Source organism: Rhopalosiphum maidis, chromosome 3 (assembly GCF_003676215.2).
Source record: "Rhopalosiphum maidis isolate BTI-1 chromosome 3, ASM367621v3, whole genome shotgun sequence".
Taxonomy (NCBI): domain Eukaryota; kingdom Metazoa; phylum Arthropoda; class Insecta; order Hemiptera; family Aphididae; genus Rhopalosiphum; species Rhopalosiphum maidis.
Window position 1 is genome coordinate 67,859,041 of NC_040879.1, and position 62,753 is coordinate 67,921,793.

The 62,753-nt window shown below is 26.4% G+C and overlaps 1 protein-coding gene and 1 non-coding gene across 2 annotated transcripts; both read left to right on the forward strand.

The window, feature by feature from the left end:
• Positions 1-27,816: 27,816 nt before the first annotated feature.
• On the forward strand, positions 27,817-46,920 carry LOC113555846 (fatty acyl-CoA reductase 1). Its single transcript, XM_026960410.2, has 9 exons — positions 27,817-28,086; positions 40,613-40,872; positions 44,037-44,288; positions 44,383-44,528; positions 44,612-44,724; positions 44,829-45,021; positions 45,623-45,865; positions 46,146-46,403; positions 46,605-46,920. Exons 1-9 carry the CDS (start codon positions 28,065-28,067, stop codon positions 46,795-46,797), a joined length of 1,680 nt encoding a protein of 559 aa, XP_026816211.1. The 5' UTR covers positions 27,817-28,064; the 3' UTR covers positions 46,798-46,920.
• Positions 46,921-51,923: 5,003 nt separating this feature from the next.
• On the forward strand, positions 51,924-51,995 carry Trnae-uuc. The gene has a single exon. It is a non-coding gene; the product is annotated as a tRNA-Glu (tRNA).
• The last annotated feature ends 10,758 nt before the right edge of the window (positions 51,996-62,753 follow it).

Genomic DNA, 62,753 nt, shown 5'->3' on the forward strand with positions numbered 1-62,753 from the left:
GACTTATAATTTATATTAAATGCACTCGGTGAACGAGGAATTTAAAATACGTTCCCAGTATAGATTAAGGATGGTTTTTCAAAAGAAAAATGATAGCATATCTCAAGTTTTAGTAGATAAGTTGAAGCTGAAAAAAATATGTTATAAAGAAATTTTAAATGCGACAAATATAATAAGACTCAATAATTTGGTAAGTCTATGTTGGAACATGACTGTATAACGTATACAATTCATAATGATTAAAGATAATTATTGCAAAATGTCATGTAAAAATAAAGGAGTTATTACTATAAAGCTATTATATTATTTTAAATCTTAGGAGTGTTTAAATTAAATTTTTGTAAATAACAAGTATACGAATCATTTACGGTTTAGCTTATACTTATTTAGATACGACGGTTATCGCGTTAAACCTGTTGAACGTAGTCGACGCTTTCGATCGAAATAAGTATAACAACATAGTATGATGCCAACGTCGTTTTTTGATATCAAAAAAATGAAATATATTATATAACAGTAGTTTTAACGCGGCGTAACGACACGGTGTTGCTGGATATGGTGTTCAGAAAACGTATCACTGTGTATTGGTATCGGTTTTCACTTGTTGCTCGTAAGGCGAAACTTTAAAGCATAATAATTATTAATAATTTCACATTTTTCGATGGTACAAACCTATAATTATTTATACCCATTCGTTTGGTCTGAAGACACGAAATAAGAGCCTTCGCAAATTTAAACGGTTATTGTAGATAAAATTGTTTGTGTGGGACTTAGCATTCAGAAAATTACGCTTCTGGCGAGTGGTACGAAATGCGTAAGCAAAAGAATACGAATATGAATGGATTTATTCATAGAATAATTTATAGATAAACATTGCAAAAAGACATATTGAATTATATAAATGTTTATTTGAATGTGGTTTCAAGTAGAAAATAAACCTAGTTGGGATTTAGTGAAAGAAAATAAAAATTCCAAGTAAATTTCAAAGCAATTCATAACACCTCCCCCCCCCACACACACACACAAAAACAAAATTGTGAAAAATGGTAAATATGATTTTATTTTTTGTAATGCTTTAAAAATAAATAACTGTATAAATTTGACATTTTCATGATGTAAATTTAAAAATATAGCTTATTTCTGTGTTTTACATGTATATTGAATAGTGTTCCTTAAAATGTTAAGGCTTGGTTAAAATCCTTGATTAAAATTTAATACAAGATTAGTTATTCTTGTAGCAATTCAAAACTATAAAAAATTAAAGACAATATTTTTTTTTTATAAGTGTTTGAACTGTTTGAATGTTTGAAGTTTAAATTCTGACGAAATTTTATTTAAATGTTATTTTCTTGTAAATCAATTATTTTATTTACATAAACTTGAAACTTTTCACCACTGCGTATATTATATTATTTACTTTATACAATGAAAAATACAAAATATTTAGATTAATTTTAAGCTATTTATACCAAGAAACTCATTCCTATTTACACTGGTCTACGTTATGTCGGTATTATAACTTATAAATTATAAGCTAACAAAAACTAGTAATATTGTATAAAATAATCTTTTATCATCTAATTACTATATTTTATGATACATGTTATATGTTTTTTACAAAAATTAGTTCTTCTTACTATATCACTAATAATATATAATAGATTTATATTACTATTATCTTATTATAGGTATTGCTATTAATATATATGTTTTTTTTTACTATCGTCATCTATTATACTAAGGAGTATAAACGCTTCAATTTTCAACTTTGAGGGTGGTTTCTAGAAGATAATATAAACTAGTTGGTGTTACGATGGAAGGTAAAAATTATAATATTTCAAGACATAGTTATATTAATTGAGTATAATTGAAGTAAATAAGTATAAGTGAACATGAATTCGTTATACAACGCTCTTATAAGACGGACTTGCGACTGTGTCAATACCATTGTATTCTCATAATTATTATTATTTTTTGATTTGTTATTACTTATCAGATGATAAACCATTAGTTAGGTATAAACGACTGTGAATAGTATCATACTATTAACAATAAATTTTATGTTCATAAATAGTATATAAATTATAAATATATTATATATTATGAGTCAGGGCTCGGGACTTAAAGCACTTAAAATCATTAAAATAAGCGCTTCAAAACATCATTACAAGCATTTAAATAAGCATTTAAAAAACTTAAATTTGAGCAAAAATATTTAATCAAAAAAAGGGTACTAGACATAATTTGTAACTCTGCTAAAAGTAATATAATTATAGATAACAAATAATATTGAAACAAAATGATTAGGAAAGGTTTCTAATTATAAAATAAAAAAAAAAAAATAAAATAAATCTTTATATTATAAAAAAATCAAACTTCACTTTCAAGACATCTCACCTTAATGTTTATAGATTTTCCGAGGGATTTTCTGAAAAATCTATAAAAAGTAGAAAAACTGGTCAAAAAAGTAAAAATAATCAAAAAATCAAAAAATCTGGAAATAAGCATCTTTTAAAAAAAATTGTTGGAAAAAGCACTTTCAAATTTCATAATTGAACGTGTTGTAACATGACATACACTTATATAGCACTCTGCTACATTTTAAGTCAATCCATAAAAATAAGTCCTAAGCCCTGATTATGACACGTATGTTCCTTTATAAAATAAATCAATTTTCATAAGAAATATTGACATGACATCATTATATCTATAGAATTTTTTAAAAAAATAACTATTTTTCATTTAAATATCCAATTTTTGTTAAAATTTGGACTTTAAACTATTATAACAAAGAAGTTATATATTTTTAAATAGTAATACTTATGAGGAATCGTATTTGAAATGTTCGAGCATTTTGACCCAGTATACATTTTTTTCATCAAAATTTACAGTAAACAAATCTAAATTTCATATAACGATGGATTTTTTTAAGCATTTTTTAGTATAATAACAAAAATAATTTGGAGGAAAATCGTTATAATAAACATTAAAATAACAAATTTTGTCATAATTAACCCATCATAACATAAAATTATGTACTTTACTTAGGACCGTGTGGAGGCCGTCTTACCTCAAATGACTATAATATTGTTTTTAATTCAGTAACTAGTTTAATTGAACTACATATGTACGTATAAAGAAATATATAATATTACATTAAAAACAATATTTTCAAAGCACTAAGTTGTTGTTTTTTATGTATACATATCTTATGTGATCCATCTAGCCCTACACCGTGTCCCATCTTACTGTAACCATGTTGAATGTTAAGTGTTAAATTTAAATAATTTTGTATACCTACTTGGAGCGGAGTTTTTAAATCGTTAGATTGAGTTCCGCCATTCAATTTTACCTAAATCTAGCATCAATTATATAATAATATTATACACAGTGATTTACTAATCATTGCTCGCTACATTTTTATTTCAACATTGCAGTTGTTCAAATTCCCATTTTGGGAAATTTAAAATATAATTTAAGACCATATTTTCGAAATCATTTGTACCGCTTACAGTGGGCGTTGTGGAGATACAAAGTTATGTTTTCTACACTCCGTTTTACGGTAAATTATTTTCTGAAAATGTTGGATGTATCTGAATCGACATATAAACGAGTGGATGTGGTCTGTATCGGAACACGGCGCTCCTTATAAGAAGCAGTACGATAAAAATCTCGAGAAATCGAAAATAATACTGTCCTCATTCACATTATAAAACGAAAACAACGAAGGTGCAATAAACACGGTGCTCGGCGAATCGCCTATGACACACAAGTATGCCTTCCACTTAAATTATTCAACTACGGTACTGTAAATAATTCCGGGCCCTCATTATTGTATATTAGTATTTATAATAATTTTTATATAAATTCTAATTATTTGATTTTTAATTTTTACAAAAGATACCTAAAATATTGGTTACACAGGTTTGTTTGCTGTAACCTCTAACCTCTAAAAAACGTCAGTTATCTTAGTATAAATTCAAAACAAGTTTGCGATATGCGAACACTAATTTACTGCAGCTTAATATAAAAATCAACGTCTCTTTAAAAAGTATTGATGAATAATGAAACACAACATATTTTATGTACCAATATTGTATAAAGACGATAATATGGTGACTAGAGTGGCGCGACTTATTTTTTTCCTAATTCAAATTAATAATATGAATACCTATATAATTTAACTATGTTTATTTCCGGGCCCCCGGAGAGCCAGGGCCCCGGGACCGCGGTATTCACTGACCCCCTTCCCCCATTTTGCGGGGGCCCTGGGTATCGTAGTTCACACCCCGTACTCGGACGACACGACGACGACGACGACGACGACGCCCAAGTCGACTCGCGAAAACCGACTTCAGGAACTTACCTAGTGGTCGACGGTCGGGCGACGTTGAATGTTGACGCGGTTGCGAGCGGACGGCGGCGGCGGCGTTCGGTGGTGCAGCGGCTGTGTGTCGTATCCATGAAATGTGCGGTCAGCGGTTTCAGACGTTTCATGGTCGTCCAAACAGGCGAGTTCAACAACAGTCGGTGGCCTGCCGTCTGTTCATGATGGTGGTTGCGCGGCGGTGGCGGCAAAGTCGTGTCAAACCAAAGGCGGCGGGTTATAATAAAACGCGGGCGGCGGGGCGGGAGATGAAAAAATAAAAAAGATGTACGCTCGTGCGGCGTGTGGCATGTGTTTTTCTTGCACTCTTTAGTAGTGGTTTGCAATGGTTTCTTACATTTCGCGCGCGTATATCGCACGGAGACGGGTCAGATTCGTATTTAATTTTAGATATTATATTATATACCAACTGTGTGCGTGTGCCGCAACAGCCGCCTTAATGAACCGCTTTCAACGCGTACAGTTTAACACGTCAACCATATCTGCGGGCAAAAAAAAAAAAAAAAAAACCGTACACAAAAATATTACTTTTAGTGAAATAATATCAAGCACATAGTATATCACACGCACTGACTGTGTATTTTATACGACAAATCGTATCGCCTGCATAATAATATAACGTATATTATATCGGCCGTCGGAGAGACGACGACGAGGGGACCGTGGTGGTTTTGTATTTTATTTTTACAACCGTATGTAAAATATAATTATAATTTCGTTGTTGGACGCTCGACAGTTTTTGTTTCTCCCGAAATCAAAACGGATTTTTTAGTAGAATTCTTCGAATTAGGTGTATATATATATATACATTTATATATTATAACCCCGTCTGGGTTCCTTTTAACGTCCACCCGTCGTGCGACGTCCGTTTGAAACGCTAAAACGGGTCGCGACATTCTAGGAGAATAAAATTTGTTTTGTTTGGAACAATACTGATGGAAAACAAGTCTTTACTTATTTAATACTACTTTTATAAAAAACCGAAATATTCGAGTATCATATAAAAACGCGTTTATTTATTTTGTTTTTATCTTTTTCAACTCGGTAATAACTCGTCATGTGCCTCATACTTACGTAAGTTAAACACGAAACATTAAAAATTAAAATGGACCTATTACACAGACATTCATGTAATAATTTAAACCGAATTATCAATGAATATAGATAATCGTAATTCGTAGGATGTAGTGGATCAATTTTAATTACATTTATATCACTGTTAATAATAGTTGCTATTATGTCGTTACTATTAAATTAATTCAATAGATTACCGAATTCCCTGGTGTCCGATGATGTGTATTGGGTACGTTTTATGAACATTATATTTGTTGATAAGTAGTGTACTGTTAAAAATATACTGGAAGTTTTTGACGGTAAACTAAATATGATTAAACAACTAATAATATACATTTAAAAACCGTATTATGTTCTACATAGTTTTTTTGAACTGGGTACTTACTGGAAAACAAAAATATGCAAACGCATATCAATTCTGCTTCTAAACAAATTGAATCAAGCAAGTCTATATATTATAATTTAAATATAAAAATTAAGACTATTAATTATATTATTATATAAGCAAATTTTATGCAAATGACATTTACAATTTTGAGGAGTATTGTGATAAATATACTATATACTTAATACTAAATATTTATAATTATTTTAGCAGTTTTGAAAATCATTATTTTGACAAAGCATATCGGGATATTCATTGCGTATGGACGTTTTTTTTTAAATGGTTCATACCACCATGCGATTGCTTTTAGTTTATTATAAATAATAAATGTATATAACAAAATCGAGAATATGATTTACAATTTAATTTAAACACAAGACACAACCCCCTTATAACAGTTATAACACGATATATTTTGACTTGTGAGTGAGCAATTGCGTAAAATTTAATAGTTTTATCAAATGTTGTTACTTATATTATAAAACTATGTTGATAATTTTAAAAGAAACTATTTTATATTTAAAAATAATATGTTTATAACTACAATTGAAAGGAAATTGAATACAATCATATCAATTTTCGTGAAAACTTAAACTTAAGTTTTAATTTTAATATTTACATTTTGAATTGATATTTTTTTTCAAAAATATAATAAGTATTAGTTAATAAATATATTATGTATGTGTAATGTGTATTGTATTCATAATATACAATATTAATTTCTTAATGTTACGCATTATAGTATTAAACACTTGATTGCAATCAATAAAATATACTCTATTTTCAATGAGGATAAATTATATTATAATCATGAATATAGAATTAATTTAAATTTAGTCAAATATAAATGATGTGTTAAATTGGAAATTTATAGTTATATAGACTTTTGAATTACATTTTTAATTATAAGAAGTTAGTGATTAAAGACAACAAATGACAAATAAACAATTCAACCATATTTATAAATCGAGTTGGCCTTGTTGTTAGATGAATAATCTACTTTATATGTTATAACTTATAATTGAATACAGGGGTGCACTTAGCACTAAATAATAAAATTGAAATATAAATAATGTAATAAGAGTATGAATATTAATATATTATCTTGTTTCAATAATAACTAAGCGGGTAAAAGAAATGTTAAGTAGAGTTTTGAAAAAAAATAATACAAAATAGGTCCCTTCTATTATAACGATTAAATACCTACAAATTTTAAATTTGAATTTTATACAACTTATAGATTTATAGTTACCTATCTCTTAATATACTTAATAATATTTATGACAAACAATGACTTAATTACAATTTTACCATTCATTATTTTTAAGATTTATCTTAAAATATAACGTTAATCTTAATATACATTTTAAATTTTTAAACAATAGACCAATATACGTAAGTTATTATTATTTTTGTTCATAAATTTTTAAACAGCGTTTTCAAATAAGAGAATTGTCACACTTTTGTCTTACTATGTGATATTTTAAATTTTTTTAACAATTTACAAATATTAATACATACAAAAATCTATATCTAATGACTAATTTCTAAAAAAAATGTTATTCTATTTAAAACTTATGAATAACTTTGATCTCTAAAATATGTATTCCATAAATAAAAGACATCAGTGTACAAAAGAAACAGTTTCTTTGTTTCCAAACACCACTAGGAATTTAAATTATATTTTAAACTGCCATTTTGTTTCATTATTATTTCATAATGTATAAGTATAAATCTACTAGCGAGCACACAAAAACATTTTATAAGAAGCACTATTTTTTTTATTTTGTAATGTTTATTTATTATAAATAAACACGACTGTTAAATTATGAATTAAATTTCTTTAATAATAATAAGAAAAAAAAATGAGTTGTTGATTGTTGATAAGAATAAAATTAGCATAAGTCATCCAAAAATTATTACATATATGTTACGCTTAGCTAATTGCTATTATTTATATTTTAAAATGATAATTTAAGAACTAAATAATAAATCAACAGTTTCGCTACAGTAACAAAGTTATATTATGTTATAGATACTGTTGAATTCAATGTGTTGTGTATAGAAATATACAATACATAAAAATATAGATTTAATCGATAGTTTAAAATACAATATATTTAATATAAAATATACATTATACATATTTTTAATAATGATATAGTCGTTATTGGTTATTAAACGACATCAAAAACGTGTAAAACCTTTTAAATTGAAATAATAACGCCAGGGACTGACTGTTATTTCTTTTGATCATTAATTAATTAGTTCAAAGACAATATGCAAGACTATTATAAATGTTCGATTGACAAGTTGATGGCCGTCCAAATGAAGGATGTTCTAAAAAAAAATATCGCTGTTTAAATTAACCATACAATTTGCGATCAAACCACGTGATTGAATTTAAAAATATAATGGTAGGTACCGTATAATTGTAAGCCCAGAAAAACAATTTTCTATTTAGATGCGTTATATAATTTATGTGTTTAAAAATAGGTAATTTATGATCGTATAGTTTTATATTTTATTTATTCTGTTTAAAATAATTTAACCTAATCTATTGCAAAGACAGTATTAGTATGACTTTTATATTTAACATACATGAAGGTATTTTAAATGTTTACAAATCACTAGAATAAATTTAAAAAAACGTATACGATGGATACGATGGTCTGACGTCATTGTTAGATATCTAAATACTGTCTATATATATTATACACGCATTAGAATAGTAAAACAATTTGGTAGTCTTTCTATAAATATGTCTAAATGTTACTAAAGTTAACTCTTATAAAGTCAACAGAAAGAAACAGCCGTGTGTATTGTATAATATGATTTTAGTAAAAAAAAAAAAACAAATAATGCTATCCATATCCTAAAAAGATTTCTTTTTAGTGTTTCTACTTTATAAATATTAATGATATTATAAAAACGTCAAACCTTCTATCGTATATTTTTACGAACTACTTTTAATCTTTAATGAACCATTCCTCAACATTTTATTTATTACGACCACCATTACCTCAGAGTTCAGAGTTTCATAAAATAATACTATATAGTACTAAAAATATTAATAATAGTAAATATATTTAAAAAAACAATGTTTAAATACCTACATTAAATTATTTGAGAGTACAAATATGTATTTTATCATTGACGATGGATCGTAAAAAATATTTATTAGTCATACTATAAATTTAAATGTAATAAAAATTCATTTAGAAATGTATAGTGGAGTTCCGAAACTATTGAAATATTAATTGTACGTAGGTATATTCTATTAAATGGATTTAAATTAACAAGCAGAATATTCTATATTTATGGACATTTTTAATTGTTCGAAGGTTTCAATTGAAATAATAATTAAAATTATGTAAAAAAAGGTAATTAAAAATATGTATTGAATTGATGAATATGTATTGTAAAAAAAATATACAAAATTAATATAAAAATTGTGTATAGTAATTATATATTTTGCTATTTGCATACTTTATTTTGTATTAATAATTTTTTTTAAACTTACTTTATATATTTAAGGTTATATAAAGCTCATTAGTTTTGTATTTTTTAAACTAAATAAAGTGTTATTATATAACTGATAATGATTTAAAATATATAACGTTTTATTTTTTATGTCCTTGTCGTTGATAATAGTTGCACAAAAGTAATTACATAGTTGCGTATGAACGTATGTTATAATATGTTTTATCCAAATTTAATTTTGATGAACTTTTAGTTTGATCATTTTCACTATTATACTCGTTAGTGAGTTTGATACTACAATCAGTACGATTACACAATAAGAGATTGTGCGTATACATATTTGTAGTCAGCATTTCACTGAACATTGTATTTCTATATTGTAAATAACAATAATAACATACATTTTATGATTTTCATAATTAACTCGAATTAACTTATGAACCTATAAATCACTTTGATTCAATGTGTTGTAAAATATTTGACTTTTCTTTCAATTTATTATAGTTTAATAGTACAAAATTATGATATTTTCCGTAAATTTATGATTCACCGTCATGTTAATAATTACCCCTTATACTAATTAATTTAATAGATATTAGTTTTTTTATCACTGTTTAATTTGTTTTAATATGTTTTTAAATTGCAATAAATTAACACTATAAATAATTAATAAATACAAATTTAAAAAAAAATTTTAAAAAAAATATAAATTAATATGTATTTATCTAAAATAAATAATAATATGAAATATAAATTTCATAGTTTAATGCCTATACAATTTTGAATCTGTTGAAATTCTTTATTGCAGCGTTTATGTAAAATTATCAAAAAGAAAAATAGATAATCCTAAAATATGTTTTATAAAATTATTTTATTATTTATTGAAAGAAGTTAATTATTCAAAAAAGTTTATAGATACCTACGTCATAATAACCTCTCTCCCATTAGTTCCATTATATTGGTACAATTATAGTGGTTACAATAATTTAAGATCATTTATATTATGCAATGTAAACCAAATAATTTAATGAAGAATCCTTAGAAAAGGGGCTCTCATTTAAAATAGTTAGTAGAAACTTTGTCTCAAGGCCAATTATAATCAAAACAGGGAGCAACGACCTGAATTAGTTTGAAACATGTTTTAAAAAAGCAAAACTGTCAAATGATATACATATAAACGGCTAATTAAGTTTAATAAATAGAATAAGGGAGTTATGCTATACTACTATTATTATAATACGTACTACACCCGTGTTTTATTCTTGGTATTTTTAAGTGCTATATAATATAATACTTTCTATAAATTTAATATTTATTTAGTATAATATAATAGGTAGGTACCGGTAAGGTTTTTGTTTGGAAATTTACATTCAGGTCATTGTACAGATGTTGTTTCTCCTTTAAATCCGATTTGAATGTTTTATAAATAATAAAAATTAATCCAATCGACAATAAAATTAATTTAAACTGTGGTGAGTCTACGAAAACTCCATTCGGGTTTCGGGCTTGCATGTACAGTGTTCGTACGCTGATTAGGCAGAGGCTTAAATGCTTTTTTTAAACGTTTTGACTATACACATTATTGTTACATTAATATTATGCTATGAACTCATTTCGAGGTCTTCAAGTCATGTTTGATATTGATTATATTTTTAGAACAGTCCGTTGTTGTCGTTGTTAAAAAAAAAAATAAAGCTACTATTAAACAACCAAAAAGACTATGGCTTACTCAAGTCATTATCATTTACCATGATTGAACATAAAATGTACCTATATAGATATTCACATGTAAATACAACGTCCGTACGTCATATTATACCGCACATGCAGAATTTCCGAGCATTAACGATGACTGTGGCGATTGAAAGCAATAAGCATATTAATATACGGTATTTACAAATGTACAAACGTTTAAAATTTGGAATATATTTTGTAAAAAGATTTGAAAAAAAATACACAATAATATGTTGTATGACAAATGTTTTTGACACCGGTAAAGCGTTGCATTCTGGTCGCTATGCACACACACACACCAAACGAATGCATAATAATAATGTATTATTGAAATGCACACTCACAAAACGACAACACACCTTATTATAAACAACGAAGCTCTAAAACGTTTTCAAATATCGTTATTTGACAACATCGGTTTTGCGCTATAAAATGTTTTCAAAATTATTCTCACCGGTTTTACTTTGTCCCGTACACCGGACTTGTTATCCGGACGAATACGCGAGAACAATAATTATAGAACGATTATATTATTATAACGACAACAGTGATAATAATAAAAATATAAATTAAAACGATTATGACATACAATCGCAGGTATACACGAGTGATGTATTATGATTTTTATGATATGTACACTACGACGTACAGAGAACGATGCTGGAACACGTTGACGTCACAATCACGCGCACACTAGACACATTACGCGACGACGTTAAAACGTGCACACACTTGACTACTAACAATCCGCCAGCCGAACCGTCATCTCGACGCATACCATTATATTTATAGATACACTGGCCACTATTTTGCGTACCACCATCTGTCTTCTTCTTTTATCCTTTTTTTCCTCTTCCACACTACTACTACGACTACTACGACTACTACTACGACTACTACTACTACTACTACTACTACTACTACTACTACTACTACTATTACTACTACGACTACTCACTAGTCGCTACTATTATATAAACGCTTGATTAGTCGATTTCGGACAAATTTATAAAGGCTAAAATCTACGGGCGATTTTTGATCGAGAAAACGGCGCGTTTGTACGTTTTTCTATGTATATTATAGTATCGTTATTCATTATAATACACACGATATTTTAACGTCGCGTTCGTCACGCGTGTAATATGTACGCAGTGACTATACACATAGTCACGTCGGATTTAATACACTATTCCTCGTGCTCGGGAGCTAAGGCACCCATTGAAATTATTATGGAGGGAGAAGGGGGGGCTGGGCGCCCATCATTAGAATATTATTGGGTATTTCTAACGTGTATTTATATCCAAATATCCAAGTTTCAACAATTTTCAAAGAATATCTTTAAGTTTTCAAGAAGCACAATAATTAAAAATTGAAAACTTTATCATACCTTTTTTTGTTTAACTTATTATTATTTATAACGAAGCTATCAATTTGGTATACATTTATTTTGTTTATGATTATTAATTAATATAATATTCTATAATCAATGATGAAATTGCATTTTTCAGTGTACAACATGTTTAATATTATTATATTGTATTATTTAATATTTATATATACCTATAAAGTCCATAAGAAAATGTAAACGTTTTTGGTTAAGTAGTAAAATCATAACAGTAATCGGCAATCACCAATACAGGCGCAATTTGGAGAGCCAAAATTAAAATTTTAGAAAATAAAATTGTAACTAGCCCCCAAGACGATTCCAAGGCATTTTTTAAATTTTACGGGGACATTGTAACTTACCAGGGGCTAAGCCCCATCCCCCAGATTGTGCATTTATGTCTATGATACGAAGACCGGGCAAGGCACCCATTAAGTTTTTTAAAACCTGGTGCCTATGCGTATAATAATAGTAGCACTTTATTATGGTATTGTGCTATTATGTGTAGCGCGTGATTAATAACAACTACAATAATAATAAGTTATGGATAGGTAATAAATTATCGTAACAATATACATTATGTATACCTAATATACGGCGATATAGTTTTTTATTATTAATAATAATACTACGCGATGCGCGCCCGTAGCACACTGTCAACACGTCATTGATTCGGACGTCAAATCGAAACTATTAAGCCGTAGGCATATTATATTATATCATCGTCGTCATCATCAGCGATAAATGTGTCAGTGATGATGCTGTGTGCGTGCTAAGCGCGCGCTCGTCCGTCCGACAGAGAGAAGATACGCCACCGCCGCCGCGCCCGACGACGTGTCAGACAACAATGGACCGACTAATAAATACGTTCCAATTAAATAACACCGTTCAGCGTACTCGAATGACGTACACGTCATAATACACGAATCTGTGTTTTTTTTTTTTTTTTTAATGATACTATAAGGCACGAGTGACTCGCGCGCGCTGTATCGTTACGATATTATTACTATAATATTATGCTGTACAGCTCGGAACACAGAGCGACACGGCCGCAGTGACTAGATCATGCTTGTAAAACACGAACACCCGACTAGCATTATTAAAATTTAAAACTGTTTTTAAATTGTATTCGTAAACCGTTTTTTAAACCGCGTCGACTGATTTATTTTTTACCGACTAGATACGGTTTATTATACGTAACGAAAATTCGAGATATTAAAAATTAAATTAGGTACAATATCGTCCGAGTTGAGATTTTTGTATTTTTATTAATTAAAAAAACTCAATTTCAATTTGACTATATCTGACAAAACAATTATGAACTATGAGATTTAAATGATAAATATATATTTTAAAAATGTAAAAAGAATATATAATACAGCAAGTTACTAGATTTTATTTTTTTATAGGTATCAGCTGTAATTTATTTTAGAACATTTTTATTTATTTAGAATTTAGGATTTCTCGTAAGAACACGAGACTTGTTTTAAATTGTATAAATAAATACATTTATACATATTTAATAATTATTATATATTTGTTCTTATTCTAGTAGTTCTGAGTTTATTGTCATTTGCAATTAAATCTAATAATATTAAATAACCTATTTGAAGAAGGATAACTACAAAAAATAAAAAATGTCAACTAGTTTCACCAATGGTATTATGATTTCGTAACTTATATGTTATTGCTTAAGAATAAAGCATAAATCATTAATTAAACATGGTGAACGACGGGCTGGGGATACGGACTTCCCTTGCTCTGCCATTAAATGCACTACTGGTTATAATATATTTCGAATGTTATTTAAAGACTTTATATAAAAAAAAAAAAAAACGTTTTACTAGAAATTTTTATATCTCCGCTACTGCGACTGTTTTAGCTTTTAATTTTCTCCCTCCTGCCAGTTAACACGGAAATCCTACAATTATTATATTGCACATACAATACTATTCTTATTACCATTAATATTAAGGGCTTAGATTTTTAAGTTAATATTATTTATTTTTTATATATTGTAATTTGATGTAATTTGATTTTGATTAATTTTTTTTTCTTCGTGTGTAAACTATTATTAATCAATAACATTAATGTATAACATGTATTATAATATGCACAATGTAGTAGGTAATTATATACCTAGTTAAATTATACATTATGTTTTTATTCCAGCCCATGTTATTATGATAACGTTCATAATATTGTATAATTATTGTATACTGCTACAACAAAAGAAAAGCTAATCGTTTGAGTTGTAAGAGGAAGAAAGTACCTAAATATATGAAAAGGAGACATTAAACAGATGGAACAAAGCCAAGAAGTGAAAAGATCCTTCACTCGATCTGCAGATAAGTATCAAACGTCATAACCGTAATATATACCTATGATTTACTGTACCGCATATACTTATGGTTCAAAAATTATTTTTTTTTTTTTTGAAAATTCGATGATATATTAAGTAAATTTAATACTTAATTTTTTAGAGAATGACTCCAGTTTTTGCCTCTCAATTTTTGAAAATACCGTACGAATAAATCTTACATTTTATAACCACACATTTTTCACTCATTTTTAATTCAGTTTTATTTTATTGATTTGACATGTCCTGCAAAATACGGGTTAATTTGATTGCGTGAATCAATAAATCCAAGACAAATTGAAAAACTCTAATTTTGAGTTTCTGTAACTGGTATAGTTTTTTTTTTTTTTTTATCATTGTTACACCGTTTGCAACAACTAATCTAAATGTATATATCATATAATTTTGAATACCTTTTCATTATAATATATAATATTCAGTTGAAAATGTATAATAATATGAAACATAAAGCATAATATAATGATTAGGTATAATTGTTTTTTGTACTTTTGGGGCGATAAAAATTTGCTGGAGTCCTTTCTTTTATAATATAATATCTAAAAATGTGCCTCATAACGTGAAATATATTGGACATTTATCTAGAATCTAATTCATGAACCCGTGGTTTATTTTTAAGGTTAATATATTATTGTTGGTAAGTATACGAAAATTCATAACCTTTATTAGGTAGGCTTATATCTTAAATATGTTATAAGTACTACTTATAGTTTTAAGAAAAATATATTAAATATAATGTGTATGACTAATTAGTAAATCGTTTTATTATTAAAAAAAAAAAAATATAATTAAAACCATCTGAATAACAAAAATAAATAAGATAATATTATATACTAAATACTTATGTATATATAAAAAAATTCATATAAATCAAACAGTTATAAAATATTTATCTATCCTCGTATTATATTATTCAAAAATCTAGATGTTCGCGCGTTTGCGTAAATCTCAATACCATTATTTAGTATCTTGACTACAATGATGACTGTAAAAATACTTTTAACAAAAGTTTTTTTTATATAAATAAACACGAATCATTTAATAATAGTCCATAGAAACAAAAAGAAATGAATAGCCTCGTGGCCGATATTAGCCTCATCATTATACATTATAATACAGTGTCCACTGTCTACACTCGTAATGTGCCAAGAAACGCGAAGCTTTCAATCCATCGGTTATTTACCTATTAGTGGTGTTAAACAATATTCTTTAATATTTGTATAATTTTTGTATTTTGTGGTATTGAAATTTTGAAAACACGATATCATTAATAACTCTTCCTATTACAGATTATTCTCTTTTACTTATATCACTAATTGGAGCACCGAATAATAAGTAAGCGTTATCAATTAAACAATATAATATACAATTAATAAAATAATAAAATAAAATACTATTAAGTGATAGATATACATTATACAAGTATAAAATGAATATAACGAATAAAAAAAAAATAAAAATAAAAACCTGGAAATGAAAATAAATACGTTAGTTGCTAAATTTAAGTATTTTGATCTATCATAGCACAAAATAATAAATATACTTACCGTATAATAATTATACTGTTGGCTTCGGGTCAATAATTAATATTAAAGTTTATTGACCTAAAACCAAATTTAAATATGAAAATATGATCTATGATAATTTATAGCAAAGTCTATTTTTCTATATATTTCAATCTTGAAAATCATTTAAGTTTTTTTACTATTTCAATATAATAGTATATCAATTACTTATTTCAGTTATTTCTCTCCACAAATATCATACAATTAATGATATTTCAATATTCCATCCATATTTACATTATTCTCTCCTTGTTATTACATTCAAACCTTTTTATGTTTATGCGTGAAATATTCACAAAAGTAAAAAATACATTATTAAAATCCTTAAAAAAAAAGTTATGGCATACTTGCCTAATATTATTACAAAATAATCTCAGGTTTATTTTGATATAATGAAGTACTACTATAATTTGTGTCTTCTTCGTTCAAGCAATACCGACTTGGTAGTACCAAGGACTTGATTTAATTATTTTAAAAGTATTATTTATGTTTAAAATAAATTGAGATTTGGATACAGTATTTTAAAATCCATATACCTATGTTTAAACTTCAAAGGAGTTTATTACAAAGAAAAATATCATAATTTCCTAGTTAGTTATCAATATTCTTGCATTTGAGAAGAAATAGTAGGTTAAATCTTTTATATTGATCCAAAGCCAGAAATGGTTCGTGATCCTCTTAAAGTGAATTATGCTATGTTATATCTATGATATACGGATATCGGATACAATAAATCAATGTATGGATATTTCCATGATGTGGTTTTCATCTTATAATAATTTAAGTAGAATCGCTTGAGTTGGAGATTTTTGCTTAAATTTTAAGTATAATTATTATGATTAATCGTTTTTAATTTAAATTAGTGAAAATTGACTTATGTGTAAGATTTGTTTTTATAAAAATCAATATTGTTTTTTTTTTATTGTAAATAAAAGAAAAGCCGCAGGAACTTGATATTTTCATAAAATATTTAATTTAACATTTTCAGTATAATTTTATAAAATAACAAAATCAAACAAAAAGGTCTTTAAGTTTTTATATACATATAGGTATACTTGAAATTTTCTACTTTTCTAGTTTTTTTTTCAATATATGTTAATAGAATTGATTGAAAATTCAATACAAAGTACCTCACAAATTTTTTTTACGCTATCAGATCTACAAATACTGGAATACATGATTACTATTTTTATAAGTTAAAGTTAACATTTTACAAATTCGTCAAAATCACAAAAATTTCAAATTTTTAATTATTTTGTAGATGAAATTCATAAAATTTTACATTTTAATGCATTAGGCTTGAAGATTCAATATAAGGTTCTTCTTTTATTATAAGACTTTAATAATATCAACAATTTTTACAATTTATTTTTATGTGTTAGCTACATTCTAAGTTGGATATTTAAACAAAAAATAACAATTCCTTAAATTATTTTAATTATTTAAAACTACCTACTTTGGATTTGAAACATTTTGATATTATGTATACATTAATGTTTTCTATGCACAATGAAATTTAAAAACTATTATGATTAATTTAAGCTTTTTATACCCTGAACATGTTATTTAAGTGTATCTTAAATCTATAGGTTTTATGCTAAATCGGTGGGTATTAAATTAAATAAGTTACAAGTTATTTACAATATTATATGATTTAATATTATAATGATTATTAATATAATGTACATGATGATTTCGTCAAAAATAAGTTCAAGTTCAACCTATAGTGTAATACAAATAGAAAAATAAATTGTAGTGATACACCGTCACCGCTCAAAATGGTTTTCATATATATAATAGTTTATCATAAAATTAAAATTCAGCACATCCATTACAATGACGAGTAACACTCGGCATTTACTATATAATAGATAGAGTAGTGACTAGTACGAATATTTTTTAATTAAGTTTAATATTGCCTTAAAATATTCAAGGTCAAAATATGTTTTTAGGTTTAATTTAATTTTAGTTGATTGATTTACGGGAAAATGTGTAAACAATATTAATAGTTGTCAGTAGTATTATATCGTAAATTTAGTCTTATTAAGTTTTATAAATGACAAAATTTCAAAATTTATTAATAAAACGAAGAGATTTACTTTGTTAATTTCATAGTTTCGTTGGAATAATTCAAATAATAATAAATGAGTGAAAATTATAAATAATGTATTAATCATTCTCACTGTTTTATTAAATTTTTTAATTATTTATATTTGTTGTAAGCATTACGATTTTTATATTTAATAAATGTACGCTGAGTACTTAATGTTTAAATTTATAAGAAATTTACTCTGATCAGACAGTTTTAGTCATTTTTAATCCAATTTCATTAGTAAGGGTCATTTGGGCGAGGCCATTTCGACATTGGAAATTTTGGCATAAAGCCATTTTGGCGTCGAATGAAAAAAAAAGGAATATTATCAAATGGGCAATTTACTAAAGGTATATAAAATATAATTTTAACAATAATAATAATAAAGAAAAAAACAATGTTCTATTTATTTATTACAATTGATAAATTTAGATTGCATTAGGCAAATTGTATACATTATGGAATAAATAAACAATGATTATATTGTCTGGATGTGTTTATTGTATACGTTACTGTAAAATTGTGTTACACTGCACAACTTTTAAACACACAAATATTATGTACTAATTGATTTGTCAAATTGATTTTATGTTTGTCATGATTGTATAAGGTGAATAACTTACTGACTGTGTGTAAACATAAATGAAAGTTCTGTATTTATTTACACATAACGACAAGTGTATTGGTCATATTAATCGAACGTACAAATTACATCATTTAAATAATAGGCTTACTGTAATGCGAGTCAAAATTATAGATAAATCTCAGTTTTTAATATATTTATTCCATATAATAAATCAAAAACGTATTCGTTAAAATTGTGTTTGTGATACACGGATTTCATGAAAACTGTTTTAACACATATTAATTATATTAATACTTATAGGTTATTATTATTATTCATAACATGCCAGTAAACGATACATTTATTAATTATATAGGTAGAGCATTTAAAATATAGTACTATAAACATATGGTTTATATTAAAGATGTACCTAGATTCACACTTTCAAAGAGTATATTTTTAATTCTAAAATATTATTAATTATTATAATTTATTATAATTATCGATATAAAATCGCAAAACGTATTATTTTTTCTTTATATTAGAGTATTAAATGTTTTGTAATTTAATAAGTAGTTTTAATTAAAAAATATAGTACAACATTAATTAGTTACTGTTAAAAATGTACTGTATTAATTCGATCAAAATATATTTTATATAATAAGTATAAGCTCAATTTATTCCATACATGAATTGTTTAGAATTAAATTAGAAAAATATATAGCTTATAAGAATCATCATTTCTTACGTTGTGTTGGTACAAGCCTTAAATTTTCATAAATCTTAAAATAGCAACATAATTTATTAAGGTTCATGTATAGCTAGCATCATAACATAGTAGGGACGGTTCGTGACTTTATTCTCATATTTTTTAACATTAATCATTCCAATTTTTTTTTTGAATTAACAGCATTTAAAGTTTAATTTTCATCGCAAAAAATATTAAATATATATTATATTTTATTGTTAAATATGACTATACTTTTTAAAAATGTGTTTCGTTACTAAATATATAAATATAAAAAAAAATATGATGTAATTAAATATATAATGAAAAATTAATTGAATAAGTTTACTTACAAATGTATTAGACTCAGTAACGTAAATATGCCAAAACAGAAAATTTAAAATTATAAGTCTTTATGAAAATTTTACTTTATTTTTATACTTTTATATGTTTTTATATTTGAATATTTGAAATGCCGTAATAAATATTATGATTAAGAATGAATATTTAGAACTTAACATTGAGGTCAAAATGTTCCAGATGTTCTTTCTATTTTGTCTAAATCCTGATTTATTTTTAATTTATAAAAATAATATTAATAAAAGATAAGCACGTGTTTCATAAAAAAAATAATGCTTTAAATAATAATAATATATATATATATTATTATTATTCATGTAATGAATCATAAGATTTAACACGGCTTTTATAATTACTTCAATTTGTGAAGTATTTCCGGTGCCTTAATTCTTTATTATAGGTTTTCTATGGCAAACAGTATTCAATGTATGTTTTATTTTTTTTACTCATTTTTAATAAGAATTTTCTTTTCGAAAGTAAGGTAATTTTATCGACCACTCGTTGTTGATGCATGCCACCTAACTATGGTCTATTCGGTCAAGTGATTAAATACATTGCATTTTTCTATTCATTACGTTCGAATGTTCTATAGGAAACATATTATTTATTTTAATTTATCTGTTCGAAAATAGATTCGTTTTCAATACGAAAGTCCATCTAATTAAAATAATATTTCAACTAAAGTAGTAATTAATTTTTAAAAGTTTTTTTTCTTGCAGAACCGTCTGTATTGTAAAAAAACTTTACTGCCTATGTCATTTAATTTAACGATATTTATATTCTGTACTCCCGTAATCATATTGTTGTGACATTGTGTTATTATTTTTTTACAGAGTAACATTTTCTAACTTTGCGTCGTATTTCGAAGCGTATTTTTGGCACATATTACGAAATAAATCACATTTGTCCGAATTAAACTGTAAACGGTACTTGCTTGCCTATACCTTGTACAGGTTGTCCAGACGGATTTAAACCTATAATTTCTGGTTTTAAAATGCATATTGTAAACGTAACTTGATATTTATAAAAAAAAACATTGTATTATTATTGATTGAAAAAAATATCTAAACTCCGTGGTAACCTGGTGGAATGGATAATAATCCGGTATTCTGGTTATTACATATCCATTATAACTTTCCCTTGAATTAAGAAATGCTCCAGGATGTACACACGTGACTCGTGTATCGGGATAATCATAATAATATTATTATAAATATTTTGTAACATTCTAAAGTTTGACCTTCAGATGAGTGGAGAGTTTCGTGTACCGACTTAGAAAGTAGTGAAGCATGCCTTATTAGGTATAACACACTTTTTAATAGATATTTCACGCCTAAAATGTTCAACAATATTGTATAGCGCATAATATAATGGTAGGTAGATACCTCCATTGATGTTCGATGAGTATTTCATGACCAAAATTATTATTTATAATAATATGACTATTGTACATGTTAACAATAAAGCATGTAATTCACTCGATTAGTCGATTATACCAGCCTATTATTATTATTGTTGACAGTGTTATATTATATTTACATAATACTGACATGCGTTTTAGTGTCATGATAACATATAAATATAGAATATTTGTAAGGGTTGTTAAGTATAAGATTAACGATATATTAAAGTTGCATTTGAAAAAATTATATTTTCGAAATTGCATGACATTATACTAACTATATAAATAATAATTATAAATGTAAAATACATTTTTCAATTATAATTTATTAATTAGGTACACGTTCAAATAATAATAATAAAAAAATACATCAAAATTCAAAATAAATAACGTGATTGTCGCGTTTCTTCAATATTGTATATAATAAAGGTGTTAATTTTAATTTAGATAATTACAATTAAAAAGTCGTTTTTTATGACATAAAATAACCATATAATTATTTTGTGTCAGACTCATGGTATGTTTATGTATACTTATATACACATAATTTTGTTTTTAATATTTAAATTTAAACCTGAATAATATATATGTACAGTTTATATGAATTCACCATTTCTCCTCGTTAAAATACATACCTATAGTGTATATAGAATTTGTTTTTAGTAATATTTCCGGTTATATCTTAATTTGTTTTGTTTATTTTTTTCATTCAGTGCAATTTGTGGTTTTTTTAGATATTAATAAATTTTTAGATTTGCTATCATTATACAATCCCTCATTAATATAAATATATATATATATATATATATATATACATCACTGCGGTTTCCAATGAGTTTTAAACTATTAAAAATTAAATTATATGTAGTATACCTAATACATTTATATCTTCTAAGCGACGAGTTTATTTTATTGATCTTGTTATATAACAAACAGTTAACAATACCTTTCTTCAAAAAACCAAAACATTCATTGTTTCTTTCAAAATCTGAAACAAAATCAATAATATATAATATGAAGTTGTATGTTGAGAATTCTATTTGATTTATTTTTTATATTTAAAATATTTAAGGGGAGAGCATATGCAGGTTATAAACGAGCTTATCTATAACCTATAACACTGACATTCTAAAATGCACATAGAAAATAACATAAGACTATTCACCAGTAAACCATTTTATTAACCAAAATTATTGGTGATTTTTTTTATACATTTTTTAATAATTTTAACAATAATTTGTAAATTATAAATTACAAAACGCTATAGTATAAAAAAAAATAGTATTAACAATTATTCTAAACAATAAATGGAAACAGGAAACTCTAGGAGCCGTTAAAAAATAAATGAAAAGGAAAGTCTTATCCTAAAAATTTCAATATGTATTATAAACATTATTAAATAATATATTATATACACATAATACGTATTTTTTAATAACTATTGTAAGTTTAGTATATTTTACTGTTTATGTGCCAATCGGACAATACATTTACATATCTATGTAATATATACTGTCTTACATCTTATAAGTTTTTGTATTTTAAAATATAATAAATAATAATGCTTATCATATATATTTAGATATTTCAAATAATTTTAGGGTATAGCCGTATAGGTATAAGCAGTGGCTAAAATGAAAAAAACCCTAAGGGATTGAGGGAGTATTAAATTTTTATTTAAACTTAAAATATTATTTATATAAACTAAAATAATATGTAGTTATAAACTTATAATTTACTGGATGACAAAAATTTTAGCTTTTTTCAAAAATCAATACATTCGACTTAAAAATGATTTAAATGTATTAATATAGGTATGTATATTAACAATTAAACAAATATAATATTATTATGATATTCTAAAAGTAAATTATTTTTATAATTTTCAGACTAAAACTATAATAAAATTGTAAAAAATAAAACACTACAACATTTTTAATATTTCTCAATAAATTACTTTTAGGACTATATCCTAAAATATATATTATACCTTTTAAATGATTATATATACATAAATCAAACATATTTATTAAAATACATTTTTTGATGATTGTATTGTAGAAGCTTGATAAGTTTTTATGTGGTATCACTGATTCATCTGTATAGTAATACGATCGTTCGTAGTGAGTACCAGTTATAATTTTCAGAAAGTATTTTCTACCTGATGAATAAATCTACAAAAAAATTTCTTCCACTAATCTCAATGAATTGTCGATCCCATTTTAACTTTTTTTATAGTAAATCAGTCAAAGTGTTTGTCAGTCTTATTTAAAAATAATTTAATCAAAATGTGTAGAAAAACGTTAAATGACAACTGAAATACATTGATCGAATAATTCAAATTTTCTAGTAAAGAATAAACTGTAAGTGAAACACGTAAGCATTCGATTTTAAAAGTAACACGTCGTTGATTGTAATCGGAATTATAATTCTTGAAGTATTCTTGAAAAATTAACTAATGACCATAGACGAAAAAAAATTTGGAAAACGAGGGAAAATGGCAAAAAAAGCAAATAGACTTCGACTATAAACGTGATAATATTTGAAATTATCACTTATACTGTTATATCATATACCTATATATTTTTGTAGACGGATCACACGTCATAGTCGTATATCGTGTCTATTTCGCGGAGCCATTGAAACCGCATGCCTTACAGCACGAATAGTGGCGTAACTATTAACTATTGGCCACATGCAATAATTATAACTATTTAATGAAATTAAAATTCGCCAAGATTTAAATAATAATAAAGTACATACAATAAAGAAAGTTAGAATCAAAGAGAAACCTCTTTTATTTATTTGTATGGTTTTTTTTTACAAAATATGATTAAAAAATATTTGACGTATTTTCTCATATAAAATATAAGATATAACTATTATATGATTAACTATTTTAATGATATATTAAATACCTATTATTTTAATAATAACATAACTTAAACAATACTACGCATAGTAGAACAACGTGAATAAGTTCATGGTATAATAATAGATTAAAATTGGTCTAAATATTTTAAAAATTTCATCATATAAAAAAAATTATAGTATACGTAGGTAATGGGAAAAGTTTCAAATTTTTATAATTAACATTTTTCAAAGTAAAAATTCTTTAATTATCAAATTATGTCAAAATTACAAATGTCTAGGTTTTTTAAAATTGCGCCAGTGTATTATCAATATATTATATTGGCATATTGTTATAAATACAATTATTATGAGGAACCTCACTACAGTGTATAAACTATACACTATATACAGTAACATAGATGTATTATACTTTTAAGCTTTTAGAACAACATTAATATATTTATCAAGATTTATAAAAAAAAAAAAACTACAAATTCCTATAAATAGCTTGAAACTAAATTTTTTTCTTAAATAATTTACTAATAGACATTGGAAATTTTAAGTATTTACAATCATATTGTTTTGAATCATAAAAAAAATCGTTCATAAAATGTCATTGTTTTTATTGAAAATAAAATAACTGAAAAACGTAGAAAATTTCAAATATCTTTAACATACAAAGAAACAGAATATTTTTAAATTATATAGAAAATTAAATTATGAAGAGTTTGTGAAATGTTCAAGTTTTTGTGGTAATTTATTTTTTAATTACAATAAAAAAATAAAATCTATTTTATTAAAAATCAGTTTTGCGTAAACAGGAATTCGTAATTTTTTTCGTAGTATTTAAAAAAAAAGATTTTTTCACTTTTTATCTCTTTAAATTCCAAATTAATTTAATTTTATACTAGAAACCACCCTAAAAAAATAACGAATATTGAAGTATATTTACTTTTCTAAAAGGTGATGATAACTTAAAAAAGCACACATCAATGCGAAACTAATACATCCATCACTCTGTTCAGAAACTATAATTATACCAATTTAACCTCTCTCTACGATGATATATATGAGAATAATATATTATTATACTTTAATTTAATGTTTAGGTGTTGTATACAATAAACAAATTTAAATTTACTCGAATTTTAAAATTGTTTAGTAAACTATTTGTTTTAATGACAAGCAAGGTGCCGAAGTCACTCCTTATAGTATAATTAATTATAATATTGTACTCATAGTAGCAAAGTTGTTTTGTAATTCGTAAAATTAGTTTATTTCTGCTCACTTTATTGGTAAAATTTCTTAGAATATTTGTGAGGTGATATGTTTTATTTTAAAACAATAATTATAAATAGCGCTGTGCATTAAACGCAATACTGTATTATGTATACATGATACAAATTATTATCGATAGTTTTCTTTAAACACATATCGACTTATTTTCATATACCTTGAAGGTAGATTTGATACTTAGTATGAATAAGTAAAATTTAAGATTTTAAAATTTTTTGAATTATGAATTTATGTATGTATACCATCCTAACATTTGAGATCCCAGTTGATGTACGCACATCGCACTATAGTAACGCCACCAAGTGCACTACGCTTAACCCTAAACGGAATTTCGTTTATATAAGTCGTTGTCCCAAAACCTATTAGCCATTAGATATTTCACAGTATTATTATTAAATATAATGGTTAAAAATATATGTAGGTACGATAGTATATGGTCTACTCCCTACGTGCTTTTCAGTCAAAAACACAAGAATCTCGAAAAACTTCGAACAAAACCACATACAATTTCGTGTTTTGTGAGCTGTGGGTGTCGTGATTAGTATAACTAAATGATCGTCATTCAAATCACCATTCAAAATTTGAACGAGTAGAGTTCCTCAGATATTGATCTTTATGCACTACAGATACAAATTTATGATAATTGGTTTGGGAGTTGTGAGAATATGGACAATCTGGCGATTTCAACAGTTAAGTAATTAATATCAATCTATCAGCATATTTTATAATTTGTAAAAAAACTCAAGTTTAATAAATACTTAATTCAGTAATACATTTCAATTTAAATGTTTATAAAATTATTTATAAGGACTAAATTATTTTAAGTACCTCTAAACATTGTAATAACTGAGAAATTACTGGTTTAACTTTTTGAAAATAAGATGATCAAAAATTAAAAAATATATATATATATCCATTAGAAATATTTTACAGTAAAACCGAAGAGATCACGTTTGAAACCAGGAAAATTGTATCACCGCACCGCCCTCATTAAGTGGTCTAAAAAATCACAAGGATTTGAAAATATGTTATTTAAGTATGTTAGGTATGTATCTAAAAATTTCAAAAATAAAAGTTTAAATAAGTATATCGTCACGGGAAACAAAGGCTTGGTGAATCACCCAATAATATTGATATTGCACATAGATGAAGGAATTAATATTATGGTAGGTTGTTGTAGCGGCTATGTATTATCTCCACCGAACGTGTTCTTGTTAGTCGTTATATGCGCAGTGGTCGCAGTGCTGCGGCGTAGATATAGCTAGGTAGGCGTACACGACGATTTTCTAACTATTATTTTCTGTTATTTCGACCGCCGGCTTATTGGCATAATATAGGAGGACGTCATTCGCGGCAGTTATTTCCACGATTCCGAGACTCTTCCTCGTTTTCGCGAGTTTCGTCACGCGAGACGCACACACATCGCCGTCTAAATACGCACCGCCGCCGTCCCGGTGGTTACTGGTTTACGTAATCGCCGTGCTGCGAGATACGTATATTATAATAATATAAGCACACACAAACAGCACGCACACTTAGGCCATGTGTATAATAACATCCATTATTATTATTATTATTATATGAGTGTGCAACTGTGCAAGACGAACGCATTACGTGTTTGGTTCTATTGCGCGGGTTCGGTGGCGGAAGGTTATACCGCAGTCGGAGACGGAGAAAACAGAGAGAGAGAGAGAGAGAGATAGAGTGAGTGAGAGAGTGATCGAGCGAGTGAGAGTGCGACGACGGTAGACGAAGAGAGACGAGCGACGATCGCGTTCAGGTACGCGCGACCTCTTGTCTTACCGCCGACACACACACACACGCATAGTAACAATAATGACCTAACCGACGACGACGACGACGACCAAGTTATGTAGGTATATACCGCGCGCTTACGAATGTTTAATCATATTATTATTATTATTATTATTACAGGTAACCTACCTATCAACACTACCCCATTCCGAGCGGGGACTCCCCTCCTCGACGGCGTTTCCTCTTCCGCCACCCACCACGTCGACTAGCGGTTCCCCCCCGATCGCCGCGGCGTTATACGCACGGCAGTAATAATAATAATAATAATAATATTATATAGTAATTATATACGTCGCACCGCCGCCGCCGCTCGGCGTTTCAACTTTCTTTTGGAAACGTCCAAAGAGTCTGCGGCGTCCTATGCGCGAGCACCAGACCTCCACAGTGATCCGCACGCACCACATAGGCACACACACATAACATTTTGTCACGCTCAATCGTTCTTACAGCACGTCGCGGCATAACAACCGATCATCGACCAAACACGACATCGCGTCCGTCGCGACATCCATTTCGACGGTTCGAAGAGAGGCGTATACGCAGCTTTAGCCGACGCGGTTCCGCGATGCCCAAGTACACAGCCTCAGGTAAGTTTAGACAATGTACCTATATATGACTTCAGCGGCACATACTTATACACACACACACACACACACACACACACACCGCGTCAAACTGCATCTGTCGATATCATTAGTATTGTGATTTAAACAAATCGTCTTTTGGCCCAACATCTGCCTATGAATCACTTCGGTCCGGTTCGGTCAGTCAGTCGTCCACTATATATCACACGGACGTTTTGTTTAGCTTAAAGTTTTTTCTGTAGTACAATATTTTTTTTTCGTGTAGGCTCCGTTCGATAATTGGGAATCGACGATAGCTGCAGCTGCTGCTAATGAGATATAATATTACGTGTACGAACTCGTAATGTACTATTAATTATTGCACGCGAGACTTTTCTTTTCGCTCATTAAAACACGACCGCCAATCCAATATAATAATGTTATTTTTGTACGATACGTGAAATCTGTTTTCAACGAGGTTATGTACAAATATATTGTAACAAAACGAAGAATTGAAGCTTTTACACTATATCGGTGTAGAACAGAACATTAGCGTGTATTTGTTGTTCTAAAAAAATATAAAACCTATATTGATATTATTAAATTATAGTATGTAGGTGCTGTTTATTGGTTGCGATTGTTAAATATACTTATAGATATTTCAGATGCATGATTAACACATGTTTTTAGATTTACCGATATAAATTAAAAAGTAAGGCAAAATACCAGGTCGAGTTTGTCATTGTGTTTATTGCAATTTGATTTTCTGAAACGTACCAATGTTGTCGATAGTCTAAATTAGATGTCGAGAGGAGAAAAACTATATTTAAACTAGTATTGTAGTGAACTAGTAAAAGTAGATTGTAATATAAATATATTAATGTTTTAATAATAAATAATTTATTGTATATTATAATTATTTTATGAAAAAAATATCACATTATGAAAGGAAATAAGTGAGTATAACTAACAAGTTAGCTGCAAATCATCAAGTAAACAGGAAAATTTTTTTTTACCAAAAAACTGCATTTCAATTTTTCCCTAAAATGTATGGTAGATATTACATCATTAAGTACATTAAGTAGTCTTTATTTAGGTACCAAGTGTAATACAAGTATGTAAATGATACGCTTTATGCCTGTTTTATTTAATTTTTTTGTTGTAAAAACTACTTACATTATATCAATTTATACCGTAATCCGTGATGATTAAATTTTAAACAAGTTTTATTAGTACCTCTAAGTAGCGGAAAAAAAATTGAAATCGGGTAGGTTTGTGCTTATATTCAATCATAAAAAAAGTATTCAAACTCAACTTATTGTTTCCAAGATTTTTGTAAAAATGTGTAAGATTTTTTTTGAAAAATACATATTTTTTATAACAAAGTAAGATCATTTAATATAATTTAGAAGCTTAAAGTTTAATATATATTTGGCGAAAAATAAAGTTGGGAAAAATCGTTAGGATCTTAGAAAAACTGTAAATTGTATTTTAAATTACAAACCTACACAGAGCTAATTGAAAATTTTATTTTAAATTTTAATATCTTCTAACTTCTAACATGACAATTCATAACTTAATAACATAATAAGTCAACATTCTGTATAAATAACTTTTAAATAATAACTATTGGACATTGATAATCACCAAATATAACTTACTATGAAAGGAATATATCAACATAATATATTTAGATAATTAGTATTGCTTCATTAAATAATTAAAAATAATTTTTAATATAAAATCGTTTATTACGTGAAGATAAGTAATTATGTTTTGAAATAGATTGTCAAAACGCTACCAAACAAGCTACTTTAGACGATTACGTAAACGGGCTTAATAAAGTTATAATTGATCGGTAATAGTGATTGAACTTGTTATTTAATATGATACATTTATTTTACTTTTTAAATGATTTTTTTTAATATCATTGCTAATTTATAAACTATTAAAAGATATAATATATTAAATTATAAAAAAATATTGATATAAAATAAAATGTATCATTTGATTGTGGGTTTAGATTCTTCTAATATGATGAATAGTAGCCAATGGTCATAAACTACAATTTTAGTCGTACTCGTATGTTATAACTTAGCATCATTTCACATTCACACGTAATAATATAGTTCATTATTCGTAACCATAATAATATATGTACCATAGGCTATGATGTAAATCAAATTTAGTTTTACTATCGATAAATGAGATCCTAAAATGCTAAAAATAAGATATTCAACATGATACAAATATTCAAATACACGAAAGAAAAATTTGAGCTTATCAAAAGTTATCTAAAATGAAGTAAAACCTATCCTAGATTAATATATATTTAAAAAAAAAATTAAATTATATAATAATTATATAGGTGTATTAGTAAATGATTACAAATATCAAAAAAATGGAATCTTGCAAATTGTTAACAAAAATAATTAATAGATTTTTTTTATATTGTACAATGTCAGAAGATATAATTGAAAAAATAAATAAATATCGTAATATTAAATATAATTTATCTTATATTTATTTTATCGACACAACTGATCTCTAATGGTTAATTTTTAAAATCTTTAATACTTGTAATTTTATATCTAGAAATGTTTAAGGAAGTTATAAAATGTAATGGAAGAGTAACAAACCATTAAGTAATCCAAATAATAAACAAGTACTACAATTTCACTTAATCTTACACAACATTATAATTTATAGTGTAATGTGGTACATTAAAATTAATTTATATTTCGAACATATTATTTAGTTTTTGATTTTAACACGGATATATTTTAATAAGAAGACTTAATAATTTTTCATTCTAAAACGTTATATACATACATATATGCATGGCCATTTATATAGCTAAAATGTTATATTGATCTTGTAAAAAAGTAAATTTAATAAACGTATATGACATTTGAATTGGATATTATGATTAATTTGTGTTTTATTTTTTAAATTGGTACCCGTTTATTTATTTTATATAGAATAATAATCATAAAATAGACATCCCAAGTTTGAATAAATATGTATCAATTTTTTTTAAACAAGTATTATACATTATTCTAAAATTGCTTATTTATACTATTATAAGACATTCATTTTATAATTTAACAATGTTATTCATGACGTAGACATTTCAAAGACGATTAATTAGAGTTGTCATCGATTATGTACCAATATAAGTAGCTTGCATACGAAGTCGTGTCTTATTGACTTGTACAGATGTACAGATGATAATTAAATTAATGGTATGGATTTGGCATGGAATGGCATCTAATTAAACTTATGATTTTATTTATGTTTAAAATACAATTTAATTATGTATTTAAGAAAATAAATTATTTCGATATAACAAGGAAGGAAGTTAAAAAGATCTCAGCAGCGATAACCATCATAAAAGATATAAACATGATTTATACATCAAGCAACTACCTAATTTAAATGTAAGCTTTTGACCTAACGACCACTCCAATTTTTTTTAAATATAAATAATGTGATTACTCAAGAGGACTTCACAACAATACATATCTGTTATGACTATCATAACTTAACGCAACAGCGACATCACGTTTTGTAGATTGAAATCAGTACTCTGAAATCTATTCACAGAATCCAAAGAGAGAAAGGAGACCATTGTATGTGATGATGAATAACTGAAGCGCCTATCGTTATAGAAGATTCCATCATAATATTAGTAAACATATTATTCTCGACTCATTTTTATAGTGGATACTATATTTTGTATACCTTATGTTTTCTGAGTTGAAACTCAAAACTAACTGAGTGTAATTATTGGTGATGTTATATAGATTGTAAAGATATACAATATAGATTTCAACACAAAGTTTATTTAATTTTAGAAAGTGTAATTACGCGAAAATAAAAACAAATTTTCAAAATATTAAGGTACACGCATTTTGTTTTAGCTAAACAATAATTAACACATATTTTATGTGATTATTGTGCGTGAAATCTCCCTAACGCTACAAAATAGCCATTAGCCATAGGTTGTTTTATACTTACCACATTATACAATTGTACGCCGTACCTACTGTTGTAAAGGAACCATAAAAATATTTGTAAATTGAATTATATAACTATATTGTAAAATGAGCAAAATTAGAAAGCAAAAAGTTACATTATTGTTTGAGAAAAATAATATGAAAAACAAATATATTATGTTTGTAAGTCACCAACCTAAAATGTTATGACAAGTAACAGACAGTGAGCAGTGAACAAAAAAGAACATATATAAAATGTATTCGTATAATGGATACAAACGTTTGATTGACATAAGCGTGCGCAGACCTGAATTTCGGTGAGTGCCTTCAATTTTTTCGGGCCCTTTTCTTAATTTGTGCCCTCTCTTAACAAGACATGTACAAATTTTAATAAATTATAATACACGAATAAATATCACTTACACTATATCACATATTAATCAGTGGAGTTACTAGTGCCAAGTAATACAATATTTCATTAGATAGTTGGATCTAAAATCTATTTTCAAGATAATTGCAATATTTATTTATTATTTTTACTTTTGTAGTCAATGACATAATCATAATAAGTTTTATAACGCAAATTTAAAATATTTTACGTTGTATTATTTTTTTTATCCCGAAACACAATTTTTTTTACGACATATTTTAGAAAAAAATACCATTTTTATTCTAGTAACATTAGTTAAAATACGGACCCATACATCATATATGCTATATAGGACTTACATTTTAGGGTCCCAATAACATGTCGGGGGGTGCCCAGGTACACCAAGAACCCCCCGTGCGCATGCCTATGTGTTTATAGTATTCTTATTAGGATTTACATTTATATTTAAAATTCAAACTAGAATATAATATAAGATCTACGTAAGTTTACTTTACAAGTGAAAATTGAATAGAAATTTCTTCTAAAAACTTTGATATCTAGTAAAATTACATAACTGACGGCAATATTCTAAGCATCTGACGTCAATATAACAGGTATCTGATGAGTTTCTAAATATCTTCCGTTGTTGGACCATAATTCCTATTCATATATGTAAAATATGGATATACATCTACCCGTCATATCGATAATTACTAGCTTCAGTTTTACTATCGCTGCGAATGTATATGGTTTCAAGATAAATCTCTTTCTAAATTTCATAATCAATATTATGTCATATTAGAATATCCTTATAACTATTAAGAAAATCTTTCATATTCACTACATAATAATATGTATAAGCTATTTAATATTTAGTTTGGATAATATATACCTTATACTACTTCACTAGTCGATAATTTTTAGTTGTTTTTGACTATACAGTTTACTACAACTTAAAATACATTTTCTAATTTCTATTAACGATTTTTTCGTATTTATAATGGTACTATGGCAGTTTATTGGTTGTTGTAACAAAGAAATTATGTTTTATGTCTATGGTATAAAATTAAGGATAGAGACTATATTTAATATATTTTGCTTATACAGATGAAATTTCAAAACTATTAAAAAATATAAACTTATTCATAATAAGTAATTAATTAAATAATAATCAAAATCACTATTTTATTTTATTGATAAGCACAAATATGTACCATGTATTTTATCATTTTTTATGTATTAAAAAAATAATACGATATATTGTATATCCTAATTATAAAAATGTATAATTTTTTTTTACTTTTTAAAATGACACAACACCTAACCTTGGGGGTCATATGATTAATTTATTCACATTATCGAATAATTATCGAATAATAGTATACTCTTAGATATGAGTTAGGCATATTATGAATAGGCAATTTCTGTTTTACATCGATGATAAATCAAAGTTGCCGAATTTAAAAGACCGATTAAGAACCAATCTAGGTGTCTATATATGTAGGTACTCGTTTGTAACAGTATTATGTTCGTGCCCTCTAGTGTTATATTTCGGAATGATGAATGATAAATTAGGATAGTCGATGGTGTAATAATGTTGCGCATTAGTGTGTGATTCCATTGTTGTTATATCAATAGTTGTAGATTTATTACACATCAAAATTAACAGTAACATACATTTAGAAATACAAGAAATACAAGTATGGATGTAAATTATGATCAAATTTTGAAAACGATTACTAGACAGAAATTAGTGACAATCAATATCATTAGTTAGGTTCTTGTACTTATATACCAACGAGAAGAAGGACTTGTGATGTATTAATACGATATTTAAGCACTCTCATCTCCTCGAAAATAAAAAAAATAATAAAAATACGGACAAATCATAAACGCTGATCAGTAGTTCCCGACACATACGCAACATTAATATACATGTTATTATTTAACTAATTACTGTATACGTAGTTGGCAGTTGCGGGTATCTGGTGGGGTTGTGTGCACTTTTAAAATCTATTTACTTTAATATTTAGTTAAGACCGTGCCTCCTAATTCCAGCTCTATTCATACGCCTCATATTGCAGGTGTATATTTATTTTGTATTTAACTAACTAGTATTTTTTATTTATAAACGCACCTAAACTTTGATAGAAAGTTCGTATGAGTAAACGTTTTTAAGTGGCTGTAATAATTCATGGAAAATAAAAAAAGTTTCACGACTTACTTTTATTTTATACGAGAGCTCAATTTATGTAGTAAAGTTCCGGATATTTGTATGATTTTAAAAAATAGGAGTAATACTGCAGTAGGCACGGTAATATGTATATATATTTTGTAAATTAATTATAATCAACTTTGTTACTTTTTTATCAAAATACTATTTTAATTAATTAAGTCTTTGGTTTAGATAAATACAATTGGATTAACTATAACGTATTAGTATAGATTATAAATTATTCAACACGTACATTAAAAAAAAAAAAAGAAAAAAGAAAAACATTTTGCTATAAGACGTGTAGCAATTAATGTAGATTGTAGATATTATCAATATAGGTAGCAAAATAAAGTTGACTGCAACTGATCTGATATGAACATAAATTAAAATAACCAGAAAAAAAGTATAAGATCATAACGTTCTAGAAAATATGTGTTGTGAGTACTGTTTATAGCCTAGAACGTTTTGATACTTTTTTAAAACGAATATTATATCATATCATTATAATCGAGTGTACCCGCCGTTATACTCGTATCGAATAATTTATATTTACACGCGATACGCTGTACATATTATATAATTTATATAATCTAAACACACTATATGATTTCCAAAATTTTATTATTATTGAATTCCTATAAATAGGTCAGTATGAATATCGTTTTTAGTGTTTTTACTTATTGTACAATATAGTGACAAGTAGGCAGCGGACAGGCAGTTTTTATGAACATGAAATGTTTTTAACTAGGATGATATACCGATATATAAGGACATACCATAATATATAATGTTTTGTAACTCATATGGAATGTAATATTGCGAAATTTTCTATCGTACAAGTGCGAAAGACTCGAGGGATCGAAACATCACGATAATAATGGTAATGAAGAACTGAACGGTATTCCCATGGCGACAATTTTCAAACACGAAAACTCACCATACGTAGGTACACTACCCATTATCATACACAAACCGACCCGCCGCAAATCGCATTAGACAGGAGGTCGACCAAAATCGTATGCCCATAATTATTATTGACGACGGCGGCGGAGAAACGTCCTCGACTGCCGGCACACCGCGACAGGATCGTTTCCGTAACCGCGTAACGACGAACAACGCAGCAACATCATTATTTACCGTCGGTACTCGGCATATATTTCGAAACACGGCGGCCGTGCGTTATGCAGTTATTACCCATATTATTATATCGTTATTGCCGATATAGGTTTGCTGTGACAAACCTGTGCGTTTTACCCGGTAACGTGCCTACGTCTGTACATTGTGCGTGCCCGTACGCGCGGGGAGCCCGGTAAGGATTTCGTCGAACGGCGCGCGTGACTCGCGTCACCCCGACAGACTTTCTCTTGCCACCGACGAACGCGCACAATGATAAAACATTACATTATAATACTACAAAATCGTACCTACGCGCGTGTACTATTCTCGTGTGTGTATAATATGTAGATATATATATATATATATATATACGGTTTGGGTTGTACGAGCGCTGCAACGGTCGTCACGAACGCCCGCGACAGACGTTGTCCGGATCCTGGCGATGCGTGTACTACAATGGTGCTGCGGGTCGTCGGTCGTCGTCTTCTCGGGGCCGTTAACGAGCCCTTTGCGAATTCCGTTTGCAGTAAGTTCTCCTGCTGTTTTCTTTTTTCGTTACCCTCGCCGCGATCTCTGCGGGCCACATCGGCTGCTTCTGCGTTTCTAATTCGTGAGCGAGTCAGTGGCATATCATAATGCTAATGCCTGTGCGTCTCGGCCCGTTACACACTAAGTGTGCGTCGTATACGAGTTCCTACCCAGTAGGCGTATTGTATGTATATCACTATTCTCTCGTTGAATCCGACAATGGGTGAAAGCGAGCCGGAAACACGATCGGCTGTTTTGTATACACACGCGTGATGTTCCACGCGTATTCGTAGTAGGTAGACAATATTATTATACCTAACGGAGATCAGTACAACGACCGAATAACGTTTGCCACGGCCGTCGGGTCATGGCGTTATATTATTATATTTGGTCAGTGTAGAACAACATTTGTGCGCGCCTACCCGACAGTTATAACGCGACTACTATACTGCGATCGTGCAGACTTTTTATTTCGCCGCGTACTCGCGGTATTCTATTCGGTTTACCTACGCAGCTGCGCGTATATTTCGGCTTGGCGTTTCGTCGTAATGTTATTTGCGATTTATAGCAAACTCGTTATCCAAACGGTACGGCCAATAATATAATCCTGTCGATAACGCATCACCTGTGATTAAAATATCATACCATTTTAGTCAATAAAACACGATAGGCATTCATATTTTGTCGTTACCGTGGTGGTATAATGCTTTTAACTCGTCGTGCGTTTAAATTGTAACGAAATAATAAGTAGTGAAAGCTGGGCACTAGGGCAGAACTACTTTCATGATTTTATCGTAACTATATAATAATTATTATTCGCTAATTTATACAATTAATATAATGTATACCCAATTGAAATGGTATCGAGTGATTATGGTCAACGGAACCGTAAAGAAAACATGTTTAGAATATTGACTTCAATTTATCGATATATATATATATATGCAATTCAATATTCTGAGAATGGTGAAGAATTTATTTCGTTTTTTTAACTCGTCCCGCGAGTGCTGCGATTTTTTTTTTTTTTTTATGTAGTACTTAACTGTTTTGTACGATTGACAATTGTATTTTGTTTTTTGGAAACTTTCTAACACATAATGTTTTCGTGATATTTTGGTAGTTGTAAATTTATTAAATCAGAATTTTGATTTTGAATACATTTCATTAGCACCTTCGTGATTTGTAGCGTTTAATGTCTGTATTTATTTGCATATAAATTTATAATTTATAATAAATAAGAATGCTAATGATGAGTGATGAAATAATAGTTTATTTTTAACTTCGAAAAATCACACATACATATTACAGATTAACAGATTAGGTATTATTCATAGTTGATAGTTCATTTTATTAACATACAACCTGTAGATTTATACGTGTTGTGTCAGAGATAGGGAGTTATGACTATATAATTATAAAATTAATATAAACATATATAATCGGTAATATTACAATTACTACAACACAAAATAACTCAAATTGTTATCATTACTATATATTATATACATTTTTTTTATATGTAACGAATTATAATATGTTTAGTTATAACTACCTTGTATTATTGAGTGGTGTGACGATTTTTTAATTACCTAATATAATGTAGGTAACTAAGGTAAGACATGTAAAATAAGTACACATACTTTGCACAGAAATATTTTTATCTCCACGAAATGAATGATATAATGTCATAATGTCATAATGTCACAAGTGCTATAAATCTCCAAAAACTTTTGTATACATTTTAATTTAGCGTGCTGATGATTTGCGTCGAACTAAAAGGAGTGTAGTTGATACAACGATCAATATGGAAATTTAAAGAAGAATTATTAAAACAGTGACTCCGTGTAAATAAGTTATTATATAATTATTATACTATAATAATATTGTGTATTGTATAATTTAAAAATGTTCAAAAAAATTTTTTTTATCAATAATTGAAATTTGTATTTTGAACGAAAACCACTTCTTAGCGCCGAAATGATTTGAAAAAGTTTTTCACGTGAGAGGTTTTTAATAAAATACAATTGGATAAGTGGTATTGAGGCGAGAAAAAATGCTGACAAAACACGTTATAATAATTTATTGTATCATTTCCGTATTAACTATTATTATTAATTCGTGCATAATACTCGAATGAAAATGATTTAACAATGTAGATTAAAACAATGTTGTTATTCGGATATTACAAAATTAATACATTCAAATTGTTATTAAAACAGTATGTATACAAGAACTGTATATAAATATTGGTTTTTATATCAGTGATTAATTATTATGTTTTATACGAGTGTATATCTCATGAGTTATAATTATTGACGTACCTATGTATGGGTAAAGAGGTATGCTATTTTAATTAGCATAATAATTATTAGTTACCTCATTATTTTTATAATATCATATTTTTTTTGTAATTATGATCATTAAAAACTTAACTTTCTATTTAATTCAAATTAATTTTAATAGTTTGAAATTTATAAAATGTAGAAATACACTGAGATTATACAAAAATATAGAATTAAAAAAAAAAAACATATAATGTATTATCTCGTACATAGGTATATTGTTAACCGGTAAATTCTTACACTCGTGTGGTGCTTATCACAGTGGTTATACCTTCAAATAATGGTTATTAAGTTCTTCTACAATAATTGTATAGTAGCTTATTATATTATAAAACTCATAATTTAATTGAGTGTTAATAAATATACCAAAGTAGGGACCATTGCCTAAGTGTTTGAAGAGACTTTTTCTTGTGAAAAAAATGCTCCAATCAATCTGTTAGACGATTTTAGAGACACCTTAAGTTTTTTTTTAAATCTTCATGTTAAATGTTCATGATACAATAAATTATAGTGTTAAAACGAAGTTATTATAGACGCAGGACAGTTTACATGTATTATCCAGAGGATACTGAAGTTGACCAAGAAAAGTTCACCATTGGGAGAGTTTACATGTTTATTAAAATCAGGAGAGTTTACAATCGTTCAAATTTTAACTGTTTGATACTTAAGGATTTTGGGGTCTCAATAGTAAATAATTTCAATAATTATCAAAAATAAATAACGAAAAAACAAAGATTCTTACACAAAACCAGTTTTTGAGAATATCAAGAATTTCAATAAATGTTTATGAATGCACTTCTTAGACATATAATATTTTTTAAATTATTTTGGATATTTTTAAGCTATTTATTATCATTTGGAATTATTGGCTTAATTTAATTTTCATTCCAATTTATAGTAAAAAAGCTTTTCAGGTTCAGAATCGTTTTTCATTGGATACATTGATTTATCGTAGAATTCAAATTTAACACATCCATTACAGTAACCTAATCAATGACAAGGTACACTTGACATCTACTTATATTGCAAAACGCGAGGTTACATATTTGTGATTTGTCCGCCTTTTTTTTACTTGTGTTAAACAATTTAATACTGAATCAATTAAGTAGTGACATTTTAAAGCAGCGTAGGTAACACACATTTCGAGTACATATATATACAAAATGTTTTTATTTATCTCAATGCAAGTCAATAACGCTAAGAACTCGATTATTGTTTATACTTATTTTGTTGATATAATTAAAATTTAAAAACTTGAAACATAATATTTTCTAATTAATTTACAGAATTCATAGCATTAAATTCTATTAAAATATTGTTTTCGACTAAATTATTGTCATCATTTCTGAAAATATAATTTTTCGGGAATTGTTTCAGGTGAACGTCTATTCCGTTCAAACTAAGTTTTAAAGTATTTTTTCTTTATCAATTCCACACGGAAATTTACATACTATTAATTTAGCACCTATCTAACAATATTAAATATTAGTATATTACAATACCTACGTCCTACACGACTAACACAAGAAAATATTAACTTTAAATACAAATAATAATTGTTTGCAAAAATTACACATCGGTGTAGATTAAAGTATTTTTTAGTTTATGGTTGTCCATTGTCATGTGTCTCGTATCATGAATAATTGCGGTTATTCGACTATTTTTTTTATTATATGGCTTACAAAATATAATTATAATGATAGGTCTAAAACTATGAGAAATATACTGGTTGGTGACTATATATATATATATTTACAATTTAAAACCTTGAAGCTAAAAACCTTGATAATGAGTTTAAGAGAGTGTAGAGTGTGAAGAGTCCTTCTATCTTTGCCATCTACCGCAAAATATTAAAGATGACAAATAAAATATTCACCTATCACTCAATCATTTCGTTACTAAAAAAACAAATGTTATACATATATATATATATATATATATACCACTCAAAAGATTATTAATAATTTATTTGTTGTTTCAGAAATGGCTTCGTTCGAAGAAGGTTTCTTAAATTATAAGCCACCCGTACTTCCAGATGAATTTAGTCACCTTCCTGATCGAGTGTCTAACAGTTTTATTGGTAAAACTATTTTTATTACCGGAGGATCTGGATTTCTCGGAAAGGTTTTAGTCGAAAAGCTTCTGAGGAAATGTCCAGACATCGAAAGAATTTATTTGCTACTTCGAACAAAAAAAGGTAGCAATCCTAAGCAAAGAGTGGAAACTATTTTCTCATCAGTAGTAAGTTTATAAAAACAATATTATTTATTTATTATCATTATTATTTTCACATTTTTTCAAGAACTGCATACTTATAAAATATTTTTTTAATTCCATAGCTGTGAATCATTAAGTTTTTCAAATTGTCCATTAGTACTTTTCTTTCAAAATTATATATAGCTTTTGTAGGTGTCTAATTAATTTATAAAATATTAATTATATTTCATTATCATTTACTTCTAATAAATTCAATAATTTTCAAATAATAACTTGATAATATTTTATATATGAAATATATCTTCACAAACATTAGGATTTTATTGCCAAAAGCCAATACAATATTTTACTTTCTATATTTCTATTCATTGATTCATATATTCATTCGAAGAACAATAATGATATTGTATAATGTCTTAAAATCTATTAAATTATACCATTAACAGCTACAAACTTCGTCTGAATGACGAAAACAGCACATATCCCTTAGGTTAGCATACAAACGTAACTTGTAGTATAATAAAAATACATATACCATTGATAATTTTACTTGCTATAAAAAAGTAATATAATATAAAAGTGTATTATAAAATAATACCTTTATAGCTCGAAATAATAATACTATAATAGCCTACAAACTGTACGCATTCGATTTCTCCTGTATGGTATTGTCTCAATATTTAATTCAATAACTACAAATGATTTTACTGGCTAATATTATTATGTACCTAGTAATAATACCAACGAGTTTCCTAAATAAAAATCATATAATATAATTTTTTTTATAGATATTTAAAATTTAAAATTGGACAAAATTAGAAATTTAAATGAATTTTAAGAGTTTTAGTTATTTTGTTGTAGAATAAAAACATTATTTGTAGAAACTTAAAACTTTTTGATAGTGTCTATGTTATTTTAGTTTTACTAAACTTAATATTATTTCTCAAAATATTAAGAATATTTGTATGCTATTTATTCTACAAACTTGTTCACATTAAAAAAAATTTGACTACTTCTACTGAATCAAATAAATAAATATTTTTTTAATTGTCTACTATAATACAATTTCTTTCTTATCTTTTGTGAAAAATACTATAACTTATAATACCTATATTTTTCCAAGAAAAGGTATTAATAGATTTGTTGTTATTTATGAATAAAATGCAAATTGTAGAAAATAATATAGTTTTTAAAACATAAAATATAATTTACTTTTTCTTTTTTTTTTATTTTTCTTTTAAACAAAAAAAATTACTATCTTATTTAATATTCTTGTGAATTTTAAGTTTTTATTTATTCAATTTAAATTTAGGAATTTTACGAACTCATTGTTATCTTGATAATCTATTGGTTACATATGAATTATGATAAAATAAATCGATATCTAACAAATAATGTAAATACGTGAATTGGTATCTATAGTGTATTAAATTACACTGTACTGATGAAGTTAAAATATCAAATAGATAGGTATTCAAAAAGTCTAAAATATAATTCATAGTATTACTAAATATTTTCAAAAATATTCGCACAATCATTCTACTGTAATTATGTTTTAAACAATTTTAACGAATCATGCTAGTAGTACGTGTAATGATATAGACCTAACAATATAGTTTAATACATATTATTATGATTGCTGTGAGCCACACGTTATAATAACACAATTTATTACTTTATTTTTACCTAATTAGTTATTAGCTGACATTGTTTAACGGTTATTTTTACCTATCTAACACTTTCATTATTACGATAATTAAGTTCAACCGTTTTGAGTTAAAATCATTATTATATTATTTGATATTTTTACAGTAGATAGATACTATAGCCTACGTCAGTAAACCGTCTCTAACTATTAAAAATTCAAAAATTTGGAAAAAATTAGTATCATAATAGACAAATTAAGTTTCTTGATTAAATCAGTATCGTATATACAACTGCAGGATAAAAACTATTTCGAAATATTTTTATAAGCATGTATAGATTCAACACCAATTAGTCATTCAGAGAATCTAATAAAAATCCAAATGAGACTATCTTTTATAAATAGGTATTGGTCCACTTAAAACAATTTTGGCACCAGAAGTCCAGAGTTTCTATTGTGACAATCAATGACGCATGTGTATGTACATGCATACATACCTATATTTATATATATATTAGTCACAAATATATTTTATTATTATCTATTAGAAGAACAAGACAAATAAATTATAATTATCGAAATAAAACACGAGGACAAATCTTAACTCTTCAATTTAGTTAAATTAAGAAATAAAATGTTAATTTCAAGCACAATTATATAATGGTAATCGATCACTTTACAGTATAACAATAATTTATTGACAATAAAAAAAAAATATGCATTTATTTAGAATTTTTAAGTATTCAAAATTTCTTAAATTGGATAAAACTTACAGAAATACACAAATTAATAATTTGTAACATATATTTAAGATTTGAGTTATAATATCTATTAGGAAATGAATTTGCGTCATATTAGTTTTGGGATAATACGCAATTCCTTAAGAAATATACAAATTACAAATATATATTCTAAGTCCTGGCAGTCCCGGTGTTAATAACTATAACTATAAATATATTTTGTTTTTATGTAGGTAAATAGTGTTATGTAGTTATGATTTTTTAATTTATGTAGGTAGTTTTTAAATGTATTGTTAAATTTTAATTATACATTCAGTAATAAAATATTTATTTCAAACAAATTAATTTTGGTATGTGTCATATATGTTTTAAAAAATTCAGTTATTTTTAATTATAAGCTTGGTAAAATAAAAATATTGATAATAAATTACTGACTTGCGTTGAACTGTAATATTTGCTTTTTAATCATAATAATAATGTTATAACACAATATTGGCCAAGTTATGGTAATACATTATTTAAGATGAAATTGTAAAAAAAATTGTGAAATTGTGAAATTCAATGTAATTATGTATAATATTATATTTTAAATTGCGACTATAGCTTTAAAGTCGTAACTCTTAATAAAGTGTACAACCAGTTCATATATCGGTTACTATTATTATATAGAGCTATACTCTAACAAAATTAATTTCGATTTTAAGTTCAAATGAATTGCACGTGACGTGAACGTATTACGAATAATGATCTACACGTGTTACGTAAAATCTCATTTTTTACAGCCACTTGTATGTCTGTTTTAGTTATTCGACCATCTGAAGGAACTACGCGGTGTGGAAGTACTGAATAAAGTGTACCCAATAGCCGGTGACGTGAGTGAACCAGATTTAGCCATCAGCGAATCGGACCGTCGTTTGTTAGCGGACACCGTGCAAATCGTTTATCATGCGGCGGCTACCATTCGATTCGACGAGGCATTAAAGAAAGCCGTCTTGCTCAACACCAGAGGCACGAAACTGGTATTGGCACTGGCCAAGGAAATGAAAAATTTGCTGGTACGATTTTTTACAAATCTAAACGTTTGCCTATAACGACACTGTAGTGTCTTCGCCGCGACAAATTGTTCACACGAGTTTAAAATCTGCACAGGTATTTGTGCACGTGTCGACTTCTTACTGCCATTTGGACGAAAAAGTGTTATTCGAAAAGGCGTATCCGCCGCCGACCGATCCGCATAAATTGATCCAAAACATGGAAATGTTGGACGAACATTCTGCAGAAAATATGACTAAAGAGTGGGTTTTGCGTTAAAAATATAATGATCGCACAACGTGTCGATCGCCGTTAACATGCGTTTTTTATTTTTATCTCCTTTCAGGATTCTCGGCAGTTTCCCAAACTCGTATGCGTTTACGAAATGTCTTTCTGAACATTTAGTGGTGGAACAGAGTGAAGCTGGAATGCCTTGTATAATCGCTCGCCCATCCATTGGTCGGTATTTTTTTTCATTTATTAGCAATTGCGCGATTACGATTCCCGTGTACCCATATCGGTTTGATTTACATTTTACACTGTTACGTTTGTTACCGTTACAGTCATACCGATATGGAAAGAGCCTCTACCCGGATGGACAGACAACATCAACGGTCCGACGGGCTTGCTGATAGGTGCCGGAAAAGGAGTCATCCGTACAATGTTCTGCAACAATCAAGGTTACGCCGATTATCTACCGGTCGATATTACCGTTAATGGCATATTGCTATTTACGTGGAATTATATAGACAACAAGTAAGCAAACGAATATGTATTTGACACTTACCACTTTTTACTTACTTATTTATATATATTTTGAAATTTATTTCTGCATAAATAATTTACTACTCGAATACTTATAATATAAATATAATAATACTTCTTCACTTCTTATTTATTTATCAATATCAGTCGTGAATAGTCACCACGTATTCGTAGTAATAATTCAATACAATATATTAATAAAAATAAATTGGTTCCCAAAAGTACTATCTAAAATATATTTTTATATCACCTCTTGCTATATCCGTAATCCACCTAAATTCTGTATAGATTACCGTCACAAAAATTTTAGCATTAATGCGTCGATCAATCGTATGCTGACTTCTTGTAAATAAATTAAAAAATTATGATTTCCATTTAAGATAAACTATTTATCCCTTCTATACATGCAAATCAAATTTATAAATTTATGAATAAATTTCAGGGTGTTATTTCCAAATAAATACATACATATAACGTCTTATTTTTTAATTTTGTATTTATTTTAAGTTATAAATGTAATCGATTTTAACAATAATCAGATGTATTGTGTAAAATAAACTTATTTAAAATACATTTTTTTTTTTTATCGCAGAGACATCGGCAGAACAATTTGCCATTTAACTTCCAGTCAAGAATGGAGAGTAACATGGCAAGAGATTATTGACATTGGAAAAAGTATTGTCACTACTGAAGTACCGTTGAACGGCGCAGTATGGTATCCTGGTGGTAGTATGAAGAGTAGTAAGCTGGTACATAATATATGTGTATTTTTTTTGCACACTATTCCAGCTTACTTTTTAGATGCTATTATTTATATGTCTGGCAATAAACCATGGTAAGGATAATAGTCGATGAAATATAATCCATTACGTCTTATATTATATTAAAAATATAAATTGAGTTCGTGAAATGTGTTTTATAATATTGATACTGAAAAGTGTTGAAGAAATAGATTTCTATCGAGCACATTCATTTCTTAAATATTTTTTGACCTTAATGAAAGCATGAGAGATATTCAGTACCTATTTTATTTCTCTTGAATATCACAAAATGTCAAACACTAATGGATAGACAACGGGAGATTAATATTAGCAATTCGTTTTTTTCTTTCAAAGCCTGGTACGTATTCAAGACAGAATAAACAAAGGATTTGAGGTGTTTGAATACTACGCAAACAACCAATGGGAATTCAGAAACGAGCATGTCCATTATATGAGAAGAATTATGAATCAACGAGAGAAGTTTGAGTACAAGATTGATGGAAACGATATGGACATTAGAAATTACTTTAGAGATTGTATTATGGCTGCTCGAATTTATATTTTAAAAGAAACTCCAGACACACTGCCTAGAGCTAGAATTCATATGAAAATGTAAGTTTTAAACATAATCGAGTATTAAAATTAATTTGTCTTTTTTTGTATTTATACAAATGAGTAAAAATATTTACTTTAACGATGTTATACACAATACTATAAAGTCGTAAATACCCAATATTTAATCGTTTGGTTTTAATATTTAATTTAATGTTTTATACCTATTAGGCAACTATAGTTTAATATTTTTTGTTTCAGAATGTACTTTGTTGATATAATCGCCAAAATATTATTTTTCGGTTTACTGTTATGGACTCTATTCAAATGGTCTGATACAATTATAGCAATTGGACTATTATTATTCAACCTAATACGGTTATTCTTCAAGTCAATATTTTCAACAATCAAAAGTGACACTACCGTTGGACCGATATTGAATAAAGAGCTTTAATCATTTATCATACGTTATTATTATTTTGTTTTAACGATAATAAACGATCCTCACTTACAATATTTTAGTATAAAAAACATATAAAATCAAAACAACGCATGTACATTTACCATTTTTAAAACTGACAAATCTATCAAATCTCTGTTTATTTTTAATTATATTTTAAATCTTTTAAAGTGTATAGATTACACTACAATTCAAAAATGATTATTTTATATTAGTTATATTTTTAAGTTAAAAAGTATTTTATTATATTTTATATTTAAAATAAAAATATACACAGATTTTTATTTTATCTTTTATTACATTATTGATGGTTCTAACAGTATTATTAGAATATAACATATACTCCTTTATATACTCTGTTTAATAAAAGTATCAACCACTTAAGTTTATAAGTCAAAACGCGACTATATTTTGTTATTTTTTTTTTTTAGAAAAGATATGAATAATATATAATTTTAGTGAACAATTATGTTACTATAAATATAAAATAAAAACATAAACAACCTCTTCTATTTATACAAATGTATAATATGGATTTATTTATTCTTACAATCATTTATTTTAGATTATGATCTGAACAATACTTACATGTTAGTTTTAAAATGGGCTATTTATAGATGCGTGAAATATTTGAATTTTTTTTATAAATGTTGTCAGTTTGACATTTTTAGGTAGATTAAAAAGCACTTTAAAAATTCTCATAAGTTGTTTCTACTGGAATTTAAAAAAAATGTAAGCAATTTTACAAATATTTTGTATGAGTGATGTTTAGTAAATGTTGACGAAATTGTAAATTCAAACAACGATCCATTATCAATGAATATCTTATTTTGTTGTAATTACGAATAACCATAAACTCTTCAAATTTTCATCAAATGTGTATATTATAATTTTCTATTTATGGAATTATTTTACTGTTAGATATTAATTTGTAAGTTAAAATGTTAACAACATTTGTCAAAAATTGATCAGTTATTTTGACTTGTTAAAAATGTATGAAATTTTTAATTTTTATGACTCTTCGTAATACAAAGTTCTTCATTAGTAGTTTATTCAACTAGATATTATGCACTTATTAATTTCTAAAAGAAAGCTTAGATTGTATATGTATTTAAAACGTATTTTAACCTCTTGATAAACCTATCGCTATGCTCGCAAATAATTTTTATGGTGGATGGTGGCAATAAAAATTCCTTTATTATTCATTAAATTATTTCATATAAAAAATAAACAATAAATATTATTTAAAATTAATCAGATAATACAATAATGTTTTAAAATTGTATTAATAATTTATATTATTTTAATTGCTATTATGTGTTTAATATATTTAATATTAAAAAAAAAAATAATAATAAATCAGAATCAACAAACAATTTGGTAAAATAAGTTAGATAAAAAAATCTAAGTCAATAATGTATAGAATTATAGCCTATAGGTAATAAGTCCTCTTATTTTAGAAATATTTAATAATAATAATAAATTAAGTTATAATTTATTTAGTTTACACAAAATTTTTTATTCTAGTTATAAGCTTAAACAATTTTTTGTAAATACACTAGTTTAATTTATGTTCCACGAAATCACCTTTTTGTTATGTATATTATAAGTAACATTGATAGAGTTAATCATTTTTGCTACCCGATTTATGGCGGTTGTAAATAATTATTATTAATACAGAAAAATATATTTTATCATTTTTATTAGAATGTAGCATAGAAATAAATTCTTTTTAAGGCTATTTAAACATTAGGGAAGTCTGTTTAAGCTTTAAGGTCAAATTATTGAGGTACATATTTTCATATTTTCATTTTGTTAATGGTTTCACATAAATGTCATTTCTCAGTGTCTAAACTATCTATGTACCAAATTTCATTTAAATCGGCTGAGTGGTTTCGGAGTCTATTCAATACAAACAATCAAATCTTTCCTCTTTAAAATATTAGTACAGATATGTAAATATATATAAATTATATTATGTCAATGATTAGATTTTAAGTAGGAAGGACATTCGTATATTTAAAACTTTTAAATTAAGTTTATTTTAAAAATTTTTTTTGGAACATCGTTCTAGATCTAAGTAAAATTTGGTCTTACTAATGTTTTTGTAAATTTACTTTCGGTAGGTTTTTTTAAACCATATGACTTCAGGACCAAATTATTCTTCCAAATCATCCGTGTAAATACTATTTACCAATTATAGTAACTGTAACTTGAAGCTTCGTTATTTTTTTTATATAAGTTAATTGATTTAATATTTTTTAATTCAGAAAAAATTAAAATTTGTCATTACATTGCATTTGAATAGTATGTCATTTTTACTTATTTAGTTGAACAATTAACAGTCATTATAAGAATAATTAATGATCCATTTTTAATTTTGATCTTATTAGAAAATAAAATTCTACAACTATACGTTCTTCTTTAGAAAAAAATATTTCTACCTTTGATTCTGGTTTCTATCCAAGAAAATATATTCACAGCGCTCGTTGCTGTTTTGAGTTTTTTTTCAATAATATTTTGTTAACTTTTTAATTATACTGATTTAGTATTTTTTTTATTTTTTAAAGAAATACAAGGGACGCCATAAACGACAAAATAATGTTAATTAGCTTAAGACTTTTTTAGATTATTGTATAGATTTGGTATATAGAAAATAGGATATTTTTTATTTCGTACCTAAAATATAAATGGTAAATATTTTTACTGAAAGAAAATTCCTATATTTTTATCATGCATTGCTTGTGTGAACAACAATCGACTACCATTAAATTACTTTTAAACATAAAAATTAAGAATATCCAGAACACTTACTTCTGCTGCATAGTTAATTTAAATCCATTAAATTCAATAAATCATTTTAAGTAGGTACTTTTACAAAAAAACAAATCTGAGCAGAATAGACGGATAATTTGAACTTAACATTCGTATGAATAAAATTGTGCAGAATATGTTCTGAAATTTGAAATTTTTTAATTTATGTAGGAAATATCAACTTGAGGATATAGTATCATGTTTTCTAACTTTGGGTACCTATTTAAATTGAAAATGCTAAGTTTTAAAGACAAAATATCTTGTGAATTTTCCACATTTTTATAGATATATTTATCGAACTAAGATAATAACTAAGTTGTTTGGCACATTATTTATGATAATATTTTATTAATGGTAGTTCGAAATAAAACGATAAAATTATTTTATTACATTTTAAGACACATCCATCCCCATACAATCCGCAATAACAGTAGCAGATTTCCTCCTATTGGTTACAGCCTCCAAGAAAAACGTCTGGCCATACCTGACTAAAGTAAGTCAGATTGAACGATTATAAACCACCAGAATACCGTTTAAATAAAAATGTAATGAAAAGGTGTAATGTAAACTCCGCCAGTTTTATTTTCTTACCTGTAATAATGAGTACATGGAAATTCCTCCAGTGTTGAGACGTTCCTACATTAATACGTTGACATCCGTTGCGATGACATACGTCAAAATTGCTAAAATTGATATTAGTTTAATATAACATAAGTTATATGAGGTATAACTATTACGATTATTTATTAAGATTATTCAGATTATTTGGGCGGGTCAATTTTCCTCCAAAAACAAAATACAGTTTTCCTCAAAAAAAAAAAAATAATAATAAAATCGTCATTCGTTGTCAGAATGTTAAATTATAAATAAAAGAACAAATTAAATAAATAAAACACCGTACTCGCCGAACTTGGCGGGTGGTTAAAAAGATAATGAATATAATAAAAAAGTCGATAAAGATATATCAATCAATAAATAAAATAATAATAAAAAATTAGATAATAATAAGTGGTTGGTGATAACGCAACCAGATGGTATGTAAAATATGAGATATAAAATATAAAATATAGTAAAATCACTACAGTATATAATATAATATTTTTTATAATTAAAGGACGTTTCAGAAACAAATGAATACCTGTTGAAAGAAAATATAAATTAGACATAATATATGAATAATTATTTTACTTTTTGTAATGATTACATACCTAGAAATTTCTCCGTTTTGTGAAATTTTATAATTGCATTGTCCATTGCTCCACGACGTTTGTTTTCTCGGTAATCTTTCGACTTTTTTTTTGGAGTATGAATACTTCTTATTTTACAATAAATATTAGTTTGAATTTGCTTCATAATATTGAGCCACATAAATATGTTTGGTTTTTCTTTACGAAAATTGACTTTAATATGTGAATGAAATGACACATGCATTATAGTAGTCCGTAATAATGAAGATGATGATTTTGCACAAATAAGTGGTGGAAGGTTAGAATATATTTACTATAATGTGTATATAGTCTAAAATATTGGAAAAAAATGGAAACCAACCTTTTTTTGGAGGAAAATGGACAGCGGAGGAAAACGGTATCTTGTTTTTGGAGGAAAATGGCTACGGATGATAATTTAATGTAATACACATTATAATAATATGTTTAGACAATTATTATTTTTGTCTTTAAGTTTTGTATATTTTTTTTGTATATTACGCATACCTAACTATTATTCAATATGGCAGAATTTTTTTTAATTAATAATAATAATATATTAGTCAATAATTTTATACTGTTATACCTAATTTTCTTTTCTGGTGGAGTTTATATGAATTCAATTTTTTCTGTTTTTTTTTCCTGGCGGAGTCAGGAGTTTTACATCCGCCGTCAGATTATCGAAATATTTTATACTTGTAACAAATTATACATTAGTTAATAAATTAGTTTTTTTTAGATACCTAATATAATTTATAAAATATAAATAAAATATATGTGAATGTTATGAAGTTATATTGATATAACATATTAATATAATAAAAGAAGTGGATGTACCTATCAATAGAACTTTTTGATACTCCTTAATTTGTTGTCACTAGGCAAAGGGTAGTCAGGATTTCAAATGACGAATATCGTTATGACTACGTAATGGTTGAATATATAATAAATGACTTAAAATTAGCAAATTGTAAGACATGTTAAAAAAAAAATCACTTTATTGTTTATGTAATAACTAAAAAATTATTAATAAAATAAGTCATTTTTTATGAATACATAACTGAATTTATTTAACTGTTATTTATTCGTTATCTACAACAATCCGGTATGGTCTAGTGGCTAGGATACCTGGCTTTCACCCAGGAGGCTCGGGTTCGATTCCCGGTACCGGAATAAATTTTTTGTTTATTTTTACTCCTTTGCATAGGATAAAATATGTATAATTGTTATATGTTAATCAACAAAAACATTAATGCACATAATTTTATATACATTTTTTTTATTTAAAAAATTCCCTGACTACTTGCAATCTAAAATTTTTTTATAATATTTTTAAAATTACAATAAAATAACATTATTATCGTTATTTTCTTCTACACTGTCTATATAAAAATTGTGCCATGTATTTTAAATATTTTTATACATTTAAAATAAAAATTTGTGTGGTAACGAATTAAATTTTATAACTTGAAAATGGTTATCAAGTAAAAAAAAAAACTGAAAAATACGAAAATTTCAAATGTCTACGAAAAGCTTAAAATGAATTTAAATATTATTTTTAAAATTATATTAAGTATAGAAAATGATAATTTGAGTAATAGTAAAATGTTTTAAACTGAATGTTTGAATTAAATACATTAAAAAACTTGAATCATGTGATGATTAACTGTAATTTCACTGGTTAATATTTAAATTTGTCAAATACGTTCATAAATTACCACAAAAAAAAATAAAAAAACGGAGAGATTTTAAACATCTATAAATAAAATATAATGTTTATAAAATATTTTGAAAATTATACCATTACAATGTTATTATAGGAGAATAAAAAAAATTGAAAATTGTAGGTAGGTTTTATGTATGGTAATGATCTTTTGAATAATAAAAAAAAAATTGATTTTAACAAAAACTGGTTTTATATAAAAATTCATGTTTTTTTTCGTTTTTTCCACTTATTAAGGAAAGTACTGAAAGTACTGTAACAATTCGTGCATGTATAATGTATATATTATACTGTATTAATATGTGTATTTGCAATTAAAAAACGTTGTTTCTCAAACCTACAGCCTATTACTTTTTATTGAATTATAATTAAATAATTTATTCTTTTTATTTTGCATAAAATATAGAATAATTTAATATCTTATTAATAGTAAATTTGAACTATTTAATTTATAAATTAAAAATGTAAATAGGTAATATTTTTATAAAAAAAAAACTAGGGAATACGTTTTATTATAATTATACAATTCTATCAAAAAGAAAGATTTCTTTCAACAAGGTTAAACATACAAAATACAGTTTTAAATCAAAATTCCAATATTCCAAAAAACTCGATGTTATGAAACACGCAGGTATAGCGTCTAAACACTAAAAATTGCATTAATATCATGTATAATCAATGGTACAATTATTGTACATAGCTATATATGTTACAAAAGAATGACCCAGTGACGGCGGTCTTGCCTTCTATGCTCGTTACGCACTAAAATATAATAATTTGTCACCTTAAATTTCAGATTGTGGGTATGATGGGTATCGCCGTGCCATAGTTACACGGTCACCTAATATCACGCTATTACATTGTTAGTGTGTGTGTGTGTATTATACTGCTATAATTATATTTCATCACTTACAAGAACAATATAAAATGTTTCCCGTAATTGAATGTTCCTACTATAACTATATAGTGTATATAATTAGAGGATTGATAATAATTATTTTTGTCACTAAAATGTGTCGAAATATTTTTGAAACGGACGTACATACGTCTTGATGTATTGTTTATTAAAAATATGTTGATATCGTTGACTAGTATACTATGTATTTTGTTTCGTAGATAAGTGACATTGATAGAGTATTGAGTAATTTAGGTTATTAATTATTGGTGAAATATTTTAATAAAGTACTTATAATTTAAGTAAATAAGTAGGTACCCGAACACCAAAAATAACATGTAGCTAGTATTCAAATATTATTACCACACATAATAGCTAGGTCAATGTCGGTTAGAAACACGCGCGTCTTTAATTTCTGCAGATCGCAACGAGGCAACTAAGAATTCTATAAATTATTATTATTATTATTTTTTAATCATAAATCGCCTTTTGAAACAGTGAAATCGTATTAAATGTTTCGTATAGCACTTTTCATTGACTAGCTGTATCGTCGATTCACTCTCCAGTTTTTACACTTCAAAATAATACAGGTACCTATACTGTGAGTTGTACGAGCTCATTAAAATAATTTAAACGAGAAATGAGAGGGTAATTATATTGATATTCTTAGGAACCTAAGTGACTAAAACTAGTTACTTTACTGCGCACTGTCCTCGTCTGTAATAACAGGAAGTAAATGTTAACATTCTTAACAAAACAAACACATGTGCCTAATCATTTAGCACAGGTATTGTTCTATTAGCAGCTTAAGATATTTTATGATGTTCTTTATACCACGAAATTCAAAATAAGATTAAGGTTTGACTATAATGCTCTACACAGTATGAAATTATAAATAGCTACGTCGTCGAAACAAAATTTAAAGATCATCGTGGTATGTAATCATGCTAATGATTGCTAAAGAGTGCATTTTTGACACTTATGACGTAAATGTAACTCTTGAGTCGGAAAAATCAACTTAGTGTTATGAAATTTGACGTCGAAATACCGTGTTAAGTTGAGATAATTTTTACGATAGCTATGTAAAATGGACTTTTGTTGCCATACACAGATGCCGTAGACGCAATAAAAGCAGATAGTATCCATAAGCTAATAACTATAGTAGTCTGACAACGAATTCGTAATGATAAACAATTTAATAATAATTTCGGTCATCTGGTAGTACGCAATTTAATTGAAAACAATAAATTATTCAATAATGCAATAATAAAAGATTGAGAGGGAAATTTACCATACGGTTTAACATCTGGTATATACCTATTTATATATGGTATATCATATTTGTACCCAATATAGTAATAATAATAATTTAAAAAAAATTTAAATAATACAATTCCAAAAATATTGTATTTAAACAAGTTTTTTTTTACTATGTTGCAATACACGAGTTGTGTGTTGCTGATCAGGCTCATCTCTGAAAAAGAAGAAAAAACTGCAATACCGTGCACAAAGCATGTTTGTATGTACCTAAATAGAATCCCATAATGGAAGTCTTGTTAAGATTATGAGTATTTTACGTCGTTTAAATGTCATTCGTAATTTTAGAATACAAACTTTAGTTTTTCAATGAAATACAAAGAAATTAATTAATGATAAAAATTAATTAAAAAAAAAATGTTTACATATATAAATAGACTTATTTGAACTCCCGGGCCCCCCACACGAACACGTTCAGTGGGGCTCATTATCTTCTTGAAGAATAAAGAAAAATAAAGTAATATATCAGAACACTTATTTTTCTCACAATACTAATTTCAAAATTGAATTTGCTCATGTAAATTCCAAACAAAACAACATTATTATTTAATTAATGTACACCGGTTATTTTTGTACCAACTTGATTTATATTGATAAAATTGTATATTGTGTGGTATACTCACTATAAGTCCTTACCTACTTGTAATTATTTTTTATAATTATTATATGAATATTATAATAAAAATAATTGTAATTATTGTATTTTTACGTTTATATTGACATTGCAATTAATTACGAAATCACACATTACAATTCAATTCGTTTCTAATGCAGATTCAGGATGTCGATTACTAATTAAATACTGAATTGATTTTTTAATTTTATCACATATTATATGGTATCATCACAGGATTAAAAAATCTCTTAACATATGGTTATATATATCATATTCTGACAGTTATCAGTTATCACATTATAATATTATATTTCAAAACAGTTAATTGTAACTATACGTGTTATACTGCCGTACTTGTATGTATCATATAACCTTCACATATAACCGGTCATATCCAGACGAATTTGCCAACAACTGTAAAACGTATTAACTGTCATAAATATAACATTCACTGATTCGCAGATCAACTTTTGTACAAATGAGTGTATCTATACTTTAAAAATTACATTATATTATGATATAATATAATGCATAAGCATTATACGACGCATATGGTGGTGGTTAAACATATTAAAATAGCTTATTAATATCATACCCTAAATAGCACTATTTAAATGTTTCTATATGTCTTGTACCATTTTACCGTGACACAAAAAATAAAATAAACACATAACGATATTGGTGACAAACAAAAATAAAAAATATAAAAAGTATACTTCACCTTTAATTATCAAAAATGTATGTCAAAAAAAAAAATAAACAAAACAAGATACTTAATCTAAGATATCAAACCAAAGTTGAATTAATGTTTAAAATGTATAATATATTATTATAAATAAAACAATTAATAATAATACCTATTATTATTTGTTATGTTGTATTTTAATTAATTGTATCGACTATATAAAGTATTAACCAATTAAAATAAAAAAGAATAGAAACTCACAAAACTGGAGAAACAACAACGACAAAATATTACACGAGCGTCACACGTTAAATGATAATAATATCAAAATTGTATCGATAATAATAATATTATTACAACGTATCGGCGTATCATCAGTAGGGTTCTAAATTTGAAATATTTCAATGAAATATTGAAAAATATTTTTTCTTTTTTGAAATGTGTTTGTTTATAGTTGATTAGAAATAATATATTGATTATATATAGAAAATTTCGATAGTAAATATGCAAAAATATGCACTGTACATTTTTGATATTTATCACTTGTATATTAATTGGATATCCTTATTGGTTATTATTAATATTATTTATTATGCATATTTTCTTTGTTTCACACAATAAACCAACTTTTGAAAATTTTCACTTGCAAGTTGACGTGATTATAAACTGTAAGATATAAATAATTTATATTTTATTTTTCATTGCAATGAAATATTTCAAGAAAATAAATTTCATTCAATTTTAAAACCCTAATCATCAGCGATTAAAACAGCATATATAATTCTTCTAAAAAATAATACGTCCGGGCATATTCATTTTTTATAAATAGATTAACAAATTTAATATTATCTAAAACATTACACGTCCAAAATTGAATGAATTATTTTTGACAAAACTAACAAGTTTGGACTTGTTATATTTGTCCGCTTAATATTTAGACCAGGGTAAAATATTTATTGTATGTCTCACTAATTTAGGACTTGTTATACGTGTGCACTAAAAAAACCTAACTTGCGCTAAAATCACAGAAATTAAATTACAAATAAAACATGTTTTAATTACAATATTGACTTATAGTGTTTTACCGAATCAAAAAGACGACCCAGATTAACCCAATAGAATTATAAAACGATTTTGAGAAAAATTTGACATACAACTTTTAGCCTCTTAGCCGTCGACATATAACCGGTCATATCCAGACGAATTTGCCAACAACTGTAAAACGTATTAACTGTCATAAATATAACATTCACTGATTCGCAGATCAATTTTTGTACAAATGAGTGTATCTACACTTTAAAAATTATATTATGATATAATATAATGCTTAAGCATTATACTGCGCATATGGTGGTTAAACGCATTAAAATAGCTTAATATCATACCCTAAATAGCACTTTTTAAATGTTTCTATAATATGTCTTGTACCATTTTACCGTGATAAAAAAAAAAAATAAATACATAACGATATTGGTATTAGTTACACTACGTATTTAATCATAAATTAATACAAAACTTCAATTTATTATGTGTTAACACTTATCTATTTTAATACGATTTTTAAGGATCACTGCAATCACAACGTTAGTATATAATAATATGTTCTTAGTTATTATTATAAAATAATAAAGCCTAAGACACTGACTTTTAAGGTCTTTAAATTTTAAATATATCGACTTAATCAGTGACTAGGAATAGAATTCGTAATATTATTAGCTCATTAATCAAATCGTAAACGTGAATAGCTAGTATATCAACGATTATTTTTATATTGTCAATACAATTAAAAGCTAAACTGAAACGACATATACAAATATTAGACCCAATAATATTATTTTTTAAACATGTAAATTACAGTATATTTTTAAAAAAGATTAAATAAATAAGATATTGGAGAACCTTCGAAACGCATCAAGGATATCATAGAAACGAAGTTAGTGATAATATAATATAATTATCTGAGTCTCTTCATGAATTAAGAAAAGATTTTAGCCTTTTTGATTAGGTACTTAGATCCTATCGTAGCAGTATTTAGTAACGTATAATTTGATGAAAATAATATAGGAGATTAAAAATAATATCATCTAGGTGTTTTGAGTTTACAGAAGGACATGAACCTATTAGTTTGTATGCTTAGACATTTAATATATTTGACCCAATTTATGAAAATATTTAACTTGTATAAAATGGTATTATCTCTCAAGGATGTGATAAGTAAATTTAATGAAATTCATGTTTAAGAAAATTAAATATTATGCGATATAATAGATAGTTTATACGAATTAATTTATAAAGTATAATTAATCAATTAAGCAAATTCAATGAGATTATATTTCAATAGATTTCGGGACCTTACAAAAGATCATCAATAAATGAAATTTATTATACATTTTATTTTTAATAATATAATAGCTGAGTATAATTAAATTAATTAATTTTTTAACAATTATTTCAATAACCTTCGACTTGTTATAGTGTTTTGGGTATCTTTTATTTTTCAAAAGATCTCATAAGACTAGTTGTGGATATATGAATTATTAAAATCTAAGAATAATAAAACGAGCTTGTATTATTATCTATTGTAATAAAATAAACATTTGTAAATATAATTTTGTTTAGATAGGACTGTATTTACCTATATAGTCGTAAGCCTTAATGTGTATTCGATCATTGGTAAACAAAATTATTATAGATTAATTAAATTAGAAAGGTTAAATAAAAAAAAAAAAAACTTCTCTCAGAAGATGGCCATGAATATTACTGAGGATTAAGTAATATTATAATTATATAATAATACTATATAGTACAACACAACCATTGTGTATAATCAAATAATATAATATATGTTTATTCCACCAAAAGATGGGTTCTAATATAATATATGGTTATTCAGGGCCGTATTTAATATTTTGGCGCCCTTCGGCCACAAATATATTATGCAACTCTCACCCTTTTTTATTTCTCATCTTAAAACCATGATACTCGCATAGCATATATATTCAATAATAGTTATCATTAAAGATTAATTGGTTAAAACGTATTTCCCCATAGAATTCTTACCATATCACATTTATGATAGTTGTTAAATTATATATGGAAGACACAAATTCTAAATTAAAAACGTTTGCAACATAGTGTGTTTAAATTTACACCTGGTGTGAGTTGTAATTATTCGTATTCAATTAAAATGTAGAGGACCAATTTTAATTGAATCAAAGTTGGAGAACTGAAATTATTTTCTCCCTTCACAATCAATCACGTAATATTTTTTCATACACAAAATTTACTTTTCGGGACTGTTACCGAAGTGTTGTTTCAGAAATTTTATAAATATATTGCACCAAAACTTTATGATATACCTTAGGTAATAATATTATTCGTTAATATATTTATTAAAAAAAAAAAAAAAATAATATCAATTCAAAATTAATTTAAAAAAAAATAAGGTATAGGTAATAAATTGGTTCCGCTGTGTTGTAGTACATTAGGTGCCAAGTCACTGTGAATGTTATAAACTTATAACCTATAGGTGTGTTAAATTTAAATTCAATTTCAATGGTATACATTATTGAATACGAAAAACGATTTTGAGCGGAGGCGGTCTGTCAGCCTAAGTTAGGGTTACCAGATTATATTTTCCAGGACATTTTAAATGTATATATATAAATAAATATATTTATTTTTTTTTTATCATTACATTTTTTTTTATAATGAATTATGTACGCGAGAAATATTATACAAAACCTTATTATTTATATTATTTAAAAATTATAGTTTACATTTGTTTTCAATCAAATTTTACGACTGTCAGTAAAAAAAAAAAAATCAAACAAAATATATAATAATGATTCATCGTTGGTCTCGGAACTTTCGGAGTCCAAGGTTTAGTTTATTTTCCTGTGGATTTTACTAAATATTCGGCTGATCCATAAACTTGTTTTAATAAAGATTTGTTTTCTAAAATTTTGTCGAACAATGCTTCACAAGATGGATTATTGAAGTACGTTTTTATAATAAGAAAAGCTTCTACCGTTATTGAATTTGTCCATGTGCTGTTCATGAGTGAAAATACACGTTCCACATTTGTATTTAACCGGCCCAAAAAAACTAAATTCAACAACTTTTTTGTAATCACTGTACCTAATGTGTAGGACGATAATGTGTTTTCCTAATTTAAAATCGATATTTTATCGAGTAAAATTATAAAGACGGGACAAATCACTATCCCGAAACACTTTCTCGGGGCACCGGGACACTTGGTTAAAAACCGGTAGTATTCCGGCAAAACCGGCACGTATGACGGTAACTCTGGCCTAAGTATATTTCGTGATCTGTTTCTTTGATATAGCTATTAGTCATTCATTTTACTCTTAGTATTACGATTAGGTTGATATAATTTTCTCGAAAATATTGCATTTATTATATTATTATAATAGTATATGTATTAGGACATAGTGTGTGATGTAATATTTGGCTGCAGTCGCTAAACAGTGCTGCGGTCAAACACTGTCCGATGTTGCTAACTCTTGGACAAATTGCCACCCGGGCTCTTAATGAAGAAGCCATCTACTACATACGAAAAAAATATGCTCCAAAAACTTACAATATTATACTCTACAATAAAAAAAAATACGAAAAATCCAATACTTAATGGTCTAAGTTGTCGAAGCTTAAAATTAAGTAGAAAAAAAAACTAGCTCTACTGTTTAATAGAGGCGGTAGGTCATTATAATGAATGTGTTAAATTTGAATGCAATGATATAGGTATCATTGTATACGAAAAACGATTTTGGACGGAAATGATTTGTCAGAAGGATATATTATATTACCTATATTTAAATTGTAATATTGTATATATTTTTTGTTACAATTAATTTATTTTTGTCATTTGAATCATATTTTCAGTTCTTAGTATTTTATACAAAATTGTCAATACATTTTTAACTACAAAATAATAAGCATATATTTGTGATTTTCACTAAATTTGTCAATTTTTCAACTTCAAAAAACTTATAAAAAAAAAAACAGAGTCTATGTATTTTGATAAGTTTTGAATGACTGTTAGACCAATTTTGTGGAATCATTTATTTCATTTTCAAGTATTTTGTCCAGCGAAAACTTTTTTATCAATATTTATGAAAAAATAACTTTAAAAAATCGAATATTTCAAACGCCTATAATTAGCATAAGAATTAGTGAAATATTTTGAAAAGAAAATTATGTAAAAAATATGTCAATCTCAACTACTGGCCAAAATTTCAAGTTTCTCCGACTTATACTTTTTGAATAACAACAATAATATCTTTAATTGTTAATTATACGATTTTGTGAAAATTTTAATTTTTACGCTCTCATCAATTTTTTTTATATTGACGCTTAAGTTATTTTTACCAGTTAATATTTGAAGGAAAACTCATGGAGAACCTTGTATCGAGTTTTTTTAACCTTAAGTATAAATCAAAAAATTTTTATGAATTTTTAACTTAAAAATTTCTTGAAAATTTGACTACAATAAGTACAACCTATAATAAACCTTGTATTAAATTTTAAAGATTTTAAAAATTTCATTATCTATAAATAGCTTAAAAAGAGTCAAAATATTTGATGAAAATTTGATCGTAAATAGAAAATAATAATATAAATATTTGGTGATTACTTCAAGTATCTATTATGGCTATTTCATTATTTGTTCTTTAATTATATCAAAAAATAAACAACACTGATTTTTAAGAAATTGGATTTACGTACAAACTTACGTTTTCCTTATTTATTTTTTTATTTTTCTGGTTATAAAAAAAGTAAAAGGAATTTTGTAATTTTATGCAATGTTTATAGGAATTTTTTGAATAATATTAAGTATTAACTATAAACTGTACAAAAAAATAAATTTTGTGAAAAAAAACATTTACATTCTAATAAGTTATTACTAATAAAACTAATAAATATTAAATAATAATTTGTTTATGGTGTTTGTTTTGATATAAACACATGCCAGGTAATGAATATAAGGTTGAGATTAGGAGTATCAAAGTTAATTATAACTTTTTAATCAAAACGCAAACTTGTGAATAAATATATTAATCATTTAAAAAAAAATTCTCAACTATCTTCAGTTAGTCCACTCGGAAATGTCCTTATAGACGATATTATAGGAAAAACGAAATTTTGCAATATGATAATAATATTTCGTCCGCTCTTTCCTAGTTTCAGATACATATTGCGATATAATATATTATAATAATATAAAGTGTACGTCTATCGGCCACAATGGCTACATGGCTCGTACGACTGTACGAATAATAGGTTTGTCGAATGCACAAAACAAAAATCTCAGAGTCACGTGCGTTAAGATTTATGACGTACATTGTGTTTTGATATTTATTCTTACCCGAACACTGTATGTATGAATAAATTGAAGACGTCATATGCGAAAAACGATCTTTGAATATTTTTTTTTAAATTGACGGGTACAGAGCGTTTGCTATTTACCTCTTCAAAACGGATAAATCGACAGTATCAAAAATAATAAACATACGTAAATAAATTAAATTCGTTTTTTCTATAATACATTTAAAATATCTTAAAATGTTACTCATAGGTATTTATTAAATTATTAAACGTTCAATTATTTCGTTCCACGACACCGCCCAACGACCAAGCACAGAACATTGAAATAGGTATATGAGGACGTGGAT

Bases quoted from the DNA above. Each gene is read 5' to 3' on its own strand.
- LOC113555846 (XM_026960410.2), top strand. From the start codon at position 28,065: ATGCCCAAGTACACAGCCTCAG. The intron at 44,529-44,611 runs GTGGGTTTTGCG...ATCTCCTTTCAG, and splicing joins GCAGAAAATATGACTAAAGA to GATTCTCGGCAGTTTCCCAA. The intron at 46,404-46,604 runs GTAAGTTTTAAA...TTTTTGTTTCAG, and splicing joins GCTAGAATTCATATGAAAAT to AATGTACTTTGTTGATATAA.